Raw genomic sequence first — 71,892 nt, 5'->3', positions numbered from 1 at the left:
CCCACAAAAATAGAACAGAGGAAGGTCCGAGTGAGTGAGAACCTCAGGTGAAGCAAACAGCACTCCTGGCTAGCCTGATTTACATAGGGCAGGCCCGGAAAAGGAGGAAAAAACATATTAAAAGAGGAGCCAAAATTGGGCTGGGGGGCCTCTCTTCTTTTCGCATCTTTTGGGTGGTCATTCCCTTATGCCTCGAGAATGTATTTTCCTTTACTTTCTAAATAAAACTGAGCTGTTGCATGGAGCTGCAACACCAGCCCATCCAAGAGCTGTAACGCTGGTCCACCCATCACTTCAAATTTTTGTTGCAACGAGACAGAACCGAGGAAATTGCACACTCACTTGATAATCTGATTCTCCTCTGGGTCCTAGGGCTCAGCCCAGGGTCTGGTCTGACAAGCCCTGGTGGGGGCAGAGGGAGGCAGTGGGTGCTGGTTCGCCCTCCTTGCGGGTGACCACACAGGGACATCCCTCACTTCTGGTCTCACCATGCCCACCACACTGAATGCCCCAGAGCTGACCCTGCAGGGCTGCGCTAGAGCACAGCACCCAAAATCTTGGCTAAGGTGGCTTCTCATCACTGTGCCAGGAAGGGCTGTGGGAACCTACAGTGTGGTTCCTCCACAGGGGACTCTATGAGGCTCCATCTGCAAGGCCAGCCAATCTCCGAGGACCGGCAGAGTAAGGACACCGATTTCCTCTCAAAATGACCTCCCAGTTCTAAGAACAAGATGTACATTTATTTCCTTCAGATCTGGGGACAGTCCAGGAGACGGGGAGTCTTACAAAATATCACTCACAGAGCTTGAATTTGAGACTCAAATGCTGCTGAAACTTACCCAAGTCACATTGCCAGCAGGTAAGGGTCACAGGTCTGATCCGAGCCCAGCCCAGTCAGTGAGGGGCTTGTTAGCTCAGCCCCTCTCCCTAGTGCCTGAACCAAGTACTTTCCCATCTATCCTCTCCTGGTAGCCTCAGGACAGCCTGGTGGCAGGTGATATTGTTCACAGTCCCATTTTCCAGACGAGGAAACTGAGGCACAGAGAGCTCAAGGGTTTACCTGCACCCAGTAGGCAAGTTGGACTCCAACCAGGTCCATCTTGGCCCTGCTCAGCCTCTAACTTGCAGCCCAGGTGCAGGAGGGTGTGCAAGGGGAGGGCGGGTGTGCATCAGACTCTCAGGCGCCCCTTTTCAGACCACTCATCCCTAAAGTTCCGGGGACTGTAGGTTGTGCCCACCATGGCGGTGTTCCTCAGATGTGCCAGGTGGGACATGCTGGACCAACCCTCCTTGCTCCCAGATCCCTGTCCTCCTTCTCACCTTTGTAGACCCCTGCTGAGAGTCAGGCCCTGGATAGGAAGGAAGAAGCTGGAAGGTCCCTGCGGGCTCAGGACTCAGGTCAAAATGTTTTCCCAGGTAGACCTCAGGATGGATGAGTTCTTACGGGCCAAGCACGTCAAGGCCTCTGACCTGCTGCTGCTGTAGCCGGGCTTCTGAGGCGTCTCGTTAACCAAGACCACTCTGGCTGCCTGCCAGGGAGCTTGCTTTCTCACCTCTCCATCCTCCATGTCCTGCTCTTTGCATCAGGCCAACACCCATCCACCTTAGTAGTAGGCAAGACACTTCTATGGGGGAACATGGTCTTTCTTTTTTGAATTAACTAATTAATTTCTGGCTGTGCTCGGTCTCTGCTGCTACGCTGGCTTTTCTCTAGTTGCGCAAGTGGGGCCTACCCTCTAGTTATGGTGCGAGAGCTTCTCGTTGCTGTGGTCTCTCTTGTGGAGCACGGGCTTCAGCACATGCAAACTTCGGTAGTCACAGGACGTGGTCACAGTAGCTGTGTCTCCTGGACGCTAAAGCACAGGCTCAATTGTTGTGGTGCACAAGCTTAGTAGCTCATTGGCACATGGAATATTCCAGGATTAGGGATCAAACCCACGTCTTCTGCATCGGTAGGCAGATTTGTTACTACTGAGCCACTAGGGAAGCCCTGGAAAGTTTTTTTCCCAGCAACTCAGTGAACAGGAAAAGCTGAGTGTGGACAGCAGCCCCTGGGGATGTGAGCTCGTCTCCTCCTGGAGGTGACAGCTCCCCAGCTGGAATTCTCAGCGGAGGCCTGGGAGAGCGGCGCGGAGAGAGGGCTCTCCACTCACCCCATCGGGCCTCAGAGGTGCCGGGGCTCCTCCAGCTGCAGCAACAGAAGTGAAATGCCCTGGAGAAGGAAAGACACTCTTGGAACAGTCCTGGGACAGTCCTGCGAGGGCCCTGCTGTCCTGGTTCCCCAGCTCCAGCTCTGGGCCTGCCCCCAACCGCCCTCCCAATACTAGTAATCCCCTGTCTCCTGGATTTCCTCCTCTGTTCCACCTCCCTCCTTCTCTCTGACTCCTCCGCAGAGGACTAAAGCATGTTTAACAGTCTCCTGAAAAGGAAGGAAGCAGCTCTCCAGCTGGGGCAACAGTCTCATCCCTATGTCCCCTTGTCCTCTCTGTCACCTTGGTCCCTGCACTCTGGATCTGCCCACTGTGCACTGGTCAGGAAGGTCTTGACCTGATCACTGTGTTCATTAGGACGCATGTGCAGCTGCTTAAACATGACTGAGTGACAGTGGTTCAAGCAAGAGGGAAGGTCACTTCTCTGGTGGGGAGAAGTCTACAATGGCAGGCTGTTCTGGGCTACTGGTGGGGTGCTGTGTCACAGGCTTCCCTGGCGGCTCAGCTGGTAAAGAATTCTCCTGCAAAGCAGGAGACCCTGGTTTGATTCCTGGGTCAGGAAGATACCCTGGCGGAGGGTGTGGCAACCCTCTCCAGTATTCTCGTCTGGAGAATCCCCATGGACAGAGGAGCCTGGTGGGATACAGTCCATGCGGTCACAAAGAGTCAGACACGACTGAGCGGCTAAGCACAGCACGCAGCGCAGCGTCACAGAGTAATCCAGGCATAAACTGCTGTCTCTCTTGCTCTGCATCCCCAGGGTGTCTCTGCCTTCCTTATATGGCTGCAGGTGGCTCACCCCGCTGAAATGCCATCTCAGCAGGGAAGAGGGAAAGAAAATGGTGGGGAGAGGGCAGGTGCATCTTTGTCCAGGTGACCCAGAACTTTCATCATTTCTGCTCATATCCATTGTTCAGAGCCTAGTCACATGGTCTATCTTCCATGGGAGGCTGGGGAATGCGTTATTTATATATATCCATGTCCCATTGGCTATCACTTAGTCACATGGTCTATTTTCTACACGAGGCTTGGAAACACAGTCTCCAGCCAAGTCTATTATCCTGTCCTAAGAGGGACCCTGTGGTTTTGTTACTAAAAGGAAGGGGACTAATGTGTCATGGGGGGCAATTAGCTATTTTATTCGTTAATCACCTGTTCATTTAGGTCTCAGGAATTCTTTCTCCTTGAGTCCAGAGAAACTGAATAACAGTGACTCGAATCGTTAGGATACCTACTATTTACTTACAAAGAAGAGGGATGATTTAGGGTCTGATTCTGCAGCCCATTAAGGTTTCTCATATTCTCACATCCCTCGATCACAGAATGGCTGCTACAGCTCCAGTCATCTTGTCACCATACATCGACATTCAAGGAAGGAAAGATATGCAAGGGGTGTTACCTTCCCAGCTCTCATTTTTAAGAAAAAGTGAGAAACCTTACTCTGAAACCCAAACAGGCTTAACCCACATATCTTTGAAACTATAACCATAGTACAAGCCCAGCTCCAGCTTCTAACAGGCTGGGAAAACAATATCTGGCAGAGCAGAATGATCTTGCCAGGACTGATTAGACCAGTGAAAGGTCACCCCTTGGGACTGAGCTGGTGTCCAGTGAGCAAAGAGAGAATCCTGTGAGTGATGAATTCTGGGCCACGGAGTCAGCAGTCATCAAGCCTGCCTTCCTGAGGCTGCCCCTCTGGGGAGAGGGTGTGCCCTCCACAGTTTACTGCCCCCCAGTGTGGTGATATTGACCTACCCTCCCTCAACCTGGACCCTCCACCCCCGAGCCTTCCCCTTTCTCTCTAGCATCTCCTTGGTCTCCTCTATTTCCTGCTCCCCCTCTGCTGCTCCCAGCGGTCCCTGAGGGCTCAGAGCCCCACCCCAAGTCCAACAGCCTGGCTGACCGTCATCACCTCTTTTGTGTACCAGACCCTGAATCTTCCTCTGGTCCACTCTAGCCTCCCAGCAATCACCTTCCTCCTGGTGACTCCTGGCAACTCATCAATGAAGGGCAGTTTGACTTAACACCAGTGATTGGAGTTCTCTGAGTTAGTTCTCTCATCTTAAAATGCAGACATTAGCCTCCAGCTCTCTTGGTGTTCGGAAGACTATATTTGATGGAGCCCTTAGGGTGTTTAAGTCAATTGTTTATCAAATCTGGAGCTTTCTTCAGTCACCCTGACCTCAGGTCATTGTGGCGGCTTGTAAATTATCACTAAAGACAAGAACATTTAGATGATTCTGGGATGGAACCCTCTGTATTAGTATCTAGAGCAGCAAGACCCAGCTTGGCCTGGTAGATGGCACTCCAGTCACAGAGAAGGGCAGGGGGCCTTGAGGGAGTTAGGGGCTGAGGGGCCACCCTTCAGTCACTGAGGAGGCTGATCATTTTGCAGAAGGATGTGAGTTTCTCTACGAAACGTTTGGGATCCGACCGCAGTTTTCCTGGCAGGTGGACTCACTTGGCGCCTCTGCCACGACCCCCACCCTGTTTGCCCTGGAGGGCTTCAGTGGCCACATCATCTCCCGGATAGACTATGACCTGAAAGAGGCCATGCAGAAGGACCAGGTGAGCATTGAGCTGCATCCAATGCTGCCAACCCACCTCTGCTTCTCCCCCTCTATTCCTTCCTGCATCTCAGAGCCCCTGCTATTCTCCCGAGCATTTGGGATGCTGGCAGCTACACAGGCCATGGGATGTCCCAGCCCCATCTTTGCCCTGCTGTGCCCTCAGGCATGAGTGGTTCTCTCCTCCTGCAGGTCTAGCTCCTGGCTGAGCTGCAGGCCCAGCTCGGATGCCTGTGGCTCTGAGTCCCCTTCCCCCTTCAGCTGGGCTGGCGCTGCCTTCTTATTTGAGTCTCCAAAAGGACTGGCACAGACCTGCACTCAGTAAACCGTGCTAGATGCAGAGAGGAGGTGGTGGGGGGTTCAGGGTACCTGGGACATAATAACTCATCTGATGGGTGGGCAGCAAGCATGAGTGAATGTAACACTCAACAACCACACAGACACTACCTTTGCCATCTACAAAGTGCCAGGCCTGGTGGGAGCCACTGCCCTCTGGGTTTCCTTTAATCCTCACAGCAGCCTATGATGTAGTTTATTTCCTGGGGCTGTCTGAAGAAAGTATCAGAAACTGGGAACTTCCAGCAACAGAAATGTGTTAACAGGCCTGGAGGTCAGAAGTCTGATGTTAACCCTGGACATGGCCATGTACCTTTTGAGAGTGTTCAGGTGGGTCCGTTTCAGGCCTCTCTCTGCTTCTGGTGGCCTCAGGCATCCTTGGCCTGAAGACAGCTGACTTCCCCCTGTGTCTTCATGTCATCTCCCTCTGGGAGTATCTGGATCAAATTGCCCCTTTTTAAGGACCCTAGTCATATTGGGATCAGGACCCACCCTCAAGATCTCCTTTTTCTTCAATCATTTCTGTAAAGGTTTTACTTCCAAATAAGGCCTCATGAGCTAATGATGTTAAGAATTCAGCATGTATTTTCTGGGGGAAGCCGTTCAACCCATAACAGGTAGTACTAAAATTATCCACTTTTACAGATGGGTAAATAAAGCCACCAATGTAAGGATTCTGTGCAGGGTGACTCTGATAACAAAGCCCTGGGATTTCTTTGGAAGGAATGATGCTAAAGCTGAAACTCCAGTACTTTGGCCACCTCATGTGAAGAGTTGACTCATTGGAAAAGACTCTGATGCTGGGAGGGATTGGGGGCAGGCGAAGAAGGGGCCGACAGAGGATGAGATGGCTGGATGGCATCACTGACTTGATGGACGTGAGTCTGAGTGAACTCCGGGAGATGGTGATGGACAGGGAGGCCTGGCGTGCTGCGATTCATGGGGTCTCAAAGAGTCGGACACGACTGAGCGACTGAACTGAACTGAAATAAAGCCACCAATGTAAGGATTCTGTGCAGGATGACTCTGATAATAAAGTTCTGGAGAACAGTGGTAACATGGCTAGCAGGATTTATAAGAAAGATTTGGGGCTCTCCGTGGGCAAGAGAAGTAAGCTTTATAAGCTTACTAAGCACCACACTGAGACCTGCACGCATTTCCTACGGCAGCTCGATTCTCCTGCAGGTAAGTCTATGTGCTGGGTGTGCTTCCCAGATTCACGTGCAGAGACCACATCACAGAGGAGTCAGGAACACTGTCTGTAGCCAGAGCTAGAGCTCCTAGGAGCAGGATGATGTTTTTGCTTTGTAGCCCTGAGCACTTTCTATCAGAACTTCAAAATGGACTGTACCGTTAGTGAGAGGTGATGAGCTCCCCATGTCTGGGGGCATTCAAGTAGAGTTAGAATATGGCTGGAAGGCCCTGGTAGCAGCTCTTGCCCTGAGGAGGGGTGGGATGAACATGCAGGCAGGGGCCTTCTGAAGGGCAAATTCCTCCACCCCCTGCGGGTTTGGGAGGTCAGGAGGAATCTTGAGGAGGATGCAGAGGAGGGAGACGTTGGCCATGAGCCACTGAGAGAGGAGTGGGGTGCAGGCAGCCATGAGACTCAGGCGGGCCCTGGGGAGGGGAGCCTGGCAGCCCTGTTGCCCCTGGGCCCTCACTGTCCCCTCTGGGTTTGCAGGAGATGCAGTTCGTGTGGAGAGGATCCAGGTCCCTGTTGGCGCAGCAGGAAATCTTCACGCACGTCCTGGATGAGAACAGCTACTGCTCGTGAGCTCTTGCCTTGGGCCAGACCCTGTTCCCAGCCCTCTCCCCGAAGCACGTCAGCCCCACCCTCATGGCCAGCCCTGAGGGGACTCACCAAGCTCCCATCTTACAGAAAGAACAACTGAGGTCTAGACACCCAGCCAAGGTCTCGTGGCAGCAGCCGTGGGGCAGCAACACTGGGCTCAGGAGGCTGCTCCAAGACCTCCAAGTCATGGGAACAGCCCTCCTGTGGGCTGTCTGGAAGACCTGGGTTCAGTCCCCTTCTGTCCCTTTATGCCTGTGAGGTCACAGGCAGGGGTGCACCCCTCTTTGAAGAGGGGAGATTGTCAGCAGGATGAAGGGGCAGCTGGGAGAAGAGACCCGGTGGGGACTTACCATCATGCCCTGGGCGCCCTGCAGGGTGACGTACCTGAGATCCCACAGGGCTGAGATACGGCACCTTCTGGCCACAAGGCTCTCACTGCTTGCCACTAGCCTGTCCTTCCAACTGATGGGAGACAGAGGCCCTGAGCAAAGTCTGCAGGCTCAGATGCTCTGTGGCCTCGCTGAGCCCCACTTGCAAGCTCCTGGACCACAGGCTGCCTCCCTTCCCAGATGGGGGCCCCTAGCACTCCTCTCTGTCTCAGCCTCGGGTTTTACTGGGATGGAGAGCACGTCTTCCCAGATCTACCCAGTGATGGCATGTATTCCAACATGGACACACCTGTTACCCAGACAAACATCAAATTCTATGCCAACAGTGCGTTAAAGAATGTGAAAGAGCATGCCACCTGGTTCCAGACACCACACGTCCTCTGGCCCTGAGTAAATCGGGGCCCCAGGCCCTGGTTCCCCAACTCTTCCCAAGGACTGCTGTGACAGGTCCACCCTGGACTCAGGCCCACCTCTCACCAGATCAGTCTCCATCCAGGCAGTGGGCCAGGCAGCTGTTCCGGCCCTGGCTCAGGCCTCCTTCCCTGCAGCCCCTGCCCCTCGAGTCCTCACCCACTCTACCAGCTCTTTCCCCCACCCTGGATCCCCCCGCAGACCCTCCCATCCGAAATGCAGCCCCTCACGCAAGAGGGTCTCCTGCTTCTACCCAGCCGTCTCCTCCTTTTCCCTTTGCAGGGCTGGGGCCTGAATCCTGGCTGCTTCTGGGTCAAGGAATGCCTCAGCACCAACTGAACAGTAATCAGGAGACTCCCTGTTAGATTAGGCTCATCAGTCCTCCCATCTGGAACAGCATGTAGGAAGTCTCCCATTTTCACACTAGGGCACTGTGACCTTGAGAGAGCCCAGTGCACTGACTTGCCTGGTTCTGCCTGTGTGTCTGTTTCAGGTAATACTGGCCACGTGAAAGAGAAACAGTCTCTACCACTATGTCTGATTTTTCCCCCCACGATGTGAATAGCAGGAAGTTGTGTACGTAAGCAAAAAGGAGGCCTAGAACTGAGAGACAAGAAGGACCCAGGGCAGGTGGCAACGACCCAAGCATCGAGGGAGAAATACTCTGATCATCAATACTTTCTCTCAACAGATTTGCAAACAACAGGAGAAAATGATGGAGGAACTGTTCGCATATTGTGGTATGAGGAAGGCATGGTAGTTTATCCATGATTTAACTTCAATTTTAAATGAATCAAAAACATCTATTGAAGGCCTAGTAAACATGCACTGTACATCTGTATTAATCATTAAAGAAAAGAATGTATTTGAAAAATTCAAATTGGAGTAACTGTGGTTTAGTCATCCAAAGGGAGCTCAGTGCCCATTATGCATGTGGATTCAGATATGTTCCTGTATTACTGAGAACCTGAATTTTCTGAACTATATCAGACTCAAGGGCATCACCAGCCACTCTCAAAACATCTTCTCCAAGCTGCCGTCTTTAAACTTATGGCCCCAAGATCTCCTCTTGTAAACTTTCTCTTACTTTAGGAATTGTAGCGACAGATAAGACAACTCAAGTCATAGCCTCCCAGTAAAAGGGACTCTGCTTATTTAACTTATATGCAGAGTACATCAGGAGAAATGCTGGGCTGGATGAAGCACAAGCTGGAATCAAGACTGCCAGGAGAAATATCAATAACCTCAGATATGCAGATAACACCACCCTTATGGCAGAAAGCAAAGAAGAACTAAAGAGCCTTGCGATGAAAGTGAAAAATTGAAAAAAAGGAGAGTGAAAAAGTTGGCTTAAAGCTCAACATTCAGAAAACGAAGATCATGGCATCCGGTCCCATCACTTCATGGCAAATAGATGGGGAAATAGTGGAAACAGTGGTTGACTTTATTTTGGGGGGCTCCAAAACCCTGCAGATGGTGACTGCAGCCATGAAATTAAAAGACGCTTACTCCTTGGAAAAAAAGTTATGACCAACCTAAATAACATATTAAAAAGCAGAGACATTACTTTGCCAACAAAGGTCCATCTAGTCAAGGCTATGGTTTTTCCAGTGGTCATGTATGGATGTGAGAATTGGACTATAAAGAAAGCTGAGCCCCGAAGAATTGATGCTTTTGAACTGTGGTGTTGGAGAAGACTCTTGAGAGTCCCTTGGACTGCAAGGGGATCCAACCAGTCCATCCTAAAGGGGATCAGTCCTGAGTGTTCACTGGAAGGACTGATGTTGAAGCTGAAACTCCAATACTTTGGCCACCTGATGTGGAGAGCTGACTCATTTGAAAAGACCCTGATGCTGGGAAAAATTGAGGGCGGGAGGAGAAGGGGACGACAGACGATAAGATGGTTGGATGGCATCACCAACTCAATGGACATGAGTTTGGGCAAACTCTGGGAGTTGGTGATGGACAGGGAGGCCTGGCATGCTTGCAGTTCATGGGGTCGCAAAGAGTTGGACACGACTGAGCGACTGAGCTGAACAGAACTGAAAAGGCACTAGATTCTTTCAACTGGGAAGCCCATAGCTCCAGTTACATAAACCAGAGCTGATCCTAATGGATCAATACAGAAGTTGAAATTAAGGTAAATAGTGTAATTTAAAAAGGCTGCTTAGTTAAAGAATGTACCTAAAGAGGACCCATTCAAAAACTTACTCTTCAGACTATATCTGGTATAAAAGGACTCTTTTAAGGAGTACTACAAGGGTGCATTTTATCAGTATCCTTATAATATGTCTACTAATTTTTAAATGCTTTTCCAGGCCCCAGGAAAAGCTATCTAAAAGAGAGAAAGTTTTTATAACAGACTATTCACTAAACCTGGGGCTCCAGAATTCTTTAATGTGATAGTCAATGGCTTTCTCACTTTTAATCTTGAACGATTGACTTCACCCACCTTCTGCAGGGCATATTCAGAGGGGCCGTCTTAATTGGCTGGAGTATACATTAGACACAACGGAATCCGAGTTCCTGAAAAGCAACTTGGGCAAGCATCTTACTGTTTAGTCTAAGAAACACTTGGAGGATGTGCAAGTCTTTTCAGGCAACAATTAAAGCAAGTCTGACAATGAGGGTAGGTGACTGGTGTATGCCTCTGACTGATAGTCACCCTCCTTTTGGTAGCAGGAATATCCAGGATGGATCCCTAAATTTGATGTCCCTTCCGTGGAACTCAGGACAACCCGATTCACCTGTGTCTGCTTTAGCATTCTCTGAGTAAAGTGTGGTCATGGCTGCCCACTCCCTGGGCCCCTGGATGTGAAGATGTCCTTTCTTCAACTGGGGTAAAACATATATGACATGAAACATCATTTTAACCTTTTTAAGTGAACAGTTCAGTGGAATTTAGTGCGTTCAAAATGTTGTGTAACCATCCCCTGTACCCAGTTCTGGAAATGTTATCTTCCCGAACAGAAGCTCCCTGGTAGCTCAGATGGTAAAGAATCCACCTGCAATTCAGGAGACCCCAGTTCAATTCCTGGGTTGGGAAGATCCACTGGAGAGATTCTTGGTTTTCCCTGGTGGCTCAGTTGGTAAAGAATCCCCCTGCAATGCAGAAGATCTGGGTTCGATCCCTGGGTTGGGAAGATCCCCTGGAGGAGGGCATGGCAACCCACTCCAGAACTGGCCTGGAGAATTCCATGGACTGTATAGTCCATGGGGTCGCAAAGAGTCAGACACGACTTGAGCAATTTTCACTTTCAAACAGAAGCTCTGTACTCTTTAAACACCCAGCCCCACCATTCTCAGGGATCAGGCTGGTGGTCTCTGTGTCCAGATACAGCAGGCTCACTTCAGTCTGACAGCATCAGTTCCAGAGTAGGTCTCACACTGCTCAACAGCTAGTCCTGGGCCTAAAATTTGGGGTCCTTCCTGCCTGTCTCCCCTCTCCTTGCTATCTCCATCTTCCTTTTACTCCTTCCTCTCCCCTTCTAATATCAACTAAAAAAGTTAATGCAGGTGGTTGCAAATAAGAAAAGCATTTAGTTTTGGTCTTTAGAAAGCAATTCAGGAGATGCAGATACAGGTAACCTCCAAAGAGTGTTCCAGGAAAGAGAGAGTCAGGGGCTTTAAAGACCAGCACCGCAAGACTTTTGAAGTTACCTGGCGAGAACTGTGATTGACTCTGATGCTAGTGAGAAAATATTAGCCATGCATCCTGGCCTGTGCCCCAGCCTGCAGCTCAGACTGTGCAGTTGCATTGCCTCAGCTTCCTGATCTGTGAAATGAAGATAATTCCCGCCTGCCTGCATTGCTGCCTGGATTGCTGCAAGGATTCCATGGAGCCAGGGAATGACCAGCACCATCCAGAGTCAGCAATTGAGAAAGGCCCTTTTGCCTCCCCACCCCAGGGCACTATCTATGCCTCTTTGAGTTGTCTATGCTCCTCTGCCTCCTATAAGTTAACTGTCTTTCTTTGGGAAATGCTCCACCTTATGTAGCCAAGCTCTCTTACTGCCATACTAGTGAAGTAGAAGGGTGCTGGGCATCCTTTCTCCCCGTGCTATGGTGCAGGCACATGACCTGGGCTCTGCCTGCCCATGTACCTGCCTCAGACACTGACTCAGAATCCAGTGAGGTAAGGGACCAGGGATGGCGGGGTGAGAGGTGGGGTCACAGCAGGTGACCGGCTGTGGAGGCAGCCATGGTAATCACTGTGGGTTTACACTGTCCTTCCTCTTCCAGCCTCAAAGATGCAAAGGTCAAAGACGAAAGCATAGGAAGCTAAATTCCTATGTTTAGGGTTTTTTTTTTTAATGTCACTTTGCCACTAAGTCATGTCTGACTCTTTGCAACCCCACCGACTGTAGCCCACCAGGCTCCTCTGTCCATGAGATTTCCCAGGCAAGAATACTGGAGTGGGTTGCCATTTCGTTCTCCCAGGGATCTTCCAGACCCAAGGATTCAACCCACATCTCCTGCGCTGCAGGCATATTCTTAACCGCTGAGCCACCAGGGAAGCCCAAAATGCTATGTTGACTGAACCTAAATACATGTCTTTCAAAGGAACAGCTGACATGGCTTCTGCCCCCAAGACTCATGGACACTTAAGCAGTTCCACCTGCTTGTCATGAATTTCAGGGCCCACTCCAGCAGCTGCCTTATGCCACTGCGCCCTCTGGTGGCCATTATGAAAACCAGCAGGCCATGAGACGGGCTCTCAAGTTGGTCAGCCCCTCCTAGAAAAGAGTGGGTTGGCATAGGAAGGGGGAAACGAAGAGATGGCAGGAGGGAATGACAACAACCACCATCATAGGAAAGCGGTCACTCCAAATGTTCTCCAGGACTCGCTTCATCTGAGAACTTGCATTATGAAAACACTGGCTCATACTCAACCACGGCATCACTCACATTTAAAAATTATCAAGATTTTGCTTCACTGGTTTCATCTCTCCCTTCTTTCCATTGCTCATATTCCTTGCCTGGAAGGTTTTCAGTGGAATCACCTCTTCACTACATCATGTGTGTTTCTTACACACACAATTCCGTTATCACACCTGGCAAAGCAACAATTCCTTGGAATCAGCTGTAGAGTTTGAGGTCTAATTTCCTCTGCTGGGATCCTGTACATTTATATATATCCACCCGTTCCTGGTTGGAGTTTCCGAGGAGATTAGCATCTGAGTCAGAGACATCAGTGCAGATTGCTTCATGCAATCTGTTGAGGGCCTAATAGAACAAGTATGAAATGAAATGAAGTCAAAGTCATTCAGTCGTGTCCGACTCTTTGCGACCCCATGGATTATACAGTCCATGGAATTCTCCAGGCCAGAATACTGGAGTGGGTAGCCTTTCCTTTCTCCAGGGGATCTTCCCAACCCAGAGATCGAACTCAGGTCTCCCGCACTGCCTGGAGATTCTTCACCAGCTGAGCCACAAGGGAAGCCCAAAAATACTGTAGTGGGTAGGCTATCCCTTCTTCAGTAGATCTTCCCGACCCAGGAATCAAACAGGTCTTCTGCACAGCAGGTGGATTCTTTACCAACTGAGCTATCAGGGAAGCTCAGAACAAATGTGGGGGAGGGTGAAGTCTCTGTCCCCTGGAGCTCTCCAAACTCTCCTGCCCTCAGACACCCCTGTTCCTGCTTTTGGGGCTTTTGGACTCAGATAAGAACTTGCACCATCACCCACCAATTCCTAGACCTTTGGTCTTGGACTGAGTTACATCACCAGCTCTCCAACTTCTTCAGATTCCAACCCAGAATTCTGGTGCCAAATCAGGCAGGTGTGCTGTGCTCAGAAGATAGGAAGCAAAAACCTTCTGGGGGTAATTATGAGGTTGAGCATTATGGGTTGAACTATGTTCCCCCAATTCCCTAAGTTGACATCACAACCCCTTATCCTCAGAATGTAACCTTGTTTGGAAAGAGGGTCCTTAGCCAGATGATAAAGTCTGAATGAGATTATTCAGGTGGACCCTGCTCTTATAAGAATTGGGTCCCTGTAAGACAGGTAATTTGGAGAAGGGAATGGCAACCCACTCCTGGAGAATTCCATGAACAGGGGAGCCTGGCGGGCTACTGTCCATAGGGTTGCAAAGAGTCAGACATGACTGAGTGACCAACACTTTTTGGATGCACAGACCTAGGTAGAAAGCTGTGTGAAGATGAAGGGCAAAGCTGGGAAGATGCACCTACCAGCTATAGAAGGAAAAAGTTTGCCAACAACCCCCAGAGGCTGGGGAAGAATCACTAACCCTCACATTCTGGCCCATCAGTGAGTCTGTCCATGGGGACAGAAATGACCACCAATGGGAAGATGGCCCTAGCTCAGCCAAGCAGAGTCCTTTCCCACGATTTGAAAGGAGTCCTTTCCACTCCCGAAGAATTCAAGACCTCTGAGTTCTCACCTGCTGACTTAGACTCCACATGGGAGAACGTCCCTGAAAAGGAGAAAACCCCTGTACTGGGTCACCCCCAAACCAGAGTACCGCCTGCACTTCCACATAGTTGCTGGAGCTGGGCTGGAAGAAATTAGGAGGACACGTCCCTGTCCTAGACTTCTACGTACACTAAAACTGTTGCCTTCCTGGGGTTTAGTGTTTTTCCAATATGTCCGCGTTGGATTCACACTCACACTCACACCCACACTCTGGGGCTCAGATCCCGTGTCCGACTCCCAGGCTGAGGACCTTCCATGACCTCCTGCTGCCCACAGAGGCTCTGCAGGGGCTTCAGAGAGTGATGGGGCAAGTTGGACAACTAGCCTGCCCACCGATTTTATGGAGAGCAGAGAAAGACGACGTGTGGTTCATTGATTCGCTCACTCCGCACCCACTCGTCAATATTCAGCGGCAATTCTGCACTGAGAAGGCACGGTCACTCCTGGAAGCATTGTCCTGGTCCTGCAGACATGACGGGTGCAGTCTTGCCCCTGGAGGGGAGGGTCAGGAGGGTTTCTAGGGGTGAGGGGGATTCCTGGAATGGAGAAGCAGAAGAAGAGATTCGAGGTGGGAGCAAACCCTCAGGCCGGGGCAGGAAGATGAGATGCAGACAGATGTGTCCAGGGACCAGGAGGGAGCTCAGTGTGAGCAGGTGAGAGGTCAGGGCAGGAGCCCGCGGGGGCCGTGAGGCTGGAGGGAGCCACGGGGAGACAGAGGCGGCCGGGCCAATCGGGGCTCTGAGAACCCACCTGAAGCCCCCAGAGAGCCCGTCCCCCGACCACCTCTGCCTCTGCAGAACCGTCTGCCTGGACGGAGCAAACCCAGGGGAACTGGAGGCTGCCTGAGAAGGACACAGACCTCTGGGGCTCTGCCGCTGACAGCTGTGTGGCCTCAGACCGTTACTGAACTTCTCTGAGCCTCAGTTTCCTTCTGTGCACTCAAGGAAGTGCTGGTATTTACTGGCCGACGGTGGTGAAGACTCAAGGAGAAGGAACCCACAGGGCCAGGTGAGTTTGTTACAGTGACAGAGGCCACCCCCCACCCGGCTGGGCTGTGTCCAAGTGGCCCCTGTACTTTGGGTCACTCACCTCACTAGACTGCTGAAAGACAGGAAGGAAAGGGAAGCAGAAACAAAGGCCTGGGTACCTAACATGAGCCTGGCAGGCACCTCCATCCGTCTCTGCCCCACCTGCCAGCCAGGTAACATCACATCATCGTACAGAGGAAACCTGCCAGTGACTTGCCTATGGCCAAGGGGCCAGTCAGAGTGAAGCCAGGACTCCGGGCAGGGGGCAGGTCTGGCCACTTGTTGCTCTTATTCCAGCTGGAAAGACATCCATCAGTGGCTCCAGCCACACAGAGGCCTGTGGCTCTGGGGATCCTGAGTAGGAAGACCAGCATCTATGATTATGGCCCTGTTGGCCTCTGAGGGCACATCCCATGGATACTAACCCAGGCCCTTCTGGCCCTGGCATTGCCATGAGGCTGTCATTGCCAGTGAAAAGTTCCCCCACCAGGATCAGCAGTGGGGTGGACTCTGCCCCTACGGTGCTGGCTTCTGCATGAGCCCTGGAGACAAGCTGGATGGGGAACTCAGCTGTGCTCACTAAGCTCATTAGGCAGCACCTGAGGTCATTCTGAGACCTGGGCTCCCCTGCCTGCTCTCAGGAAGTGACACTGGGGCTCAGAGAGGTGGAGGGTGTGCCCAGGTTCCACAGCTGGCGGGGTCCCGTCCTGATCTGGAGGACAGGGGCTCTTAAGTGGCCTGGAAACATTTCTAAACTGACTTGAGGTTCAGTTCATTTCAGTCGCTCAGTCGTGTCCGACTCTGCGACCCCATGGACTGCAGCACGCCAGGCCTCCCTGTCCATCATCAACTCCCAGAGTCTACCCAAACCCATATCCATTGAGTCAGTGATGCCATCCAACCATCTCATCCTCTGTCATCCCCTTCTCCTCCTGCCCTCAATCTTTCCCAGCATCAGGGTCTTTTCAAATGAGTCAGCTCTCTGCATCAGGTGGCTAAAGTACTGGAGATTCAGCTTCAACATCAGTCCTACCAATGAACACCCAGGACTGATCTCCTTTAGGATGGACTGATTGAATCTCCCTGCAATCCAAGGGATTCTCAAGAGTCTTCTCCAACACCACAGTTCAAAAGCATCAATTCTTCAGGGCTCAGCTTTCTTTATAGTCCAACTCTCACATCCATACATGACCACTGCAAAAACCATAGCCTTGACTAGACAGACCTTTGTTGGCAAAGTAATGTCTCTGCTTTTTAATATGCTCTCTAGGTTGGTCATAACTTTCCTTCCAAGGAATAAGTGTCTTTTAATTTCCTGGTTGCAATCATCATCTGCAGTGATTTTGGAGCCCAGAAAAATAAAGTCAGCCACTGTTTCCACTGTTTCCCCATCTATTTGCCATGAAGTGATGGGACTGGATGCCGTTTATCCTTCATATCAATAACCTCAGATATGCAGATGACACGACCCTTATGGCAGAAAGCGAAGAGGAACTACAGAGCCTCTTGATGAAAGTGAAAGAGGAGAATGAAAGAGTTGGCTTAAAACTTAACATTCAGAAAATGAAGATCATGGCATCTGGTCCCATCATTTCATTGCAAATAGATGGGTAAACAATGGAAGCAGTGAGAGATTTTATTTTCTTGGGCTCCAAAATCCCTGCAGATGGTGACTGTAGCCATGAAACTAAAAGACGCTTGCTCCTTGGAAGAAAAGCTATGACCAACCTAGACAGCATATTAAAAAGCAGAGACATTACTTTGCCACAAAGGTCTGTCTGGTCAAACATGGTTTTTCCAGTAGTCATATATAGATGTGAGAGTTGGACCATAAAGAAAGCTGAGTGCCAAAGAATTGATGCTTTTGAACTGCGGTGGTGAAGAAGACTCTTAAGAGACCCTTAGACTGCAAGGAGATCCAACTAGTCAATCCTAAAGGAAATCAGTCCTGAAAATTCACTGGAAGGACTGATGCTGAAGCTCCAATACTTTGGCTACCTGATACAAAGAACTGATTCATTAGAAAGACCCTGATGCTGGGAAAGTTTGAATGCAGGAGGAGAAGTGGACAACAGAGGATGAGATGGTTGGATGGCAACATCCACTCGCGGGAGATGAGTTTGAGCAAGCTCCGGGAGTTGGTGATGAACAGGGAAGCCTGGCGTGCTATAGTCCATGGGGTTGCAAAGAGTGAAACACGACTGAGCGACTGAACTGAACTCCGTTTTACCCACACCTGGTCCAGTGCTGGGCTCCACACGGCCTCTGATAGGGGAGTGGACCAGACAACCAAGGAGTCTGGATGGGTGCAGGGCCTGGGGACAGAGGGGAGCCACCAGGCTGCTGCCAGGAGCAGCAGACTCTGAGTGCCCTCGAATCAAGATGAATTTGGGAAACTGAGGTCTGAGGTCTTGATGGAATGCACGTAGGTTTCAAGAGGCTTCTTTGCTTCCTGGACAACAGGGGGCAGGCATGGCTGGGAACCAGGAGCCAGGAAAAACTTTAAGAATCCAGGCCTGAAGGTAGGGCCCTTGGCCAGGATGAAGTCTAATTGGGTGCTGGACATGCGGCTCCTGGAGGCTGTGACCCTTTCTGGTGTTCCAGAGGCGAGGAGTCAGGCCTGGCACCAGCTCCTCCCTCCTGCCTCTCCGTCCTCCCCTCTCTCCTCCTCCCCTCTCTCTCCCAGCCTGTGTCTCCCAGGTTTGGGTGAGGCGTGCAGGTTCAGAGTGGGGACTGCGCTCTCAGGATGCAGGGTGCGGACCCTGCACAGCAGTCTCATCTGTTCTGTGAAGCCCATCTTACAGAGGAGAAACTGAGGCTGGGGGCGGGGATCTCAAACTCTGGACTGTTCCACTGTGTCCCGAGACCCTTTTCTGTCTCCCCATTTTCTAACCCCCACTCTGCTGGGAGCGGGGAGGACTGCTGTCTCCTGCTCCCCAAGAATGCCCTATACAGTGGCTGGTGGGGGGTGCTCTGAAGCCAGTTCCAAGGAGGAGAACAGAGGTGCCCCAGACCAGATCCTGAAGGACTGATGGTGATCTGGTCCCAGCTACCTTCCCCAACACAGGCCAAAAAATACCCCTCGGGGTGCTAATGTTCCCAAGGTGCAAGGGTCGATGGACTTGAATACTGTGCCTTCCCTGAACCACCCCCAGCCCCAGCAAAGGAGGGAGGCAAGAGGGCCAGGGAGAGGGGCCAGCTTGAGCTTTGAAAGGCGAAGAAGGAGCACAGAGAGAGAAAGAGCCTGCAGCTCCCACCTCCCCCTGACTCTCCACCCACAACTTGGCCCGGGACTAGTGGCTGACAGCCAACTCCTCAGCATGCTGCCCCCTCTTCCAGGAAGGCTTCCAGGATTTTCCAGGAGCCCCCAGATTATCGGAGCAGCTTCTCTTCTGGGCAGAGTCCATCGGGGCCAAGGCCTCACTCCCTAGCAAGGACATCCTGGAAGCAACACATCTGTTCTCTCACCTCCAGCACAGAGTCAGGGTACAGTGGTTGTTCACTGATGAAAATTTGAGATGACCCAGGGCAGCCTTGCAGCCTAGGGTGCAGGGAGGGCTCTGCGATGTGTGAGTGGAGTGCTCTCTGTGGTCAGGCATTGGGAAGCCTCTTTATAGCCCCAGCAAAACCACCCTACGTATCCCCATTGTACAGATCAGAAGCCCGGGGCTCTGAGTCAGACTGCCAGGAGCTGTGTGTCTCCCTGCTCCAGGGTTCGGTGTCCTGTTCACACAGCAGGGAGAAGTGGAGTTGGGGTGAGCTGCTGAGCTGAGCCGAGCTTTATACGCTGCACCATGAGTATCACACATGTCATCCAGGGGAGAAGGGGACAGCCGTGTCCATGACAGTGACATCCATGCATCCTTTCCACACAAAAGGTAAAGGGCTCCTGCTTTGTCCCAGGGGCTGATACAGAAGAGAGCAAAGTGGAGCCTGTTGGAGCCTGTTGAAGCCTGTAGTCTAGTGGGTGACAAGAGTGTTACCTAAACAAAAAATTAATACACAATTGTGTTCATCAGTAAATGCTATGGAGGAGGTGATGGAAGGTCCAAGGAAGGTGGGGACCTCAGAACAGGGAGAAGAGAAGAATAGCAACCTGCCCAACAGAAAGTGGAGGAAGATGCTTCCCAGTATAGAGAACAGCACATGCAAAGGGCCTGAGGCTGCAAAGGGCTTGACCTTGTAAAGAGGATTTGGCCATGCAACCACACTGTCAGGTAGAAGTCACCTTCCAGGTGAAGATAGAAGTCACCTTCCAGGTATCACCTTCCAGGTGGAGCAGACACAACAGACAGAAAACAGCGGGAAAGGTTCATAATGATGGTGGGCAGTGGGCCTTCCAGCAGCTTCTGGATGAAATGGAGCAGAAGAGGGTGTGGGAAGTGAGACGAAAAAGGCAGTAGGACAAGTCCTGGAGGCTCTGAGATGCACGCTGAGGGCCAGCCACCTGGAGGGCAGACACTGGGAGTGATGGAGGGTTGGAAGCAAGAGGATGCTAGGTCCACCCTGCTGTGGGGACATTCTCGGCACTGGGGGCAGCCAGGGGAAGTCTGCCCATCAAGGGAACTGGGAGTCCCCAGGCTGGTCACTTGCCCTAGAGAACAGAGAACACTGATGTCTCAAGGATGAAATGGAAATGGTGCCTGTGTGTTCATCTCACGAACTCCCATGCAGCACAAAGAAGAGTCGGGCTGTTCTTTCTCTAGATCATCCAGAATAATTCATGCTTCACACGCTCACATGCAGCTACGGCCCAGGGCAAGAATGGGTCACAGGCCAGCACCCACACGTCACACTGGGAACAAGCTGGCCTTGCTGTGGGGAGGATGCTAGTACCCTGTGCTTTTCTCATGGTCCTTGGGTTCAACGTGGATTTTGTGGTGCATTTCATCGGATTCTCCAAAACATGTGACATCAACTCTTCTGCTTGACAACAGTTCGCTACCTGTAAGCGGATGGGAGGGAGGCGAGGGGATATATGTATACCTATGGTTGATTAATGTTGAGATTTGACAGAAAACAATAAAATTTTGTAAAGCAATTATCCTTCAGTTAAAAAATAATTAATTTTGAAAAAACTAAAAAAAAAAAAGCAACCTCAAGTAGTCTCTTCTGGGCTGGGCATGGCAGAGCCTGTTTTAGAAAGAGCTATTCCTGTGCCATAGTCTGTCCCCAAAGGGGACATTTCCCAAAGGGAAATGTCACCCCCTTAGCGAAGTACAGTGAGCCTCTGAGGCCGTTGTAAAAGCTTCCCCTACCCTAACCCTCCCCAAGGATCTTGCAGCCTCCAGAACTGTGAGAAAATACATGTCTGCTGTTTAAGCCCCTCTGTTACCTGTTGTGACAGTCGAAGTAGAATAAATGCCAGCCAGAGAGGACTTAGCAGCAGGAGGCAGGCTGACAGGCTGCAGAGATGCTCTGAAGCTGGTCAGTGTTGGTCCACATGCGTGAAGAAGAGATGCCAGCTCTACATGGCGGACGGAGGGGGAAGGGATTAGAGAGGCAGAGACGTAGGAAGGGGCTGCAGTGAAGGCGGTAGGTGAGCTCAGACAATGTTCCCCAGGAGGCCCCAGGGACCCTCGGTTTACCAGGCACCAACATCATCAACAAGCTCAGAGTTGGGGCTGCCCCTGTAGGCTGGGGCTAATGGCAGACAAGCCTTTGCAGAAAGGTCTTCCTGGTGGCACTCCCAGTAACATGATGGGGAAAGGAGAGGCCAGGTGCCTGCAGGTAGTTGTCAGAAGCAAGGTCAGTGCAATTATTGTGACAAACTTCAAGGTCAAAATGGCAGCAAGACCCGCTTCTGACCATGGGGATGGTTACTAAGAAACGGGATACCTAAGGGCAAAATAGATGGACAGATGACATGGGTGACCGTCAGCATGTCCTCTGAGGAGCAATTGAGGATCAATGGTTTAGAAGGCCAAAGGCAGACTCCTACTGAAAGTCCCAACCGCTTTCTAGGTTCCAGAGCAGATGTATGTGCGTGCTTAGTCATTTAGTCGTGTCCAACTCTGTAACCCCATAGACTATAGTGCACCAGGCTCCTCTGTTCTTGGGATTCTCCAGGCAAGAATACTGGAGTGGGTTGCCATTCCCTTCTCCAGGGGATCTCCCTGACCCAGGGATTGAACCTAGGTCTCCTGAATTGCAGGCGGATTCTTTACCTGTTGGTGGTCTGAGCCACCAGGGAAGCCCACCAGACCAGAGCCAATATTCAAATCCGAAATCCATTGACTGGAGGAGAGACTGTGTGTGTCCCTGGGAGGAAGAACTCTGTAAGACCCTGAGAAGGGCGTATGGTGATGACTTCCCAGCCTTTCCCTAGGTGCTTATTCACACACAGGACTGGACACCTGGGAGAGGGCAATACTGATTTATATTTAGAGGACTGTGGCTTAACTACAGTAAAGTGCTATCATCATGAGAGTCTCTGGGGTGAAAAATTCAGGAGCATCTTAGCTGGGAATTTCTGGCTCCTGGTCTTTCATGTGGTTGAGGTCAAGATGTTGGTTGGGAATCTTGGAGCTGGAGCTGTCCTGGAGGATCGGCAGCTGACCCTCCTGGCTGGGGACACAGTTCTGTGTGTGGGCAGGACGCCTCAGTGGATCCCTACGTGGCCATGCCACAGGCTGCTTGAATGTGCCATGACTTTGCTGCTGGATTTGTCCAGAGTGAGGGCCCTAAGAGAGGACATAGTGACACCAGGCAACATGTGCGTTTTAGTGAGGAGATGTGACGGGGACTCATGACCATGGGGTCTCTGCTCCCTCTGTGAGCCCAGTTTCCAGGAGCTGGAGGCTTGAGGGAGGAATGGAGTGGCCAGGTGAAGGCTCAGGTGAGCTGGAGCCTGGAGACGGCACCTGTGACTCTGGGGCGCCATCCTCTAGGAGGCATGTACACCCCAAATCTGTGGCCAGTGCACGGGGTCCCCAGTGGGCAGAATATGTGAGATGGAAACAGGAGGGGCCTCAGGTATCATCACTCTCAGCGACCTACTTGGGAATTGGAGTCTCACACGCACGACTCTGGACTCTGAAGTTTCAGAGGTTTGGCATCCAAAGGAGGGATGTATCCACCAGGTGACAACCTACTGGTGGCCCTGGTCCTTTTGGACTGCTTGTGCCAAGAGACCAGCAGATGAGGGGAAGGGCCAGCATCTAGCGGGGATCACTGATGGAGAACACAGGAGGTAGGTCAGGCGGGCTGAACACAAGGAGGCAGAGAAGGCTCAGATGGTAACAGATGTGTGTGTCTCTGGGACTTTCCCTGATGGGGAAGGTGAATGGACAGGTGAGTGCTGTGACTCAGGAAGACATGCTGACCAAGGGTCAGGCCCCTCGGGAACGAGGTTCTGGGTATCCCCCACCAGGTTAGCCATCATTTCCAGCCCAGGTGCTCGCTGGAGGTGAGGGGCAGGGATGGGTGGTGGGGGGGGATGAGTATCAGATCCAACCTTGAGTGAGCTGCAGCAAGAACAGCTAATGCACAGGCCTGGAGGAAAGGACAAGAACAGACACGTGTGTGACACGGCGTGAGGTCTCCACGTGGGTGAGGCCACGTGCGGCTGGAGCAGCGGGCCTGGCCTGCCTCTCCCTCTCGAAGGGCTCTCAGGGCTTCACCACGTCTCCTTCCCACATGGCCTGGTTTGGGCTTCCTCACGGCATGGCAGCCCCAGGTCCACACATAACCAACGGACCATGGGGGACCAAGGCAAAGTCCACCTTGCCACTTCTGACAGCCTCCGAGTCACACAGGACATCTTATCCACATTCTGTTGGTTACTAGTGAGTCACATGCTCACCAGCTACAAAGGGAAAAGAAACTAGACCCTGTTCTCAACAGGAGGAAAGTCAAGGTCAAATCATGTCTGATGTGGGCCAAGGAAGGGAGATGGGTCAGAGAGGATGAAGATCTGCTTGGAGACCACGTTCGCCAGTGGTATTTGCTAAATGAGTGGACAAGGTGGCCCGAAGGGAGAATGAGTCTCATCTCTGGCCACAATAGAAAATGTCAGTCGGGCATTTGGATCTCAGGCAGAAGAGCCCACTCCATGGATCCCCGGCCCCCAGGTCAGTGGGTACAGAGACAGTTCTAAGCAACACTCTGGCCCCTCCAGTTTGCACCATTGTGATCAGCCATCCTCCAGGAAGGAGTCCCTGAGGTTGTCGCCTCCTGTGCTTTCTGTCAGTGACTCTGGCTCCTCCATGACCATCCCGTTTTATGGGTGTGATGCTGAGACCCTGAGAGATGAGGCGTCCTGCCAAGGGCACAGCTGGCGATCCAGATCTAATTCTGAAAGTGTTAAGCAGTCTTGTTCCTCCTCTATTTACTATCTTAGGTAAGTCAGATACAGTTTGGGAAACCCAGCTTTCCTCCTTAAAATGGAGGTAACAATCCCTTTTGCAAGACCCCCAGTGGCAACAACTATCAGGGCGGGATTCTGGTGGCGGCCCTTACTGAGTGTTGAGTTTTGCAGGACAGAGTCTGAATTAAGAGGGGTTGGGGTAGAGAGGGGCTGGGATGCCTCGTGGGAAAGGCTGCCAGAGGTCCAAGGCAGAGGCTTACACATTGGAGAGAGGGGAGCTATGGCCAGAAAGAGAGAATCTAAAAGGGAGGTGGCATCTTGAATCTGGCTTAAAGTTGGAAAGGGAGGGACAGGAAATTGGAGGTGGGGTGGAGTGCTGAAAGGCAGTCAGCCAGTGCCAGCCGCATCACCTGGGCCCCTGCCTCCCACTCCCCCGCCCCCTGTCCCTCCCCCAAGAGGCGGAGAGCTGAGGCTGCCCACTGTGCCCCATTGCTAAACCGGAGGTCTTTGAAACAGCCAGACCCAGCTCCAGTCCCCAGGCCTCTAGGATGGGGTCAGTGCTCACACAGCTGCTGTTACTGTGGCTTCTGGGAACCCAGCCTGAGGCCACGATCAGGGTCTTCGTGGTACCCCACAGTCACTTGGATGTGGGCTGGCTGCATACCGCCCAGGTAGGAGCCTGGTGCCGCTCTCCTTGCCACCTCTGAAGCTGTAGCTTCCTTCTCCATTCCGGATCCTGTGCTGGATGTGCAGCCTGGGGTCGACCCAGAGTATCTGGAATCGGCCTGGATTCAAGTCCTTATCTGCTACAGACTGGCTGAGGAGCGGACTTTGCGCTGGTCACTTCCTGTCTCTCAGCCTCACTTTCCCGATGTGTGCTAGGGAGAACCGAAGGTTGCAAAGGTTAGATGGAGTGTGCACGGCCCTGTGTCAGGCCACGGTCACATTCCTCGTCCAGGGGACCCTCTCTGTGCCCTGATGTCCACTTCTGATGGGAGGTAGGGGTCTTCACACCGGCTGTTCCCTCTGCCCCAAAGGCTTTCCTCCCAGAGGCCTGCAAGACCCAGTCTCTCTCTTCCTCCTGGTTGTTCCTTAAAAGCACTTTCTTGGTGAGGTCTTCCTGACATCCCTATCTATTCCCCTATTCCATTTCCCCAGTCCTTCCGTTGAGAACATTGAGAGCATTTTCTAGGCCCAATATATAAGCACTTTCTTGTCTGGGAGGTCACATCAGTAAACCAAATCTTGGGTAACTTTCTTGTCCCTGTAAATGTTCCAGAAATAGTCTGTGGAGCAGCAAAATCCCAGTGGCCAAGGCAGTCTCAAGTGTGAATCTTACTTCCCTGTACGTTTTGCCCAACAAGACGGAGTATGTGGCCCCAGCCAGATTTTTCAACTTTCCTCTTCCTTTTCCTTCCTTCCCCTTAGAGAATATTCTTTATCTTCTAAAACCTTTCTGCCACACACTCCATTCTGAATTCTGCTCAAGGAGACTGCTTAGGGAAGTATTAAATAAAGTAGGTGTGTTTCACCTATATTGTCTCCATTAATCAGTTTTTAAACCCTTCCTTTAGTACCTTTTACTTACTGGCTTGTTGAATGTCTGTTTTCCCCACTAGAGCTTCAGTTCCATGGGGAAGAGGCTTCATCCATTGAATATGTCTATGGACATATCCTCAAGCTGCCTCATGGATGGGATAGACACTCCATGAAAATTTGTTGCAGGAATGAATGAACGAGGGCAGAAAAAAAAGATAAAAAGACTCTTATTTCTTTAGGTTTCTAGGGCAAGTGGTTGGGTATTATTACTTACCTCCTTGGGCTTTCCAGGCGGTGCTAGTGGTAAAGAATCCGCCTGCCAATATGGGAGACATAAGAGACGTAGGTTCCACCCCTGGGTCAGGAAGATCCCCTGGAGGAGGGCCTGGTAACCCACTCCAGTATTCTTGCCTGGAGAACCCCATGCACAGAGGAGCCTGGTGGCCTACAGTCCATGGGGTCGCAGAGTCAGACACAACTGGAGTGACTGCACGCATGCATGCACCAACCTCCTAGAGCTGTTTTTTGGAAGGAGAAAGTAAATACATGAATAAATGAACAAAATCGCTCTGTGATAGTGGATATAAGAGTGTAGCTCATTTTAAAGAAAGAGGGGCAGCAAGAGCCTTGAGGCTGTGTTGAATCTGGTCCTGGGCCCACTGGGCAGCCTCTGTTGGGGGGGCACCCATAGGTGTGTGCAGTGCTGACTTTCTGGGAAGCATGATTGCCACTCCCAGTTTACAGAAGGGGAAACTGAGGCCCAGGGAGGATCAGGGCTGCTCAAGGTCACCAGAAATAGCCTCCAGGCCTGCTGACTCCCTGCCCAGTGCTCTTTGCATTCCTTTACCAGCATCTCCGGGCTCTGTGGTGAGCCAGGATGACCCGGATGTGAAGCAGCTGTGGCTCCATCCTGGGGGCTCCCTGCCTGCAGGGAGGCAGGTAGATCCACAGGGGGTCAGCTCCTCTCAGCTCCATCTCCCAGCACCCACACCCCCACCATTCCAGCCCAAGGAAGCCCTCTGAGTCCCTGGACCTCTGCCCTGGGGCCCCTGGGTTTGACTGGTGTGTCCCCCCATGGCAGCCTCGGGGCCACCCAGCATGTCCCTCTGGGAGGCTGCCCCTGACCCTGGGCCTGGCCTGCGTGTCCCTCTGGGAGGCTGCCCCTGACCCTGGGCCTGGCCGGCGTGTCCCTCTGTCACATACAGTGCCATGATCTGTTCCACAGGCATCTCCCCAGGAGAGCACCTTCCTTCCCATCAAGGAGTGTCTGCCCGTGTCTTCCCCCCCCCGTGCACCATTTATCGTGCATCTGGCACAGAGTGGGTACAGAGTGGGCACAGAGTCTCCCTTGGTGGAACAGCAGTGAGAGCAGAGGGCAGGGTCCGAGGCAGATGGTGTGAGTGCCAGGGGCCCCCCGACACTTTGGGTCCCTGGAGTTTACTCCTTGGCCTCCGGGATTCCCGATGGAGCTGGTGTGATGGTGTCCCCCTTCCCCGCCCCCCGGCCTAGGAGAGCATGCAGGCTTATGTCACCAAAGTCCACACCTCGGTGGTGGAGGAGCTGACCCGTAATAAGCAGCACAGGTTCATCATCGTGGAGCAGGAGTTCTCCCGGCTGTGGTGGGATGGCGTCGCGTCAGCCAAGCAGAAACTCCAGGTAACGCTGCCCTCCAGGGTGGTCCTCGCCAGGGGGCTGAGAGAGGAGTGGCCTGGGGGTCCCAGTGATGACCCTTCAGGAATCTCCAGGGGCAGTGCTGTCTGTGGCCAGGGCTGTGCTGGGTAAACCAGGAGGCCCTAAACTCTCTGGGGCTGCTCTCAGAGTTTAGATGAGAGTTGTGGTCAGCCCCATACCAGGGAGATAGGTTTGTGTTTAATCCCGCCTTTCTGGCTACTCATTGCAGCTGTGGCAACCCCGCTGGCATTCAGCTAGTGTGAATGGGGTCACCTCTGACACTGGGCACTCCAGGGGGGCCCTGTGTCCACACTCTCTTCCTTCATTTACACATCCGTGTGGCCCCCGTGGGTACGGGAGCTGGTGACCCAGCCAGGGGTGCCCTAGTCCCTGTGGTTTCAGGGCTGGCTGCGGATTGTCTTCACTCATCATGGGGAGTGAGAGGCCCCGCTCCACGGAGGGCAGCCTGGGACCAGGGCCTGCTCCCCCACCTCCCTGGGTGATCACAGGTGGCCAGTGGCCTCTGTCAGCCGCATCTACAGTGGGAGTGACCTCCCTCCTCAGAGAGGCTGTACTTGGAGTAACCACATGATGGAAGCGCCTGGGATGCCTCTTTGGTGCTTGCTTGGTCCCTCCAGGCTTCACCTTTTTCCACAACAGTCACTGATGGTGAGACCCAGAGGCCCAGGGTCTTGCTCAAGGTAGCAAAGCTCAGATGGTGAAACAGGGTGTCCACCAGTTTGGCCCCCTACCTTCAGAGGGGATGGGAACCTGCAGCTTGTGGAGATGAGAGCCCATTACACGGGCTCTCCCATGTGCCAGGTGCTTGCCAGATTTTGTACACATTATTGAAATGACTCCTTCCAACAGTCAGTATAGTTGGAATACTAACCATGCTGTACAGAGAGGGCAGGCAACGGGCTCATGGTCACACAGCTTATACCAGCCAGGTGGGATTCTGGGTCAGGTATCCTGACTCGAAGCATAATTCTTTAGGGTCTCCAGGGGGCAGTCCTCACTCCTTTTCATGGATACCCCCAAATCAGTTGTCTGTCTCTTACCCCCAGTTAAACACGTGGTCTGGCTATGACCTGGGCAGGCAACTCCATGGTGTAGCCCTGGAAGGCAATGTTTTTCCCTGCTTTGTTTTGGCTGAATCCTCACTGAGTGGGCAGTGACTGATGGGCAATAGATGCTGTCGACCAAAAAAGACAGTCACGACCTGAAAGTAGAGTTACTTTATTTAGCGGGAATGTTTAGGGCTCTGAGCCCAGGAGCCAGCATCTCAGTAGCTCTGAGAAAACTGCTCCAAGGAGGCAGGGGAGAAGTCAGGTTATATACAACTTTGCAACAAAGAAAGCAGGCAGTCTGAACATCAAAGGTCAGGTATCAAGTTAAGGAATTTAGCATTCTTTGTATGGGAAGATGCAAGCCTCTGGGCTCACTGAATTCATTTCTTTCATATGCACCTTAGCTATCTGGGGCCAATCCAGTTTCCCTGTTCACCTGGTTTCTTGCGTTCCCCCAGCTCCTCAGCAGTCACCGTGGAGGGAGGACAGGGTCACTGGATCGCAGTTTTGGGAGCTCTCATTCACATTTCAAGGCCAGAAATCGCTGATGGCTGTGGCATTTCTTATTGATTAATATGGAAGGAGACATTTGCATTTCACAGTGCTCATTTAAAACAGTGCACAGCAGGTGTTATTCAAAATTTCTCAAATGAGTGAACTGCTAATACTGCACCTTCAGCAATCCAAGTGCAGTCTATAAACAGTGCGGTGGCCTCACTGCCATAGTCTTTGGCCTTATTTATATTTCCGTTCCTCCCTTAATTTATGTATTTTAAAACATTTGTCCTCCAATCGTGACAAATGCAATTTGAAGGACGTTATACAAAATATCCCAGGTGGTACAGTGGTAAAGAATCCACCAGCCAATGCAGGAGATGCAAGATCCATGGGTTCGATCCTTGGGTCAGGAAGATCCCCTGGATTGGAAATGGCAACACACTCCAATCTTCTTGCCTGGAAAATTCCATGGAAAGAGGAGCCTGGCCGGCTACAGACCTTGGGATCACAAGGAGCAGGATATGACTGAGCAGACACACACACACATACAAAATAGCAGCTGATAAGCTTCAAAACCATTAATCCCATGAAAGAAAAAGCAAGGCTCAGGAAGTGTTGTGAGTTAAAGGATAATAAAGAGAAATGGCATTAAAAGCAATTCATGACCCTAGATCGACTCTTACACCAAAGAAAGGACATCAATGGAACAAATGGCAAAATTTGAGTCAAGTCTATGAATTCGATAGCAGCATTATTCATGTTAAATTTCCTGATATGGATAATCATATGAAAAGGGAAAGTGTTAGTCACTCAGTCGAGTCCAACTCTTCGCAACCCTATGGACTGTAGCCCGCCAGGTTCCTCTCTCCATGGAATTCTCCAGGCAAGAATACTGGAGTGGGTTGCCATTCCCTTCTCCAGAGGGTCTTCCCGAGCCAGGAATCACATCTGCATCTCTTGAATCTCTTGCATTGGCAGGGGATTCTTTTACCACTGCACCACCTGGGAAGCCCGTTTCCAGAAGGCTGACATGATTTCAAAAGCAAAATATTAAACACATGTGCTTATATATGTATATTTGATGAAGCAGCAGCCATGGGCCAGGTGCTGGTCTAAGTACTGGACACAGGGTCCTGCTTTTGCAGAATAAATGAAGGTGAGGAGTTTGAAGGAAGGACCATGAGATGCTATACACATGTCCCCTACAAACACAACCAGGCGCAGCTCAGGGGTTGTAACCTGGCTTTTTCTCTCTGCCCACAATGCCAAGGTCCGTGAGCTTGTGGGCCAAGGATGCCTGGCGTTTGTCCTTGGAGGCCAGGTCATGCACGATGAGGCCGTGACCCACGTCGATGACCAGATCCTCCAGCTCACAGGTTTGATTACCCCTCCTCAGACCTGGGGTCCCTTGGGTCTCCTGTTAGTCTGGGACTGGGTGTGTGGGCCCTGGTCTTGGGCTTCACCTTTCCCTCTAAACAGGAGACTGTGATTAGTAAACATTGGCTGGTGCCATGTCCGTGCTTGGGCCCTTGAGTGCAGGTGGTAAGAGTGTGATTTTAGACCAGACGGGCTGACTGGCTGTATCCCAACTCTGTGAATTACCACCTGTGATCCAGAGCAAGCAATGTAACCTCTTGAAGCCTCAGTTTCCTCCTCCATGAATGAGTCTGATAAGGAAGTAAAACCTCCCTTGAAGGGTTGGTATCAGAATTAAACTGGGATAATTCAAATAGAGCACATTGAGTACAATGTGTGGGTCCCTAGTAAATGCTGAGTAAAGATTAGATCCCTTCTCTGTCATCACTCCACCCACACCTGCTCCACCAATACCACCTCCAAAATCAATGCCTCTACCTCCAACAGCAGCACCATTACCACCACCATCAGCATCACCTCCAACACTACCGCCTCCAACACCACCACTTCAGCCATCACCAGCACAACTCTAAATACCATGACCTCCTCCATCCCACACCTCTAACACCACCTCCTCAGCCATCACCTCCACCACCATCACTAAAAATAACACCACCTCCTCCATAATCTCAACCATTATATCCTCACCATCACACCACCACCACCTTTACTACAGCCGAAACAATATCAACCACACCACTATCACCATCAGCACCACCAACACCATTTCACCACCCCTTCCACCCTCATCGTCATCACCACCTTCAACACCACAACCACCATCTCCACAACCACCGCGGTCACAACCCCCACCATGAACACCAAGACCTCCGCACCACCACCAGCATCACCGCTATCAACACCCCCACTGCCACGAATAACACCAACACCACCTCCACTGACACTGTCCACCATGCACAGTTGCACTGGGACACAGTCCTCTGCCACTGCCCAATGCCTCTCACAAGCAACACTTCACCCAGCCCTTCGGGCAGGCATCATGATTTTCAGTCTCGTTTTGCAAAAGAGACGACAAAAAAGGGCAAAATTCAGTGGACCAGCTAAGGTTTTCTCTAGGGCATGGCCGAAGCTCTAACTCCACCATCACTCCACAAAAGAGGAACCCCAGTTACCCCCTGTGACAAACATCGAAATAGCATTGGATATTGCCTAAAGATCCGCTTAGCATTATCTTCCCTCTTCCCTCTAATCTGGGGTCCCTCCCTCTTCTGAGCTTCTACTCTCCTGCTTCTAGACCTCATTCAACCTCAAGATTTGCCACTTGCGTCCCAAAGGTGGTCCTGCCGACAGAACCCTTTCTTCTCAGACCCTCAGATCCCTTTCTTTTTTTTAATTTATTTATTTTTAATTGAAGGATAATCGCTTTACCGTATTGTGTTGGTTTCTGCCGCACATCAGCATGAATCAGCCGCAGCCATATACATACGTCCCCTCCCTCTCGAACCTCCCTCTCATCCAGCAAATTCCCAGCGCTGTCTATTTTGCATATGGCAGCGTATGCTTGCATGCTACTGCCTTTACGTTTGATCATGATGCCTGCCACCGAGTCCTCCTGCGTGCCAGGAGCTGCCTCTGTGCCCCCGTGCATGCTCACACCCTAGGAGGAGGGCTGTCACCCCCCGTGCCTGTGAAGGTGCTGAAGCTGAGAGACTGAGCCTCCCCACCAGGCAGGTCTGCAGGACGAGCACTGAACCTGGTTCTCTGACTCCAGAGTCCATGACTTTCTCATTTCTCCTGTTAAAGGTCTTTGGGTTTGAAGCCGTAGCAAGGTAAGTGGGAACGGGGTGGCGACCCTTTAGCCGTGCTCATACAGACTCGCCATTCTCCTTGGTGCAGCCTCGGTCTCATCCCCCCGCCTCCTTCCCATCCATCTTCTCCTTTCAGTCCCAAGCTTTCCTATTCTTCCCACTTGAACAGCTCACCCTGGACTCAGCTGAGCGCTCTCATGGTCCAGGTGCCTCCACTGGGCCCCAGTACCTTATCACCTCCCCTTCTTGCTCCTGGAACTATAGATGGTCTCTGGCAGTGCCCGTCGTCTGATTCTCCTCTGGGTCCCCAGGACTCAGCACAGGGTCTGGTCTGACAGTGGTGGGAGCGCAGAGGGAGGGGGTGGGTGCTGACCCACCCTCCTTGGGGATGACCCCACCGGGAAAGCCCTCACCTGTGGTCTCAGCCCACCATGCCCACCACGCTGATCTCCCCAGAGCTGGCTCTGCAGGCCTGCCCTCCAGCACGGCATCCAGAATCTTAGCAAACGCAGGCTGTCATCACTGGTGCGGGAAGGAACGTGGAACCCTGTGTGGCTCCTCCCCAGGGGACTCTGTGAGGCCCTATAATGTTCTGAAGACCAGCCAAGCTCCTAGGACTCCTAGAGGATAGACACTGATTTCCTCCCACAATAACCTCCTGGGTCTAAGAACAAGATGTACACCCACTGACTTCAGTCTTCAGGGCAGTTCAGGAGATGGGGAGTCTTTTTTTTAAATTATTTATTTATTTTAATTGGAGGCTAATTACAATATTGTAGTGGGTTTTGCCATACATTCACATGAATCAGCCATGGGTGTACATGTGTTCCCCATCTGAATCCCCCTCCCACCTCCCTCCCCATCCCATCCCTCAGGGTCATCCCAGTGCACCAGCCCTGAGCACCCTGTGTCATACACCAAACCTGGACTGGCAATCTATTTCACACATGATAATACGCATGTTTCAATGCTATTCTCTCAAATCATCCCACCCTCGCTGTCTCCCACAGAGTCCAAAAATCTGTTCTTTACATCTGTGTCTCTTTTGCTGTCTCGTATATAGAGTCATTGTTACCATCTTTCTAAATTCTATATATATGCGTTAATATACTGTACTGGTATTTTTCTTTCTGGCTTACTTCAGTCTGTGTAACAGGCTCCAGTTTCATCCACCTCATTAGAACTGATTCAAATGTATTCTTTTTAATGGCTGAGTAATACTCCATTGTGTATATGTACCACAGCTTTCTTATCCATTCGTCTGCTGATGGACATCTAGGTTGCTTCCATGTCCTGGCTATTGTAAACAGCACTGTGATGAGCATTGGGGTACACGTGTCTCTTTCAATTCTGGTTTCCTCAGTGTGTTTGCCCAGCAGTGGGATTTCTGGGTCATAAGCCAGTTCTATTTCCAGTTTTTTAAGGAATCTCCACACTGTTCTCCATAGTGGCTGTACTAGTTTGCATTCCCACCAACAGTGTAGGAGGTTTCCCTTTTCTCCGCACCCTCTCCAGCATTTATTGTTTGTAGACTTTTTGATAGCAACCAGTCTGACCGGTGTGAGATGGCACCTCATTGTGGTTTTGAGGGGGTCTTAACCTAATGTGCTTAGCACTCCCCTGAGAAGGAGGGAAGCAGGTTTCTCCAGCTGAGGTGGCGGCCACCTTTCCTATGTCCCCTTGTCCTCTCTGTCACCTCAGTCCCTGAACTCTGTCTCTGCCCACCACATACTGGCCAGGTAGGTCTTGACCTGGTCATTGTGCTGATTAGGACGCATGTTCAGCTGCGTGAAGGTGACTGATTGGCTGTGGCTCAAGCAAGATGGAAGGTTACTTCTCTGGGAGGGGTCGGGGGCAGTTTATGACTGCAGGTTCTTTTGGGCCACTAGGGGGCGCTGCGTCACAGAGAAATCCAGGCGTCCAAGTTGTTTGTGTCTTTTGCTCTGAATCCCCTAGGGTGTCTCTGCCCTCCTTGCCTAGCTGCAGGTGGCTCACCTCACTGAAATGCCATCCTCTCAGGGAAGGGGCAAAGGGGATGGCGGCGGGCTGCAACCTTGTGAAGGTGACCCAGAATTTACCCTCATCACTTCTGCTCACATCCATTGTTCAGAACCTAGTCACATGGTCTATCTTCCATGGGAAGCTGAGAAATGCAGTCTCCAGCTAGAATTCTATTGTCCTTCCCTAAGCAGGATTATGTGGTTCTGTTACTAAACGGCAGAGAGAAAAATAAATCTTGGGTGATTATTAGCTGTTTCGTTCAATATTCACTTGTTCATCGGAATCTCAGGAATGTTTTTTTCTTGGAGTCTAGGGCTGTTGTCTATGGTGTCCCACAGAGTCAGACATGACTGAAGCAACTTACCATGCATGCATGCATTGGAGAAGGAAATGGCAACCCACTCCAGTGTTCTTGCCTGGAAAATCCCAGGGACGGAGGAGCCTGGTGGGCTGCCATCTATGGGGTCGCACAGAGTTGGACACGACTGAAGCGACTTAGCAGCAGCAGCAGCAGCAGAAAACCTGTATAACAGTGGCTTGAGTGTTTAAGATATTTACTATTTACTTTCAAAGAAGGTGGGGGGAGGTTTAGGACTGATTCTGCAGCCCATTGATGTTTCTTGTATTTTCACATCCTCTCCCACATAATCTGGAGAAGGAAACGGCAACCCACTCCAGTGTTCTGGCCTGGAGAATTCCATGGACTGTCCATGGGGTCGCAATGAGTCGGACACGACTGAGCACCTCTCACTCCACTTCCCACACAATCGTAGAGTGTCTGCCGCTTCTCTAGTCATCATAAAGCCGTATTTGCACATTCGAGGAATAGAAGGGGTACAAGGGAGGCTTATCTCCTCTTCTTTTTTATTAAAAGGTGGACATTCTTGCCCTGAATCCCAAGCAGGTGAAACCCATACATCTTTTTTGATATGACCGTAGTCTGTGTCCACTTCTCCATTCCACAGTCTGCGAAAACATATATCTGACACAACAAAATGATCTTGCCATGACTGATCAGACCAGTGAAACGCCATCCCTTGGCTTTGGGTTGGTGCCCAGTGAGCAAAGAGAGAATTCTGTGAGTGATGAATTCTGGGCCACGGAGTCTGCAGCCGTCAGGCCTGCCCTCCGCAGGCTGCCCCTCTGGGGAGAGGGTGTGCCCTCCACAGCTCACTGCCCCCCAGTGTGGTGATATTGACCCACTCTCCCTCAACCTGCACCCTCCGCCCCCAGTCTCCCCTCCCCTCCAGCAGCTCCTTCTTGGTCTCCTCTGTTTCCTGTTCCCCTCGTGCTGCTCCCAGAGGTCTGTGAGGGCTCAGAGCCCCACCCCAAGTCCAACAGCCTGGCTGACCCTCATCACCTCCCCTATACACTAGACCCTGAATCTTCCTCTGGTCCTCCCTAGCCTCCCAGCAATCACCCTCCTCCTGGACGGACCTTGTACAGGGATCTGATCACAGCTCTGTCCCATGACCCTGGAATCGTCTTCAGGGCCACAGCCAGTGTCCCAGCCTGGGCAACTCATCAGTGAAGGGCAGTTTGACGTAACACCAGTGACTTGAGGGCTTCCCTGGTGGCTCAGATGGAATGCAGGAAGACCTGGATTCAATCCAGGATTCAATTCCTGAGTTGGGAAGATCCCTGGAGAAGGGAATGGTTCCCCACTCCGGTACTTGTCTGTAATATGCCATGGACAGAGGAGCCTGGAGGGCTACAGTCCATGGGGTCGCAAAGAGTTGGACACAACTGAGCGACTAACACACACACACACAGAGATTCAAGCTCTTTGAGTCTTCCTTTTCTCACCATAAAATGCAGGCTGTAACTCCCAGGTGATAAATAATGTTTGGGGGAATCCTTGGTGAATGTTAATTAACGGTTTATCAAGTCTGGGAGACTTTCTGCAGTCATCCTCATCATTGGGTCATTTGTGGTGGCTCATAAATCATGAATAAAGAGAATGTTTAGATGATTCTGGGATCGGACCTCTGTGTTAGTATCTATAGCAGCAAGACCCTCCTTGCCAAATGGAAGGGACTCTAGCCCTGAGAAGTCAAGGGGATCTGAGTTAGGGGGTGAGGGGCCACCACACTTTTATCAGCAAGGCTGATCTCTTTGCAGAAGGACACGGGTTTCTCTATGAAACGTTTGGGATCCGGCCACAGTTCTCCTGGCAGGTGGACTCATTTGGCGCATCTGCCACGACCCCCACCCTATTTGCCCTGGCGGGCTTCAATGCCCACCTCATCTCCCGGATAGACTATGACTTGAAAGAGGCCATGCAGAAGGACCAGGTGAGCAGTGAGCTGCATCCACTGCTGCTGACTCACCTCTGCTTTTCCCCTCTTTTTCTCACTGCATCTCAGAACCCCTGCTATTCTCCTGAGCATTTGGGATGCTGGCAGCTACACAGGGCATAGGATGTCCCAGGCCCATCTTTGCCTTGCTGTGCCCTCCAGCATGAATGGTTCTCTCCTCCCGCAGGTCTAGCTCCTGACTGAGCTGCAGGCCCAGCTCAGATGCCTGTCAGCTCGGATGCCTGTGGCTCTGAGTCCCCTTCCCCCTTCAGCTGGGCTGGCGCTGCCTTCTTCTTTGAGTCTCCAAAGGGACTGGCACAGACCTGCACTCAGTAAACCATGCTCGATGCAGAGAGGAGGCGGTGGGGGGTTCAGGGTACCCGGGACATAATAACTCTTCTGATGGGTGGGCAGCGAGCATGAGTGAATGTAACACTCAACAACCACACAGACACTGCCTTTGCCATCTACAAAGTGCCAGGCCTGGTGGGAGCCACTGCCCTCTGGGTTTCCTTTAATCCTCACAGCAGCCCATGATGTAGTTTTTCATTTACTGAGGCTGAATTAAGAAGGTACTAGAAACTGAGAGCTCCCAACAACAGAAAATGTTCACAGGTCTGGAGGCCAAAACTTCAAGATCAACCCTGGACAGGGCCGTGTGTCTTCTGATGACGCAGGGTCTGGGAAGGGTCAGCTCCAGGCTTCTCTCTGCTTCAGGGAGCCTCAGGAGTCCTTGGCCTGGAGCCAGCCTGTGTCGTCACATCATCTTCCTCAGGGTCTGTCTGGGTCCAATTTCTCCTTTTATCCCTACTCGTAGTAGACAAATGTCCGTCCTCATGATAATTTATTCTCAATAACTTCCCTAAAGGCCTTATTTCCAATTAGGTCACATGAGCTAAAGGGGTTAGGAATTCAGCATATGTTTTTTGGGGGGACACTATTCAACCCAAAACAGGTAGTGCTAAAATTGTCCTAGATGGAGAAATTAAGGCCAAAAATGTAAGGACTCCATGCAGGATCACTCCGATAATAAAGTTTTGGAGAGCAGTGGTAGCATGGAGTTATCAAAGAGGATCTGGGCTCCCAGCAGGCAAGAGAAGTAAGCTTTTTAATGACCCCACTGAGCGCCACACCTTGCGCTGCACACACTTCCCATAGCAGCTCGATTCTCCTGCAGGTAAGTGTGTGAGTACCAGAGATTCATGTGCAGAAACCAAATCACAGAGGCGTCAGGAACTGTGTATGGATCAGAGGCAGTTCTCCTGGATGCAAGATTTTATCCCTGCTTCATGCTGAGCACTTTCTAAGCATCAGAACTTGAAAATGGACCATGCCCTTAATGAGAGGTGATGAGATCCCTGTGTGGGAGGGATTCAAGCAGATTTAGAAAGAGTATGGCTGGCAGGTTCTGACAGCATGTCCTGCCCTGAGGAGGGGTGGGATGAGCATGCAGGCAGGCACCTTCTGAAGGGCAAATTCCTCCACCCCCCATGGCTTTGGGAGGTCAGGAGGAATCTTGAGGAGGAGGCAGTGGAGGGAGACGTTGGCCATGAGCCATTGAGAGAGGAGTGGGGTGCAGGCAGCCATGAGACTCAGGCGGGCTCTGGGGAGGGGAGCCCGGCAGCCCTGTTGCTCCTGAGCCCTCACTGTTCCCTCTGGATTTGCAGGAGATGCAGTTCATGTGGAGAGGATCCAGGTCCCTGTTGGCGCAGCAGGAAATCTTCACGCACGTCCTGGATGAGAACGGCTACTGCTCGTGAGCTCTTGCCTTGGGCCAGACCCTGTTCCCAGCCCTCTCCCTGAAGCACGTCAGCCCCGACCCTCACGGCCACCCCTGAGGGGACTCACCAAGAACCCATCTTACAGAAAGAACAACTGAGGTCTAGACACCCAGCCAAGGTCCCGCAGTAACAGCCGGGAGGGCAGCAACATTGGGCTCAGGAGGTGGCTCCAAGGATCCAAGTCATGGGAACAGCCCTCCTGTGGGCTGTCTGGTTGGAAGACCTGGGTTCAGTCCCTTTCTGTCCCTTTGAGCCTGTGAGGCTGCAGGCAGGGGGTGAGCCCCTCTTTGAAGAGGGGAGATTGTCTGCAGGATGAAGGGGCAGCTGGGAGAAGAGGCCTGGTGGGAGGAGGGGGACTCACTACCATGCTCTGGGCGCCCTGCTGGGTGACATGCCCGAGACCCCACAGGGCTGAAATGTGGCGACTCTTGTCCACAAGGCTCTCATCTGCCCACCACTTGCCTGTCTGTCCAGCTGATGGGAGACAGAGGCCCCGAGCAGGCCTGCCCCCCCCCCAGCAGGGTGTCTCCTCTAACATTCCTGTTTCTCAGGAAAGGGTTTTACTGGAATGAAACAGCTGTCTTCCCAGATCCACCCTGGGATGGAATGGACCCCAACAAGACTGTACCTGTCACCCTGAGCAATGTCCAACACTATGCTGACACCCTGTCCTACAATGTGAGGAGGCGAGCCCCCTGGTTTTTGACACGATACATGCTCTGGCCCTGGGTAAGTCAGGGCCCCAGGCCCTGGTTCCCCAGCTCTTCCCAAGGACTGCTGTGATAGGTCCACCCTGGACTCTGGTCCACCTCTCACCAGATCAGTCTCCATCCAGGCAGTGGGCTAGCAGCCGTCCCAGCCCTGGCTCAGGCCTCCTTCCCTGCAGCCCCCGCCCCTCGAGTCCTCACCCACTCTACCAGCTCTTTCCCCTACACTGGATCACCACAGACTCTCCCATCTGAAATGTAGCCCCTCACCCAGGTGGGCCTCCTACTTCTACCCAACCGTCTCCTCCTTTTCCTTTTGCAGGGCTGGGGGCCTAAATCCTGGCTGCTTACTCAGCTGCTGTGAGACTTAAGACCCTCTAAGCCTCAGTTTTCTCATCTGTAAAATGGGGGTGATGACAAGACCTGCTTTATAGGTTCAATTTGAGGTCAAGTGCCAAAAGTATGCCCAAGAGACAGTGCCCAACCCTGCATCCTCATTGTTATCACAGCTAAACTTTATGGAGCACCTAAGAGGTGCTCGGTTGGTAAAGAATCCTCCTGCAATGCAGGAGACCCTGGTTCAATTCTTGGGTTGGGAAGATCCCCTGGAGAAGGGATAGGCTACCCTACTCCAGTATTCTTGGGCTTCCCTTGTGACTCAGCTGGTAAAGAATCCACCTGCAATGTGGGAGACCTGGGTTCAATCCCTGGCTAGGAAGATCCCCTGGAGAAGGGAAAGGCTACCCACTCCAGTATTCTGGCCTGGAGAATTCCATGGACAGTATAGTCCATGGGGTCACAAAGAGTTGGACACAACTGAGTGAATTTCAGTTTCACTTTCACTTACTGTGCCCCAAGCACTATTCTATGGGATACACTTGTCTTATACATTTAATCTGCCCCATTGGGCCTAGGGGGCAGGCAGCATGGTATCCCATTTGCCAGTGAGGGAACTGAGAGTCAAAGAGGTTAAGAAATTTTCTCTAAGGCCACACAGCTACTTAGCAGGGCAGTTGGGAAAGTGAAATTTGTGTTCAGACTCAATCAGGTAAGTCCCACAGCCTGCTTTTTAGCACTTGACTACCATTTTAAATGCTATTTACTTTCTTTGCTATTTTTATTTACTACATTTTTATATAGGTGTATGTATTAGTAAAAATTTTTAACAAACAAAACTCTATACATTAGGTCTATAGGCCAATTGGTATGACAAAGTCAAAATATATAAATACATATTACTTTCGCTGCAGCTTGAAGCATAACTGAAAATATCTGTAGGAAGTAAAGAAACAGAATAATGAAATATCCAGGCAGAGATATCAGAGTGGGTTGCCATTCCCTTCTCCAGGGGATCTTCCTGACCCAGGGATCGAACCCAGGTCTGCATTGCAGGCAGATTGTTTGAGCACCAGGGTAGCCATCCTGAGAACTGATAAACTCTGATGGTCTCATCACACTGGCCATTTCTAGGACTAATTTTGCCTGGGCTCGCCTGTCAAAGCTTAAAGAGAACTTTCTTTGCCCCTATTTCCTTGTGCCCATTAGAGTTGGACAGAGGTCTCCTCTGCAAAACGTCTGTGAGCCAGGAGCTGCAAACTTTAATGTATAGAATCAGAGATGATAGATATTAGATTGAGTCTAAGATTTGAGATACACAGGCAATGCATTTGAACAACTGTATGCATTGCATAATTTCATCTCAAAGTAAGACTTTGCCTCCTGTGGGCCCTGCCTCTTACATATAGTCTCACTATAATCATACTTTATGTCAAACTTCAACAATGATAATTTAGAATACTGTGACTCTTAGGGGGAACTTTTTTATACTGCTGCTTTCTCTTAAGCATCTGCCTATGATGTGGGAGACCCAGGTTCGATCCCTGGGTCTGGGAGATCCCCTGGAGAAGGAAATGGCAACCCACTCCAGTACTCTTGCCTGGAAAATCCCATGGATGGAGGAGCCTGGTAAGCTACAGTCCCGGGGTCGCAAAGAGTCAGACACGACTGAGCCACTTCACTTTCTTTCTCTCCTTTTTTCTTTTTTTACTGATATAATTAACATATAACATAATTTTGGTTCCAAATGTACGTCCTAATGATTCCACACATGTAAATATTGAAAAATGACTGCGATAGATCTAGTTAACATCTGTCACCACACATAAATATAAAATATTTCCTTGTAATGAAAAGGTTAATATCTACTCTTTTAGCAACTGTCAAAAATAGAACACAGCATTATTAGCGACAGTCACCATTCTATACACTTATCCCCATGACTCATTTATTTTGCTTCTGGAAGTTTGTACCTTTTGACCCCCATCATGTATTTCCCTCACCCTCCAGCCCTTACTCCTGGCATTCACCAGTTTATCGCTATACATGAGCTTATTTTTCATGTTACTTTTTTAAAATTCACACATAAATGACATCATGCGGCATTCATCTTCCTCTATTTGAGTTCTTTCACTTAGCATAATGCCCTCAAGTTCCAATCCATGTTGTTGCAAATGGCAGGATTTCCTTGTGTGTGTGTGTGTGTGTGTGTTTAATGGCTGAATAACAATTCATTCTGCATATATATCACATTTTCTTATCTGTTCCTCTTTATGGACACTTAGAAGTAAAGTGAGGTGAAGTGTAAGTGACTCAGTCATGTCCAACTCTTTGCAACCCCAAGGATTATTCAGTCTTTGGAATTCTCCAGGCCAGAATACTAGAGTAGGTAGCCTTTCCCTTCTCCAGGGGATCTTCCCAACCAGGATCGAACCCAGGTCTCCCGCACTGCAGGTGGATTCTTTACCAGCTGAGACGGAAGCCCAAGAACACTGGAGTGGGTAGCCTATCCCTTCTCCAGTGGATCTTCCCAACCCAGGAATCGAACCGGGGTCTCCTGCACTGCAGGGGATTCTTTACCAACGGAGCTATCAGGGAAGCCCTGATGGTCACTTAGGTGGCTTCATATCTTGGCTATTTTAAATAATGTTGCAATGAACATGGCGGTGCAGACATCTTTAGTAATTTTGCTTTCTTCGGATAAGTATCCAGATGCTCTCATATGTAGCTCTCCTTTTAATTTTTTGAGGAACTGCCAGTCTGTTTTCCGCAGTAGCTTCACCCCACCAGTTGCACCAACAGTGCAAGAGGGTTCCCCTTTCTCCTCATCCTCACCGATACTTGTTGTTTCTTCTATGTGACAGGAAACCCATTCTGACAGGTGTGAGGTGTATCCCCTTATGCTTTTGATCTGCATGTCCCTGACGATCAGTGATGTTGAGCATTTTTCCATGTGTCTTTTGGCCATCTGTATGTCTTTTTTGGGAAAATGTCTATTCAGGTCTTTGGTTCAATTTTTAACCAGTTATTTGTTACTGAGTTGTATGAGTTCCTTATATGATTGGGGTATTAATCCTTTATCTGATACATAATTTGCAAATATTTCCCCCTGTTTGGTAGGTTGTCCTTTCATTTTCTTGAAGTTTCCTATCCTGCACAAAAACTCTTTAGTTTGATGTCATTCCACTTATTTATTATTTCTTCCGTTGCCCTTGCTTTTGGTGTCAAACACAAAAGAAAAGTATCATCAAAATGAAAACCCAGCAGGATCCTTCTCAGGGACAAACTGCCACACCCTTCCTGTCCCTCACCTCTTGTTTGTAGAAAAGCTTTCGCTTCCTAGATCTTCCCTGAGTTCCCAAGAGCAAATTCAGTCAAAGAAAAGAGAAAATGAAGAGACAAAGGAATGCAGTAACAAAAGGAAATAAGACTAGCTTAGGACCTGCAGATCCCTGTACCTGAGTTGTTTTGCAGGAACAAAAACCCACACTAGGTGAAGGAAGTTGACTGTATGCCGACCACCAGTGTGTAGACCTCAGGTTAACGGGAGCCAGAAATACCCTAACACCACCAGCCAAGGAAAAGAAATTCCATGAGCGAATAACACATGCTGCAACTCTCACATCGAATGTTGCCTTTGAAAACTCTCCTTTGAAAGCCATTTGGGAGTTCGGATTGTTTGAGCGTGAGCTGCCCATTCTCCTTGCTTGGTGCACTGAAAATAAACTCTCTATCCATAGAAACATAGACAGATAGATATAGATATGTGTGTATACATATATGTATACACACACACACATGTTTGGCTTTGCTTAGCATGGCATGAGTGACGCGGAGTTTGGTCCAGCAACTAAGACCTCAGCAAGGAGATTACCACCTATGTTTTCTTCTAGGAGTTTCGTAGTTTCACGTTTTATGTTCAATTCTTTAATCCATTTTGAGTTAGTTCTTGTGCATGGTGTTAGACAGTGGTCCAGTTTCATTCTTTCACATGGCATCCAGTTTTCCCAACACCGTTTATTGAAGAAACTCTCCCTTCCTCATTTTATATTCTTGGCTCTTTTGCCATAAAGTAGTTGATCATATATGCCTGGGCTTATTTCTGAGCGCTCTGTTCTCTTCCATTGATCTACATGTCTCTTTTCATTCCAGTGCCAGACTATTTTGATTACTGTAGCTTTGGAGTCCAGTTTGAAAATAGGGCAGGTGATTTCTCCAGTTTCATCCTTCTTCCTCAAAATTCCTTTTGCTGTTCAGGGTCTTATGTGGTTCCACACAAATATTAGGATAGTTTGTTCTGTGTCTGTGATGAACATCATTGGGATTTTCATAGGGAGTGCATTGAAACTGTGGATTACTTTGTGTAATATAGATATTTTAACAATATAAATTCTTTCAATTGTGAACAGAAAATATCATTCCATTTATTTGTGTTTTCTTAAATTTCAATCATCAATGTCTTATAGTTTTCAATGTGCAGATACTTCACCTACTTGGTCAAATTTATTCCTAGGTATTTTAATCAGTTTGATGCAAAGTGGAATTGTTTTGTTTCTTTCTGAGAGTCTGTTATTAGTGCATAGAAACACTAATAGGCAAGTGATTTTTGTATATTGATTTTGTATCTTGCATCTTTACTGGATTCAGTACTTGTAACAGATTTTGTCTTTAGGGTTTTTGTACATATAATATCATTACATCTGCCAAAAGTTTTACTTCCTCTGTTCCAGTTTGGATGCTTTTTATCCCTTGCCTAATTGCCATGGCAAAGATTCCCAATAATATGTTAGATAAAAGTGATGAGTGAACATCTGTGACTTTTTCCTGATCTTAGAAGAAAGGCTTTAAAAAATATTTATATTAAGTGGAGGATAATTACTTTACAATATTGTGATGGTATCTGCCGTATACCAACATGAATCTGCCATAGGCATACATGTGTCCTCTCCCTCCTGAACCCCCCTCCCTCTGCCCTCCCACCCCATCCCTCAGGTTGTCACAGAGCACCGGCTTTGAGTTCCCTGTGTCAGGCATCAAACTCCCACCGGCTATCACAGAAGAAAAGCTTTTAGCTTTTCATCAATGCATGATGTTAGCTGTGAGCTTGTCACATATGGCCTTTTTTAAGTTGAGGCATGTTCCTTCCCTATGCACTTTGTTGAGTTTTATCATAATAGGATGCTGAATTTCATCAAATGCTTTTTATGCATCTTTTGAGTTGAATGTGTGATTTTTATCTTTCATTTTCTCAGTGTGGTGTACCACATTGATTTGTGAATGTTGAACTGTACTTGGATCCCTGGAATAAACCCCATGGTGTAGTATTTTTTGCATGTATTGCTGACTTTGGTTTGCTAACGCTTTTTTTTTTTTTTTTTTGAGGATATTTTCACCTATGTTCATCGAGAATATCAACACGTACACTTCTTTTCTGCAGGATTCTTTTTTTGTTTGTTTGTTTGTTTTTTCCCGTCAGGGTAATGTTGGCCTCACAGAATTAGGTTGGAAACAATTCCTCCTCTTTCATTTTTTGGAAGAGGTTGAGCAGCACTGGTGTTATTTTCTCTTAAATTTTTGGTAGAAATCACCAATGAAACTGTCTCTGAACTTGTTTGTTGGGATGTTTTTAGACTTTGACTCAGTTTTGTAACTGGTGATCAGTCTGTTCAGATTTCCTACTTATTCATGAGTCAGTCTTGGCAGATATATAGGAATTTACCAACTTTATTAAATTTTGACAACCTTTTTGAAGATGAAATTAATGGCAATAAACATGAGCAACCTATTACCATTGTTATTTATACTTAGTATGTTGTTACTATTAATGACATTAATAAGTAGTAATACTGATGGAGTCTAACAAATGTTCAGGGAGTGAAATCAATTAGAAAGAGGAAGACTGCATGATCTCACTTATATGTGAATTCTTGAAAAAAAAGAAAACTTATAGAAAAAAGAGGTGATTTGTGATTTCCAGAGGTGAGGTTAAGGTGAAGAAGAGTTAGGGAAAGGTGCTGCAAAAGTACAAATATCCAATTATATGATAAACCAGTACTAGGGGTGTAAGTTATAATGTGATAAACAGAGTGGGAGAGAGAAGGAAACACTCAGGGCATTGAGCTTGCCAGCTGACTTGGAAGTTTATTGGCCACCATGGGGAGTAGGAGGGTGGTTTGGGGGAGTTGAAGGGGAATTCACCCTGTTTAGTTTGGGCTCTGCTCCCAGAAATGCAAGGCACTGCTTCTGTTCTCTGGCCTGCAGGGATGCGACAGGCAGTTCTTCAGTGCCTCGGTGCAATTTGCCAACATGGACCATCTAATGGGCTACATCAACAAGCACATATCCCAGTTTGGGGTCCTGATGGTGTACGCCACGCTGGGCGAATACTTCCAAACTCTGTACCCTGAACATGAGCCAGTGCAGGTCCGAGACCACCATGACTTCCTGCCATATTCTTCAGGTATGAGCCTCTGGGGGTTGAGGTGGCGATTTGGTGCCAGGGATTTAAAATGCCTCCAAACGCAGTGTCTGCTCAGCCCTGAGCTTGGAGCCTACTAGGGGGACTGGGGGAGATATGGGCGCTGCTTGCATCTACCTGACCCATCAAGGTACACAGCCTGGTCCCAGCACGTTGAACCTCTCACCAGGGTCCACACTCGGCAGGTTCCTGTCTCTATGCCCTTCACTACAGTGCTCCCTGTGGGAGTGCTCTCCTCCCACCCTCTCTTCCTGGAAAGTCCTCATTGCCTTGTAGAGTCACCTCCTCCAGGAAGCGTTTCTTGACTTTAAGGCTAGATCCTTTGGCCCCTCCTTGCCTCCAGGGTCCCAGTTTTCACTGATCACCACATAGTCCTTATTGGGGAACCTTGTCTTCCTCAAGCCTGTGTCCTGGAGTCTGGGATGGTTTTGGTCTAAGGGGTGAAAAGTCCTGGAGTGAGCCTTCTGCCTGGATACATGCATACCCTGCAATCTGTCCTCTGTCGGGAAGATAACGATGTTAGTGGTGCTTAGTGCATCAAAGGCAAAAATGAGGCGAGAAGGAGGAAAGCCCTTAGCCTAGTGCCTGACCCAGAGAGAGGGCACAGCAGATGCCCTTAATAGTTTATGATGGCATTTCAGCCACGTGGGGTCAGGTCCCACTTGGGACATGATCTGGGCAGTCCCTCCTAAGGAATCTTAGTTCAGGGCCTGCAGTGACCTAAAGGCAGCCCAGAATCAGCACCACTCTCAGGCCCAACCCCACTGTCCCCTATGCTGAGCTCCTTGCAGGCTCGGCTCCCCTGTCTGCCAGCCAGGAAGGACTTCTCCACACACAGCATCCCACTGACAGCTGGGGAGACAGAACCACCCCCACACCCCGGCCCAGGGCCTGATCAGGACATCAGTAGGGAATGCTTTTGGCCAAATGGTCGAATCCTCTGCAACCTTGATTGCATAAAACCCCGGAGTCCTTAAAGGAGCCTTGTCCTCCTGCTCCGTCTTTGCACAGAACGAGAAACCAAGAGGCTAAAGAAGGTAGGATCAAGGTTGGAAAAGGCCCAGGTGTCCATGAGCCAGGACATCCCAGGGACACGAAATCAGGCCCTGCCTCCAGCCAGCTTTGCCAAGCCCCAGGTCCATGCTGGGTCACTCAGCTGGAGAGGCCCTTGCGGAAGGGAGAGAGGAGATGTGAGGCTACCCACACGGGACAGGTTAGGTAAGCTCACAGGGGCATCCTCTAGCTGAACATTCACCATGGGGCCAGGGTCCCTGGAGCTAGGTCTGTCCCGGGCCTGTCCCCTGCCCGCCCTCGCCATTCGGCAGGCGCAGAGCCTCAGGAGGGCTGGCCCCACATGGTGACTCGGACGCTCACCTGGGTTTAGATCACAGCTCCTCGCCTCGCGGGCTGAGTTGCTTCCGGTAAGTGACATCACCTCTCTAAGCCCCCACTTCGTTATCAGTGAAGTGGATTCCAGGAGGACTGGAGGGACACCTACATGGCAGTTCAACCATAAATACTTCTTTTCTCATTTCCTTCCCTTGCAAAGGAACACCAGGATGGGTCCCCACCAAGAGGGGTTGGTTCCAGTCTGGGCACTGCTCTGATTCCCCCAGACCTGGGTTGGTCGTGCCTCTTGGGCTTTGGCCTCTCATCTGAGTGGTGAGAAGGGGAAGCTGTTTAACTCTCAGGACACCTCCTGGGAACCTATGATTAGGGGAGGACTGGCTTCTCCTCCCCTAATGGGAAGTGAGAGGGACTACATGGGTGTGGGCGGGGCTCCAGCCCAGGTGGAAATGGATACCTCTATGTAGGCCTGGTTACACCTGAGGTGGGAAAGGGTACAAGGATGTATGTGGGGTTATGTTGAGGCCGGGGTTAGGGGGAGGGGGGTTAGAGAGGGGGGCGAGAGAGGAGCATGTCTATACGGAAGTGGCTACATCCAGATGGAAAGGACACAGATAAGTCCTGTGGGTGTGTGGAGTGGGTGTGGCTACATTGCTGATTCCTGGAGGAGGCACCATTTAATCAGAGACTGGACATCAGAGAGGAGGCTTGGGTCCTGACTGGAGGACAGTGGGATCTTGACAGCCTTGGTGGGTAGGTGCTGAGCTTAGAGCTGAGGCTGTGGAGGGGCTGTGCCTGACCTGTCCACACTCAGCTTGGGGGAGGTGCTGTGTGGAGGACCCTTGTATCTGGCCCCACAGCTGTGATCTTTCCCCCGGCCATGTGGCTACCCCTCCTGGTCTGAGGCAAGTCCTCTGAGGGAAGAACAGGGAGCATAGCCCAGCCTGGGGAGGAGGCAGGAAGCAGAAATAGTAGGGAACAGTGAGCCACCTGCTGAGACACAGCCTGTCCCCAAGGCGCTCAGCCTCCGGCCTCCCACACCCACCCCCCGACACTTGTCCTCTCAGTCCAGGATCAGGACAGTGGTTTCTGGGCTCTCTCATCCCTCCCACCCCTCTCTGCAAACAGCCAGAGGGACCCCACTGAAATGCAGGCCTCCCCAGGATCCTGTTCACACTAAAAGTGACACACAGGGGCTGCCAGCACTCCAGGCCCCTCCCCTCTGGGTCCTGTCCTCCTGGCCCTCATCCCACTCCCTACTCCCCTGAAGTCCTCCAGGACCTTTGCTCACAGGCTTTCCCAGGGTCCCATGCTCACTGGGCTGCCTTGTCCCCATCACAGTCCTTCAGTACCCAGGCCTCTCCAGGCCTGGCCGAGCCCAGCCTGACCTTGCCACCTGCTTAGTTCCTCAAGGGCTCCTGGGCATTTGCTTGCCTGGTTGGGGCAGGAGCCCTGATATCACCCCCAGCCAGGTTGCCTCCCCGGGTAATCTGGTAGGAGTCTACCCTTCACTAACACCATCTTCCTCTGTCCTCCAGGATTGAGGCTTAGGGGGCTCCAGGACATCCTAGCCACTTACTGGCCTTTTTCTCCTAGATACGTTTCATTCCTGGACCGGGTTCTACACCTCCCGCAGCGGGCTCAAGGGGCTGGCGTGGTGAGCCAGCTCTCTGCTCTACGCCAGGGAGTCCATGTTCACACGCTTCATGTTGGCTCCACACCGGTTCCTGGACCGGGCCTGGGCCCTGCAGCAGCTCCAGAAGCTCCGCTGGACGGTCTCCGAGGTAACACCACACCTCTCAGTGGCAGGAGCAGGATCGGACCCTCCTAGGTGTGTGCTTCCCCCTCCCTAGGCCGCCAGATCCTCCTGGTCCCCGGTCACTACAGGTCTACTTGACAGATGAGAACACTGAGGTCACCTTGGGTCCCAGGACCTGAGCATAATGAAGCTGCATCAAGGCTAGGTCCCCAGACTTCCACCTGTGGCTTCACTGAGCTTTAGAACCAGATTCACCCAGAGGGTAAAGGGCAAAGTAGAGCAGTATTGGTGCCCCAAATGTCCTGTGCAGGTTCAAATCTCAGTTGAGCTGTGTGGCCTCAGGCAAGTGACTTTCCCTCTCTGAGCCTGATTCTCTCCCTGGATAATCAGAAGCCCCTGTCCACCTAGACAGGTGGCAGGCAGTAGAATACGATGATACATATAAACTGCTGATCTCGGTGGCTGCCACAAAAGATGTCCCCAAATTTCCATCTCCACTTGTCCCCCACTATACTGATGAGAACCAAGAAGTGCTAAAACTTGTCTCCAGTCAGAAATGTGCCACACTGGCCATGACATCTCATATTCTGTCGTCCCCTTCTCCTCCTCCTTCAATCTTTCCCAGCATCACGGTCTCATCTAATGAATCAGTTCTTCACATCAGGTGGCCAAAGTATTGGAGTTTCAGCTTTAACATCAGTCCTTCCAATGAATATTCAGGACTGATTTCTTTTAGAATGGACTGGTTGGAACTCCTTGCCATCCAAGGGACTCTCAAGAGTCTTCTCCAACACCACAGTTCAAAAGCATCAATTCTTCAGTGCTCAGCTTTCTTTATAGTCCAACTCTCACATCCATACATGACCACTAGAAAAACCATAGCTTTGACTAGACAGACCTTTGTTGGCAAAGTAATGTCTCCGCTTTTTAATATGCTGTCAAGGTTGGTCATAGCTTTTCTTCCAAGGAGCAAGTGTCTTTTAATTTCATGGCTGCAGTCACCATCTGCAGTGATTTTGGAGTCCCCCCAAAATAAAGTCTTTCACTGTTTCCACTGTTTCCCCATCTATTTGCCATGAAGTGATGGGACCAAATGCCATGTTCTTAGTTCTCTAAATGTTGAGTTTTAAGCCAACTTTTTCACTCTCATCTTTCACTTTCATCAAGAGGCTTTTTAGTTCCTCTTCACTTTCTGCCATAAAGGTGGTGTCATCTGCATATCTGAGGTTATTGATATTTCTCCCAGCAATCTTGATTCCAGCTTGTGTTTCTTTCAGTCCAGCATTTCTCATGATGTACTCTGCATATAAGTTAAATAAGCACGGTGACTAAATACAGCTTTGACATACTCCTTTCCCAATTTGAAACCAGTCTGTTGTTTCATGTCCAGTTCTAACTGTTGCTTCTTGACCTGCATACAGATGTCTCGGGAGGCAGGTAAGGTGGTCTGGTATACCCATCTCTTTAAAAATTTTGCACAGTTTGCTGTGATCCACAAAATCAAAGGCTTTGGCATAGTCAATAAACAAGAAATAGATGCTTTTCTGAAACTCTCTCACTTTTTTCTATGATCCAACAGATCTTGGCAATTTGATCTCTGGTTCCTGTTCCTTTTCTAAATCCAGCTTGAATATCTGGAAGTTCATGGTTCACATACTGTTGAAGCCTGTTTTGGAAAATTTTGAGCATTACTTTACTAGCATGTGAGATGAGTGTAATTGTGCAGTAGTTTGAGCATTCTTTGGCATTGCCTTTCTTTGGGAGTGGAAAGAAAATTGACCTTTTCCCATCCTGTGGCCTCTACTGAGTTTTCCAAATTTGCTGGCATATTGAGGGCAGCACGTTCACAACATCATCTTCTAGTTTTTGAATGAGCTCAACTGGAAGGAATTCCCTCACCTCCACTAGCTTTGTTCATAGTGATGCTTCCTAAGGCCCACTTAACTTCACATTCCAGGACGTTTGGCTCTAGGTGAGTGATCACACCATCGTGATTATCTGGGTTGTGAAGATCTTTTTTGTACAGTTCTTCCGTGTATTCTTGCCACCTCTTCTTAATATCTTCTGCTTCTGTCAGGTCCATACCATTTCTGTCCTTTGTTGTGCCCAAATTTGCATGAAATGCTCCCTTGATATCTCCAATTTTCTTGAGAACCCCATGAACAGTATGAAAAGACAAAAAGATAGGACACTGAAAGATGAGTTCCCCAGGTCAGTAGGTGCCCAATATGCCACTGAAGATCAGTGGAGAAATAACCCAGAAAGAATGAAGAGATGGAGCCAAAGCAAAAACAACACCCAGCTGTGGATGTGACTGGTGATGGAAGTAAAGTCCAATGCTGTAGAGAGCAATATTGCATAAGAACCTAGAATATTAGGTCCATAAATCAAGGCAAATTCTCCTGTTTGACAAGAGATGGCAAGAGTGAACGTCGACATTTTAGGAATCAGTGAACTAAGATGGACTGGAATGGGTGAATTTAACTCAGATGACCATTATATCTACTACTGTGGGCAAGAATCCTTTAGAAGGAATGGAGTAGCCATCATAGTCAACAAAAGAGTCTGAAATGCAGTATTTGGATGCAGTCTCAAAAATGACAGAATGATCTGTTCGTTTTCAAGGCAAACCATTCAATATCACAGTAATCCAAGTCTATGCCCTGACCAGTAATGCTGAAGAAGCTGAAGTTGAACAGTTCTATGAAGATCTACAAGACCTTCTAGAACTAATACCCCCAAAAGATGTCCTTTTCATTATAGGGGACTGGAATGCAAAAGTAGGAAGTCAAGAAACACCTGGAATAACAGGTAAATTTGGCCTTGGAGTACAGAATGAAACAGGGCAAAGGCTACCAGAGTTTTACCAAGAGAATGCACTGGTCATAGCAACCACACTCTTCCAACAACACAAGAGAAGACTCTACACATGGACATCACCAGACGGTCAACACCGAAATCAGATTGATTATATTCTTTGCAGCCAAAGATGGAGAAGCTCTATACAGTCAGCAAAAACAAGACCGGGAGCTGACTGTGGCTCAGATCATGAACTCCTTATTGCCAAATTGAGACTTAAATTGAAGAAAGTAGGGAAAACCACAAGACCATTCAGGTATGACCTAAATCAAATCCCTTACCATTATACAGTGGAAGTGAGAAATGGATTCAAGGGATTAGATCTGATAGAGCGCTTGAAGAACTGTGGACAGAGGTTCGTGACACTGTACAGGAGGCAGTGGTCACGACCATCCTAGAGAAGAAGAAATGCAAAAAGGCAAAATGGTTGTCTGAGGAGGCCTTACAAATACGTATGAAAAGAAGAGAAGCGAAAGGCAAAGGAGAAAAGAAAAGATATACCCATTTGAATGCAGAGTTCCAAAGAATAGCAGGGAGAGATAAGAAAGCCTTCCTTGGGGATCAAGCTGGGGAGGGTCCCTCTGAAAGTCTGTTTTCTGCCTCAGGTCAGGGAGTCAGGTATAGGTTTTCACAAGGTCTTCAAAGATGGGCAAGTCCATCAGCCTCTCTGACCTCAGCTTCCTCTTCTGTAAAGTGGGGGGCACCCCCACCTTCTCCACTAGCACCTGCTAAGAGGGAAAGAGAGCCCATGCCCAGTGGGTCCCAGGAGAGCAGGTGCTGAGCAGGAGCAGGTCCTGACCCTATTCTTGTCCTGCTCAGGGCGGGGACACAGGTCCAGCACCACGAAGCCATCACCGGGACTCACACCCCCAGGGTGAGTGACATGTTTGTGGGACGCCTGAACAACGGGATGCATGGGGTGCAGAAGCTGATGTCTGCCATCATCCAGGACAAGTTCCCAGCCCACACAGGTAAGCAAGGCTCTTGCTGGGAGCCCCTGCAGTCTGGCAGAGTCTAGGCCCCTTTCTGAGAAGAGAGCTTCTGGGACCAGGGAGGGGGCCCGACCACCTGAGCTTCAGACTCTGAGTCCCCATCCAGGTGAGTTGCCAGGCCTTGTGCAGGTGATTCTACCTCTCTGGACCTCAGTGTACTCACCAGGAAATTGGGCTGACAGGGAGAGATGGGTGAGGAGTACATGGACCCTCAGCTTCTGGAGGGACACCCCCACCCCACATTTGGGAACTGGGACAGCGCCATGAACAGAGTGTGGAGAGGGCTGCATGTCTGAGGCCCCATGTCTGTCTGTCCCTCTTCCTGGAGTCTGCAGGGTTTGTCTCACCTGCCTCAGTTTCCCTTGTTCCAAGGAGCACCCAGGTATGTTGAGTGTGTCACATGGCAGCAAGTAAACCTCTTGTGTGTGTGCAGGCCTTGAGCCTGGGGGATACTTTGCTGTGATCTACAACCCCCCGGCCTGGACAGTCACCACCATCATCACCCTGACTGTGGACTTCCCCGAGGTCAGTGTCACAGATGAGTCAGGCCACCCCGTGCCTGCACAGGTATGGGCAGGAATCCTGCCTCGGTTGCACTTGTGATTGCTGCCTCTGTTCTAGGCAGGGACCCCCGAGAAGTGAGGGCCATTTCAGTGAGCAATGACAACCCCGCTGTCACTATGAGGACATTGTCCTCAGGGTCAGCGAGATCCACCCAAGGCACTGATCCTAGGCTTTGGGCATCTGATTTGGCCTGAAATCCCTTCTACCATCCCCAACCTGGGAGGTCTCCTGGTGGTCTGGGCTGCATGGGAGGCAGCCCCCCACAAAGGACTGTATACAATATAAGGGCTTCCCTCGGGGCTCATGTGGTAAAGAATGTGCTTTCTGTGCTGGAGACCCGGGTTCGATCCCTGGGTCAGGAAGATCCCCTGGAGAAGGAAATGGCAACCCACTCCAGCATTCTTGCCTGGAGAATCCCACGGACAGAGGAAACTGGTGGGCCACAGTCGGACACAGCTGAGCAGCTAATGCTTTCACTTTCATAGTATTATCAAAATTCCCACTTTGTGTAGGAAAATCCATGCAGAGTCTTACAAGTGGGTCTTTATGGAAGTGCTTTGTTAGGGGCTGGGGCAAATTCCTGTCTTGGCAACAACCTCATCCAGGATGAGTGGGTGGTCCCGCCCCATCTCCTCCCAAGACCTGGAACTGGATGTGGTCCCAGACAGCACCCTACTTGTCACCCAGCCGACTCTTCCTTGGGGAGGTGGAGGAGGTTCTGCCGTCAGCAACCTTTCTGCAAACACTCCTAAACACCCACTCTAGGCCCCTGGACACTGGAAACCCCATGGATTCAGGAAACAGACACAGAGGACAGTTAAGGCAAGGAGTGAGGACCTAGCTGTCCAGGCAGTAGTCCTTAGCTGAGACCGAGAGGAAGGGTTCCTCTGACATTGATGGGTGTTGGCTTGAGCAGACTGAACACATAACATCCTCCTCCCCAAGCAAAAGCGATACCCACCAAGAGTAAACGCTCTTAAAGATGATTGAACACCTACTATGTGTCAGGCCTTAATCTAGGTGCTGGAGAAATTTTAATTACCAAGCCAACAAAAGTCCATGCCCCCAGGGGGCTCATATTCTAGCAGGGGGATCCAGACAGGAACAAAATAAGAAGGTAAAGAATGTGGCCTGTGATATCTGTAGCAGAGGAAAAGCTTCGGACAGGTTTGGGGGGTATGGGTGGGGCAAGATGCCTGCTTTTATTCACAGAAACGCTGAGTTGGAGGGTCTGTTACTGACCAGCATGAATGTGTTAGTGGCTCAGTTGTGTCTGACTCTTTGCGAGTCCGTGGACTTTAGCCTGCCAGGATCCTCTAGCCATGGGGTTCTCCAGGCAAGAATACTGGAGTGGGTTGTCATTTCCTTCTCCAGGGGAATCTTCCTGACCCAGGGACTGAACCCGGGTCTCCAACATTGCAGGCAGATTCTTTACCATCTGAGCCACCAGGGAAGCCCCACTGACCAGGGTACTTGACATTTTTAATTAATAGAAGTTGATCAAAGGCCAGACCAAGAAATTCAGGCAAGGCTTTATTGGGGCCCCTGTGGCAGCATGGGGGTGAAAACAAACAACAGCTTCCCTTGCTTGCTTGTTCTCCAGGAGGGGAGCTGGCTCTTTATATGGCACGAGGGTGGGGATGTGCCCAGCAGTTGGGTCAGAGGGGTGGCTGAGGTGTTTGTCCACCCCTCAGGTGGTGGTGTGTGCAGGGCCCATGCTTTTGCTCTGACCCCTGCTTTCCCTCCAGACTCTTAAAAAAAAAAGTGACAGTTTTTTTGTCTTTTTGTATCTTTTGTCCAGATTTTGCCCCCAACTGGACATGCACGTGGTTATTTTTGGTCCCATACAATTTGTATTTTGTTGCTGGAGGAGAAGTGTGTCCAAGCATTGCAATACTGCAGCAAGGGGGCCCAGGTCCCAGTCCATCTTATAAGGAGCCACATAAATTTGCTAATAGCCCCCCTACCCTACCACAAAACCCCCATCAGAAGCCCAGAGATGGCACCTGTTCCCTAAAGAGTCAGGGGTCTCCCTGCATAGAGTCAGGGGGCTCCCTGCATGGACCCAGAGTCCTCATCCCATCCCTAAATCAGATAAATTGGAGATAGGGAAAATCCTAGGGAGATGACCTGAAAACCTCCTTCTTCTGGGAAATTGGAGGATGAAGAGACAAGAGAGCTCCCTCCAAAGAGGAGGCCCTCCGGGTCGAGGGAAAAGCGTGAGCAAAGGCTCAGAGGCAGGAAACAGAAGGGAGAGTTGGGAAGGAGGGACGTTGATTTTTCAGCCCCAAAGGAGAAGGGAAGAAGGAAGGAGAAGGGGCTGGGCTAGGACCTGTTGAGCAGAGAGGATGCAGGAGGGGAGCCCAGCTCAGCCCAATGATGGATGACCCTGCTGCCCCTGTGGGGAGCGAGCACTCCATCCAGGAGGTGTGTAAGCCCAGGGTTGCTAAGGAGACTGAGATGTCTTTCCCCCATGACATCCGTCATGTGATCTTGTCCCTCTGGCCTTGCAGGTTCAGAACTCAAAGGAGATGCCATCTGTCTATGACCTGCTTGTGCTGACCATGATCCCAGGACTCAGTTACCGGTATTATGTCATCAAGCCCAGCAGGAGGGCCAAGGGGGACACTCAGGAGACTGAGGCCATGATGGCCAACACCAAGCAGTTTGGCCGCAGACCCAGGAGACATGACTCAAGCGTGGGCAGGCGCCTGGCGCACGTGGAGAATGATGGCTACACTGCGTACCTGGACAAGGACACCAACCTGACGCACAGCATCTGGGAAAGGTGAGGTGCAGCCATTGCTGCCTCTGAGGCCAGGAGGGTCCTGGGACCTGGGCAGGAAATGCCCCACCTGCCTTTTCACTTCCTCACTGGCATGGCAAGGACGTGATGGTCGTGAAGACCCTTGCTATGTAGCCAGCTTCATTTCTAGGTTGTGTGAGTCTAGGCTGTGCCACAAAAGCAACCAGGACCCACAGGACCCAGCATGAGAGGTCAGCAGCGGGTGTGGGGGAGCCAGAGAAGTGGGGTACAACCCCAGCACATGTGAGCCTCCCTGGTCCGGCAGGGAAAGGTGAAGCCTGCAGGCCAGCGTTGGGCTCCGTCATCACTCAGGCCCCACGCCCCTTCTGGGACGCCCCTGAAGGGCCGGCTCCAGCTCCCATCCCTTTCTGCCCACCCACAGGTGCCCCACACCCAAGCCACCTCCCCGCCCAGCCCTTCCCAGGAGTGTCCTGCCGTCCATCTGCCTGGCCCCTGGGTGTCTTCAGGTGCTTTGGGCTCAGGTGAGGGAAGGTGTGCTTCTTACCGGGCTCCCTCACCTCCCAGTAGGGGTACAACCAGCACCTGCCACACAGAGAGGGAAGCCTGTTGGAACAGAGAGAGGGCGGCTCAGAGGAGGCTTGGCAGGGACGAGACACCCAGAGCCAGGCCTGAGGCCTTGCATTCTGGAGGGAGTCCGTGGGTCAGACAAGCAGACAGTGGTTCCTTAGAAGGACCTGCCTGTGCAGAGGCCTGAGGCGGGCAGCCACCATGTGTGCAGACCACCCCAGGGCGTTTGCTGGAGGAGGGCCTTTGTTCCTTCATATATGACAAGCGTGTTGATATAGTTCACATACCATACAAGTCACCACGTTACACCGTACACATCTGTGCTGTTTCCTGTATTCACAGAGGTATGCAGGAAACTCCACAGCTTTCAGATATTTCCATCACCTCCAAAAAGAATCCTCATATTCCCCATTTTCACCTCCCCCATGGCCCTGGCTACTGGAATCTCCTTTCTGTCTCTCTGGATTTGCTTCTGTGGGCATTTCCTGTAATGGAATCACACCACCTGGGATCCTTGGGAGACTGGTTTCTTTCACATAGGATCACATTTCCAAGATTCGTCCACATGGCAGCATGGATGAGACCCTCATTCCTCTTGAGGGCTCAGTAATATTCCATTGACAGATATGCCCCCCAGGTTCTACAGAGGTCACTTCTGTTCACTCCTGGTTCCAGGCTGGTGTCTGTATAGCGGCTTGTGAGCCTGGTTCCCATCAGAGGGATGGGACATCAGCAAGAGGATAACGCTCTTTTCTCTTTCCCGCCACTGCAGGCAGAATAACCAAACCATACAAGTGACCCTCGTGGAGGACGAGGTGAACGGTGATGAAGATCAGGGACCCATTTCCGATAACTATGTGTTTACGTCCAGTGAAACCTCGAAGTCAGCGTGGGAGACTGTGGGAATGGAGATCGTCGATGGGGGAGCTCGTGACCGAGATCCAGCAATACTTCTACAGGTGAGGTCGGCCCCTCTGGTTGTGCCCAGCACAGGTGGGTGCTCGTGGGCAGCTGAATGGGGAAATGCGTCTGCTCTAGACACCCAGCTCCTGCGCCTGTGCTCACACACGGTCCTATCTCAAAGAAAGTTCGGTGCAGACATGAGTTGGTCCAGCCTCTGCAGTCCCGGCTGTGCTTGCCTGCGCTGTGTCACCTTGGTGGCATCTAAGTTCAGAGGTGGGACAGTGGCCCGTGGTGGCAATGACATTACACACCAAAGCAGTTCTTGTGTTTTCATTAACAGAAGAGAAATAAGCCACCCAGGCCTGGCCAGATGCTCTGGGCCTTCAGGGAAGGGAGGCTCTTCCTGTTTTATTGCCCAAGAAGCCCCTCTGCCCACATCGCCCTGCAGGAAGGAGGGAGGGAGGAAACAGCAGGAGATGAAGGTAGGAAAGGAGGAGAGACTGGCGTCCGGAAGTCTCCCCCAACTTGACATGTCTCTTCTGCTCCTCCTCCAGGACGGTGAATGACAGTGACCCCGCGTACACCATCTACTCCCGGCTGGCCCGCGGGCCCCTGGGCGCTGACGGGGAGCTGCTGGGTCACCGCATAGAGCAGGAGTACAGGGTGGGCCCCTTGGAGCTGAACCGCGAGGCCATCTTGAGGACCAGCACCAATCTCATCACCGGGCAGGTCCTCTACTCCGACAACAACGGGTACCAGACGCAGCGCAGAGCCTACAAGCACCATGAAAACAACATCGCCCGGGTACGCTCTGTGGTGCTCCGTGGTCAGAGGGTCCACAGAGACAGACAGTCCTGATGGCACTTTTCCAGAAGACTGGAGGAACCCCCTTTAGCTCCAGCGGCAGAGGCCTCCAGAGCATCTCCCAGAACTTCTATCGCCCATGTGTGCCGTTAGGGGCTGAGACCTAGGCTTGTTCAGCCCTGGGGTCGGAGCTCTGGTGCCCCCACATATGAGGAAAGTCCCTGAGGTCCACTGTGGGCACCGCGTGTCCTCCTCTGTCAGATGACTGGCCCGCTGGGACTGCTCTGAGGATGAAGCAGATGGTGCCTGTCCAGGCCTGAGCGGGTGTGACCCTCCTTTGCTGCTCTTAGTTGAGCCACTGCCTGGTTGCCTGGGAAACAGCACAGGCTGATTTCTGAAATCAGTTCAGCTCTGAGATGCTTTGCCCCCAACAGTGTGACCTGGGGCAAGTCCCTTGGCTTCCCTGGGCCTCAGTGCTCTCCTGGGAAAGGGGGTAACCTCCCCCTAGCTCTGTGTGATCAGCTGGGATGATCCAGGAGCAGTGCCAGGCTGGGCACCTCCTGAGCCTCAATCCATGCTAGTTCTTTCTCCTTCCAGTGGGGAATGTGGCCCCTCCCTGCTGTCTTCCTTGAGTTTCTGGTCCCTCTCATCCCTGTTGGCTGGTTCTCACCCCCTGTGGCCTGGGCTCCAGAGAGTCCAAGGCCCTCAGCCCAGGACATCTTGCTCCAACAGAGCAAAGGGTGTGGACTGTGTGACCGCTTTCCAGCCCAGACTTGAGCCCTTTACTATCGGGCAAACATTAGCCTATCTCAGACTGGACTGACACACATGTCTTCATTGAGTCTCTGCCACAGTTTTTCAGAGATGGTTTGGGAGCCCCTTTTACAGGTGGGTAAACTGAGGTGATAGACAGGGAGGCCTGGCGTGCTGTGGTTCATAGTGTCGCAAAGAGTCGGACACGACTGAGCAACTGAACTGAACTGAACTGAAACAGGCTTGGGCAGCCTGAGTCCCCCAGCTTGTAAGGTCAGGAAGCAGTGGAGCTGGATTTGAATCCCAGGGCGTCCATCTCACAAGTGAGAGCGCCTCCCTGCTGCTACCAGTGCCGCCCTGAGCTGCTGCTGTGCCTGTGGGGGCCCGAGGGAGATGCCTGATCAGGTGGCCCACTTGGCCCATAACCATGACCACCAGCCTGGCAATATTTCTGCCCACAGAATTACTACCCCATGACTCAGTCGGCCTTCATCCAGGACAGACAGAGCAGGCTGGTGCTGCTGTCGGAGCAGGCGCATGGCGTCTCCAGACAAGGGAGCGGGCAGATGGAGGTAGGAGGAGGCCCCTCTGGTCACCACGGGCCAGCCAGGGGCCAGGCGGAGCCTGTCAGATGACCCTTCCCTGCAGGTCATGCTCCATCAGCGGCTGTTGGTCAAACAGCAGTGGGCCCTGTCTGTCAACGTCACGCTGAATGACACCTCGGTTGTCCACTCGGTGCTCTGGCTCCTGCTGGGACCCTCGACCCTTACCAGGGACCTCGGCCAGAGGAGCGGGGTGGCGCTGCAGCACAGACCCGTAGTGCTGCTTCGAGAGCTGAGCGGTAAGAGGGCCTCCTCTCAGAGCATCTGTCATCCCTGCCCTGGGGTGAGTGATGGAAACGAGCTGGTGCCCCCAGGAGTTCGAGCTCCTTTGGGGCAGGAAGGGATCTCAGGGATCTCAGATTCAAGTCTTTCATTTTAAATATGGACAAACTGAGGTTTAAAGAGGTTCATTGATTTAAGATCATACAGCTAGTAAGTAAGTGTAGATTTGGGACTCACCCATATCCCCCTGTACATCTTTTCCCTGATTCTCCTGGTAGGCTGCAGTCCATGGGATTGTGAAGAGTCAGGCGTGACTGAGCGACGTCACTTTCACTTTTCACTTTCCTACATTGGAGAAGGAAATGGCAACCCACTCCAGTGTTCTTACCTGGAGAATCCCAGGGATGGGGGAGCCTGGAGGGCTTTCGTCTATGGGGTCGCACAGAGTCGGACGCGACTGAAGCGACTTAGCAGCAGCAGCAGCAGCAGCGCGTGGAGCAAGCCTATCTGCACTCTTTTTCCAACAGTATTTGCTCAGCTCACATCCATGTGTCACATTTTTCTGATTCTTACAATATTTCAAACTTTTTCATCATTATTATATTTATTATGGGACCTGGAATTAATAACCTTTGATACTGTTATTGTGAAAAGATTACAACCCAAAGAAGATTCAAAGGAGATATTATCTTTTTCAGTCAGATCAGTTCAGTCACTCTGTGTGTCTGACTCCTTGCAACCCCATGGACTGCAGCACGCCAGGCCTCTCTGTCCATCACCAACTCCTGAAGCTTACTCAGACTCATGTCCATACGTCAGTGATGCCATCCAACCATCTCATCCTCTGTTGTCCCCTTCTCCTCCTGGCTTCAATCTTTCCCAGCATCAGGGTCTTTTCCAATGAGTTGATTCTTCGAATCAGGTGGCCACAATATTGGAGCTTCAGCTTTAGCATCATTCCATCCAATGAATATTCAGGACTGATCTCCTTCAGAATGGACTGGTTGGCTCTCCTTGCAGTCCAAGGGACCATCAAGAGTCTTCTCCAACACCACAGTTCAAAAGCATCAATTCTTCGGTGCTCAGCTGTCTTTGTAGTCCAGCTCTCACATCCATACATGACCACAGGAAAAACCATAGCCTTGACTAGACGGACCTTTGTGGACAAAGTAACGTCTCTGTTTTTCAATATGCTGTCTAGATTGGTCATAACTTTCCTTCCAAGGAGTAAGCATCTTTTACTTTCATGGTGGCAGTCACCACCTGCAGTGATTTTGGAGCCCAGAAAAATAAAGTCAGCCACTGTTTCCACTGTTTCCCCATCTATTTGCCATGAAGTGATGGGACTGGATGCCATGATATTAGTTTTCTGAATGTTGAGCTTTAAGCGAACATTTTCAGTCTCCTCTTTCACTTTCATCAAGAGGCTCTTTAGTTCCTCTTCACTTTCTGCCACAAGGGTGGTGTCGTCTGCATATCTGAGGTTATTGATATTTCTTCTGGCAGTCTTGATTCCAGCTTGTGCTTCTTTCAGCCCAGTGTTTCCCATGATGTACTCTGCCTATAAGTTAAATAAGCAGGGTGACAATATAAAGCCTTGAAGTACTCCTTTTCCTATTTGGAACCAGTCTGTTGTTCCATGTCCACTTCTAACTGTTGCTTCTTGACCTGCAACAGGTTTCTCAAGAGGCAGGTCAGGTGGTCTGGTATTCCCATCTCTTTCAGAATTTTCCAGTTTACTGTGATCCACACAGTCAAAGGCTTTGGCATAGTCAATAAAGCAAAATTAGATGTTTTCCTAGAACTCTCTTGCTTTTTTGATGATCCAGCAGATGCTGGCAACTTGATCTCTGGTTCTCCTGCCTTTTCTAAAACCAACTAGAACATCTGGAATCTGATTGGTCCTGACCAAATCACATGATCCAAGCCTGACCAATCACTGTGGCCTGAGGTGTTCTAAGGCACCAGCAACTCCAGCCTGAGCCCAGAGTTGAACAGAACATTTCCTAGAAGGAGGAGAGCTGAGGTCCCTCTAAGTGGAGATAGCAATAGATGACAAACAAGGGGAGCTGACATCTCAGACCTTGAACAGCAAAGAGAGATCTAAGCTAACTTCCTGTGTGATCTGGAAGAAATGAAGTTCCCTCTCTGGGCCTTGTCTCTTCATTTGTATTTTTAAATGGCTGCACTAGAGATTCAAGGTGGTTTGAGGCATTTTCAACAATAGATGCTTCAGGCTGCCTGTGGTGTGGGCCACAGGTGGGAGGGGTGTGAGACTGAATGGAATGGGTGACTTGGTGGGAGAACTCTGAATGCCCAGAGGAAACGTTTGGCCCTCTCCTTGCATCCATCTGCCTTGCAGAGACTGCCAGGATTCACCCACGCCCCCAGCATCAAGAGGCTGTGACACTGCCCCCAAGCGTCCACCTGCAGATCCTCAGCATCCCAGGCTGGACGTACAATTCGAACCACACGAAGCTCATGCAGAATCTTTGGAAAGGTGAGGCAGGTGTTCAGACATCCAGACTCACTCCTGTCTTCACAGGTCAACCAGGTCCCTGAGCCCGTCACCAGACAAAGGTGCTCTCCCCAGAATCATCCAGGCTCTGTGAGGTCACCCGGTTTCCTTATCTGCCAAATGAGACAGAGGCCCACTGAGAGGCAAGTCACTCAGCAAGCCAGGTGGGCCTGGATGCCATCTAGAGCACAATGACCATGTATAGAGGGGAGCCCCCAGCAGGGCATCTGGGAGGACATCCTGGTGGAGGAAACAACTGCCAGGAAGCAACGCATCATATTGCCAAAGCCCCTGGTGCACCTTATCTGCCCCTTTACACTCTTGCCAACAAAGATCCGTCTAGTCGAAGCTATGGTTTTTCCAGCAGTCGTGTATGGATGTGAGAGTTGGACTATAAAGAAAGCTGAGCGCCAAAGAATTGATGCTTTTGAACTGTGGTGTTGGAGAAGACTCTTGAGAGTCCCTTGGACTGCAAGGAGATCCAATCAGTCCATCCTAAAGGAAACCAGTCCTGAATATTCATTGGAAGGACATGCTGAAGCTGAAACTCCAATACTTTGGCCACCTGATCTTTTCCACTCATTGGAAAAGATCCTGATGCTGGGAAGGATTGAAGGTGGGAGGAGAAGGGGATGACAGAGGATGAGATAGTTGGATGGCATCACTGACTCAAAGAGTATGAGTAAACTCTGGGAGCTGGTGATGGACAGGGAGGCCTGGCATGCTGCAGTCCATGGAGTCGCAAACAGCTGGACACAACTGAGCAACTGAACTACTATTTACACTCTGAGCATCTCAAACTTGGGGCTGACTGTGCCTCAGCCACCCCCCTATTTCCAGAGACTCTCCAAGGGCTGGCACACTCCAGTGTAAGGTCTGCAGGATGAGAAGCAGGAGGGAAAGGAAGAAGCAGAGGCCAAATACCACCTTTGTGGCTAATAAAGTGGGCGTTGGAGGCTGTGGCTCGATCCTGCAGACAAGTGACTTCCTAACACTGACCTCTAGGGCATTGCTTCGTGTGTCACAGAAGAGAAAGGGGGAACCCCCTGGCATGGTAGAGCCTTCCCTATAGACCTGTGTGTGTTGCCAAGCCCACTGAGAGCATGCCTCATGGAGGCAGCTTGTACCTAAGAGGAGGAAAAGGGGCTGGACCAAGCAAATCCTTTCTCCTAAAGAGAAGTGAGTTGGGGCCAACTCTGGGGAGCATCAGTGGATGGTGTGAGCCCCCCCTGCCTCCCTAGACCATTAGAATCCCAAATCTCAATCACCATCTTCATCACAACCATGTCTTCAGCATCATCACCATCAACACCATAATCACCACCACCACCACCGTCATCACATCATCCTTTTCAGGAGCCAGAAGACCTTGTCTGTTTCTAGAGCTGCAATCCGTAAGCACCTCAACTAGGAAGGCAGAGAAGAGATTTTGCAAGCCTCCTATGCTGCAGTAACAAAGAACCCAAATTCTCACGGTCCAAACACAACACAGGGTTATTTTGCCCTTACCCCACATATCCGGGGGGTGGGGGGAGGCTGTCAGCAGGGATGTCCTTCTCGTGTGGTCACCAGGGACCCAGCAGATGATTGCAGTATTACAACACATGCTTCCTCATCTCAGAGGCAGGAAAAAACCTTGCTCATGGTTGGGTCAGCCTTGGGGTTAGGAGACCCTTCGCAGGGGCCAAGGCAGAGAGTATGTTCCAGAGAACTGGAAGATTTCAGGACAGGGCCAATGATGACCATAAAGTGAGTGAGGATGAAGACTTTCCAGACATTGGCATCTGTCCCTGTGTGGGTGATGGGAAGCCTCAACATTGCCTGAATCTGGGTTGGAATTCTCCCTTCTCCTTCTTCCTTCCATGCCAGCTGTGTGGCCTTGGGCAAGTGCCCACCCCTTTCTGAGCTCTGGTTTCTTTGGTGTCGAGTGGGCACCATGTTTGCTGCTTCTTAGGGAGGTTGAAGATGTGAAGAGGAGGTGAGTGTGTCAAGTACCAGGCATGGTCAGGGGTCCTCACTGCCACCTTCCTTCTGCCCCCAAGACAATCGAGCAGAGGCCAAGGCAGAGTCCCGCCGAGTCCTGCTGCGGCTCCGCCATCTGTATGAGGTGGACGAGGACCCTGTCCGGTCTCAGCCTGTGACGGTGAATCTGCAGGTAACCTGCCCCGCCCCACATCCCACTCCTGGATCACCGAGTCAGGACCCATGAGCAGATGAGCACAAGGCAGGCAAAGCCCAAGTGTGATGATCCTGACCCAGATGCCACCTTGGCAAAGACATACATCAAGACCATCGTGAAAGGGAGTGAGGGTCGGTGTCGGGGGCATCAGGGCACCCCTCCCCCGCTTCCTCTCTCTTCCTGGTCTTGATTTTTCAGTGATTCCAACATCCATGTGTTCTGTTTGTTTTCTCCTTTATTCTCGTAGTGAATCTTTATGAGAAGTGAAAGTGTTCATCGCTCAGTCGTGTCTGACTCTGCGACCCCACAGACTATAGCCTGCCAGGCTCCTCTGTCCATGGGATTCTCTAGGCAAGAATACAGGAGTGGGTTGCCATGCCCTCCTCCAGGGGATCTTCCCAACCCAGGGATTGAACCTGGGACTCCTGAATTACAGGCAGATTCCTTACCATCTGAGCCACCAGGGGAAACGAAATCTTTTTATACAACAGAAATAGCATTTGAGTGATCCAAAAAAAAACAGAAGGAAATTTTGAACAGACTTCCTGGTAAGTGATCAGAGTCACACAGTCCAAGGTGAACGTCCAGGCATCTCTGCTGGGTGTCTAGGCCTCTGGGCTCTGAGCCTCAGTCTCCTCATCTGTAAATGGGGAGGTCAGAGTCCTTATCCACAGGGATGCTGAGAGGTTTTGGGTGATGGTGTACACACAGGTGCCTGGCACCCTGGGGGCTGATGGATATCTCTGTGCCCAGACTCCAACCTCTGTCCTCCTTCCCCTCCCGACCCCAACGTTACTCTCTGACCCCAATATCACCCTCTGACCCCCACCACCAGGTAAGGCTGTTACTGCACAGCCCAGCCACATCCTTTCCCCAGAAGATACGTGAAGACACCTCATTTCTTTCCAGTCTGCACTCTTCATGGAGCTCTGAGCTCTTTACTCATCTCCTGGTCACAGGGAATTTCTGTAAATTTCTCTGTTGTTGCCTTGGTTTCTCTGATACCTGTGGTCTCAACGCAATCTGGGAGAATCCCAACAACCCCACCCGGAGCCAACGTCCCCCTTTCACAGTTCTTACCATGGAGACGGGGTGGGGGGATGATCTCTTTCCTCGCCCCACTTTCATCAGAGACAAGGCCAACTTCGTCTTCCCACCTGACCTTATCAGCGTGCTGGCTTTGTTTCTTCCTACTTGTCACCTCTTGCTCACAAGTTGGTACCAGCCTCAGAAGCAGATGTAGAGATGGGCGGGGGGTGGGGGGGGCAGGGGGGGATGGAGGGGGGATGGTAGCAACAGCGGAGCCTCACCCTCCACCCTTTCTTCTGCCATCAGCACAGGGAAGCTCCTGCAGAACAACCCGCAGCCGTCTGGTCACCAGACTGTCCTCTCCAGGGCAGGGCCAGAATGACTGCCCTGCCTTCCCTCTTTGCACAGTCAGTACATTTTGGGGAAAATGGGATGGATACCCAAGACTGACTGCATCCCAGGGGCATACAGGGCACCATCTGAGCATCTCTGGGAGGAGGGACTCAGTGATGAGAGCAGTTCTAAGTGCCTGCCACCTCCTGGGCGTGCCCATCCAGCTCAGACCCCCTAGGGAAAATGTGCCTCCCCGGCCTCAGTTTCTTCATCTATATAATGGGACTGCTATTCTTTACATGGAGATTTACTCTGAGAATGACATACAGGAAGATGTTATGCCCTGGGCCTGGGTGTTTCCATGCCTGCCACTGTTTTGTCCTCTGCTCTGGGGCTGGGTGCTCACCCCTCCCTGTGCTCCTGTCCTGCAGTCCATGCTGCGGGGTCTGGGCTCTGTGGTGTCCGTGGAGGAGCGCTCACTCACAGGGACCTGGGACATAAGCACACTGCACCGCTGGCGCTGGCCAGCTCAGGAACCTAGCCACCTCAGCGGTTTGTGCACCCCTGGTTCAAGCTGCCCCCCCACCCCTGGATTCCCTGCCTGTCCCTCATCTGGGCTCGGGAGCTGGACAGACCTGGCTCAGATCCCAACTCTGCCCCCTAAGACCTGTGTGACCCTGAATAAGCCACTCTCCTTCTCAGAGTCTAAGCCTTCTTGAATCTACCACAGTAGGTTAAGGAAGGGTTCAATTCAGTCTCCACTTGCCAGGACTCCATTCAGCATGTGTGTGTGTACGTGTGTGTACATGCATGCACACACACGCATGTACACACACCTATAGATATGTCCAAGATTATAATCCCGCCCAGAATGCAAGTGTACCCTCAGCTCTGATGTCTCCCGTGCAGTGCGTTACATTGCCCACCCCACAGTTAGCTCTTGGAAACCGCTTCAGCCTGATTCATGCCTCTCAGTCTTTACTTGTGCTGTTTCTTCTTGGAATGCCCTTGGACATCTGGACAACTCCTAATCACGCTCCCCCAGGTTCAGGTTTGGGGCAGCTGCCTCCTTTGCGCTGTCTTTCCCCTCATTTTGATCTGACTCTTTATATCTTCTTTGTCTACCGCATATAACATAGTCTGGGTACATAGGTAGATACATAGTCACTATTTGGTAAATGGATGAATGGAAGAATGGTTGATAGGAAAAAGGGTTGTGAGAAAGGAAGGTAGGTGGATGGATGCTGGATGGGTGGATTATTGGGTGATGGATGGATTGACAGATGACAGGAAGTAAGGAAGATGGATGAGCAATTTATGGATTATGATTTATGGATTTATGATTTTATGGATTTATAAATTTATGATTCATAAATTTATGGATTTATGAGAAAATTAAGGAAGTGGAAGGAAGGAAAAAGGATGAAAGATGGATTGTTGAGTGGGTAGAAATTGGATGGATGGATAGAAGTAAGGAAGATGGAGAGAAGCATGGAGGTATGAATGGATATGTGATGGATGAATGGATGGACGTAAGGAGGACAGATGGATGGGTGGGTGGATGGACGATGGATGAATGGACGGAGGTTGGAGAGGTGAATGAGAATGAATGTATGTATGATTAGACAAAGAGATGGATGAATGGTTGGATCGAAGGATGGTTGGATGAATGGATAAATAGATTTCAGCCCAAGGACGAAGCATGAAAGCCAGGGTGTGATAGGGAGCAGTGTTGCAGGCAGATGCTGGAAAGAGGCGACCTGGGAGAGCTGGTGACTCCAAGGGGCAACACTAGACAGATCATCTCTGTCCTCTCAGGCAGCTCCAGCCATCCTTCACTGCACCCAGGGGGTTTCCCCATCACCATCCATCCAAAGGAAATCCGGACGTTCTTCATTTACTTTGAAGAGAGATGAGTCCTTGGCAGATTCTGTGGCCTCAGGAAGAATAGCCAAGTGGATTGCTGAGCAGGAACAGCTGCCGACCTGGTGGGCGAAGGCAGGAAATGGATGGACGCGGGATATTTTTGTTTCTTAAATAAAAAACTGCATTAAGGATCTGTTTCTTCCCCTGCACACTAGAGCCAACCTTTTCTCTCCCCTCCTCTCATGAATGATTACATACACGCTCACACTTCCTCCTCCATTCCAAGAAGCAAGACAGGAAGTTCCTCTCAACACAGCAGGAATGCCCACAGTGGTGCCAAAATCCATCTGCCTGCAGGTCTTGGCGGTTCCCGTCAGGACCAATGTTAAACACGGCCCTACTATGTGCAGCTGCCCTCCCAGGGTGGGCCCAGGCTGGTGACACACCGGCGCCGTGTCTCTACCCATGGTCCACGTGCAGGAGCTTCAGCACCAAGCTCTGTGCGTGAGGCCAAGCTGGGCATCCAACCCCAAGCTCCTCACCTGTACCAGGGACGCACCAGCCGAGTAAGAAGGCCTCCCGGCTCAGGCCACCAAGAGAGGAAAGAAAACCACACGCCACATGAAACAGGGGACATTCAACATAAAAAGTATTAATGACAAGAAATCTATAACATCCACTCTTGTCTGTGGCCAAAGGATTAAAAACACATGCTCACCAGAAACCATCCCATGCAAATTAAAGGAAGCATTGTTCATAGTTGCCAAAAGCTGGACACAGCTCGTGTCCATCCGTAATACTTGGATTCACCAAACCTGCCACATGTACACAGTAGAGTACTCCTCAATTATAAATAGGAGCAAAGAATCTTGCAGTCATCATATGTAGTGAAGAACGCAGATACAGAAGAACACATACTGTCCAATTATGTTTATATGAGTGTCCAGAATTGGTAAATAGTCTAGTATGTTAGAAGCTCCTGGGACCCCACGTCAGATTTCTTCAGGATCTCATTCATCCCACAGTGAAAGGTTACCACTTACTGAGTTTCGTATCAATAGCCCCCTGCTTTTTTTTATTTCCAGGGTTCCTACACACTATGAGATTAATGATGATTAAACATCTCAATAACCTGAATGGTCTGGAGGTTATACTTGGCCTGGAAAGATATCAGCCAACCAACAAATAGTTCATGTAGAAGTCTCCTGTGGATACTGTAATAGATTGCCACAATCTGAGTGGCTTAAGCCATAGAAAAATCCAAAATGAAACAGCAAGGCTGCTTCCTTCTGAGTTTGTGGAGGAGAATCTCCGAGCTTCTGGAGGCGGGTTACCAACCTTTGCTGCTCTTTGGGTTATAGACACATTGCTTGGTCCGTACCTTCATCCTCACATGGCCTTCTCCCACTGTCTGCCTGTCTGTGTCTAGATTTTCACTCTTCATTAAGACACCAATCATACTGAATTAGGGGCTCACTCTCATGCCATCAATCAGGCAATGACACCTGCAAAGACTCTATTTCCAAATAAGATCACATTCTGAGGCACTGGGGGTTGGAGCTTCAACATACTAATAGGGGACAGGACACCATTTAACCCATCACAGTACAGAAAGTCAGGGACATATTTTAGATTTATAGTAACTAACGGTGCAATGTGTTCAATGTTTATTTAGCAGCTACTTGTTCCAGAACTCGGAAATAGCAGGGATACACCCACAAATCCTTGCCTTGGTGGAGCTCAAACAGCAAGGACAAGAAGGAAAGCTCATGACACGTGTCACAGGAAGGGAAGCCCCTTGCACCTGCGGCTTTTACACCCAGAAGACTCAAAAAGAGTCGACTGCATGTGAGACCAGCTCCTCTATGAAATAAAGCAATGATGTGGTTTGTGCAACATTAAAGCCTGAACTCAGAAAGCATTTGGCCAGAGACAGCTGTTTCCACAGACATAACTTAATCTCACTTTTCAATTTTATAGTGAAAAGAGCATGGACGTTCCTCTTGTCCACTGTTGGGTGTGTCCAGTCCCATCAGAACACGAACTTGTCAAGTGGTCATTGCATCTGTTTTTATTTTGCTCTAAAAAGCTCAAGTCAGAGTGGTTATAGGGATGCTTAGGTTGGTTAAGATGCTATGTCACTTGAACATAGCAGACTGACTGTTCCAGCACTGATACTAAGCAAGAACCTGCCAAGGCTTCCCAGAGACAAATCCCCATTTCCCCATGCCTCTGACATCTTGTTTATCAAAAACTTTTTCCTTCTGGGACTTCCCCAAGTTGCAAAAGCAGATTTAATCAGAGAAGTGGGAAAATGCAGAAATAAAGTCGGGCAAGGAAAGATAATAATAGTTTAGCCATAAAGCAAAGTCAAGGACATTTAGTTCCTTCTCAGTGGCTGTAGATGATATCCTAGCCATATCCTTGCGTTGTTTTTACATAAGCCAGACTCCCACCAATTGAAAATTTCTGACTACCAGGTTGTGCATCATAGTCCGGTCAAAAGCAGATTGTTGGTATTTAAGATTCATGAAAAAAATCACTGTTACTGAAGGTCAGTTCCCAAACAATTTTGGCAGTCTCAATGGGACTCCCATCCCAAGTGGCATCTTGCCCATGATACATCGGCTCCAGGCATCTCCGACCTGTCCAGCAGCTGCCTGCTCACCTTTGTCTTAGGGAAAAGCCCAGGTGCTTGCCTCTGAGAGGCATGGCTAGCCACAGAGTTCATTCTATTCTGTGGTGAGGGAAACAAGGTTCTGGTGCTCATCTCTGAGACAAATCTGGTAAGTGGTGTAAACTCACAGTTGATGAGCTTTTCTTTTTGGATAACTTTGATGAGTTATCCAAAGATGCTTATTCTTTCCTGTTGGGTTTTCTTAAGTGGCACTTTACTTTCGGGGATTTGGGAAAGCATAGGGCTTGTTGTGCTTCTGTGGGAAGCACATTTTCAACCATATATTCCCTTCTGAGTCAAGGGATCCCTCGGTCAACTTAATAGTAATTGGGAGACTCCCTGATAGACCAAGGCCCATCATTACACCCATCTGGAACAGCATGTAGGCAATCTTCTGGTCTCATGCAGGGAACTCCAGCACTGACAGATTACTGAGCTCTGGGTTGCCTGTTTCTGCCTGTGTATCTGTTTCTGGTAATACAAGCCATGTGAAAAGGAAATGGACTTTTTCACTACGTCTGAATAGTTTTTCCCTAATGTGGATAACTAGGATGTCCTAAGTCACTTCAGTCGTGTCCGACTCTGTGTGACCCCACAGACAGCCCACCAGGCTCCCCTGTCCCTGGGACTCTCCAGGCAAGAACACGGAGTGGGTTGCCATTTCCTTCTCCAGTGCATGAAAGTGAAAAGTGAAAGTGAAGTCTCTCAGTTGTGTCCAACTCTGTGCAAACCCGTGGACTGCAGCCTACCAGGCTCCTCCATCCATGGGATTTTCCAGGCAAGAGTACTGGAGTGGGGTGCCATTGCCTTCTTCGAATCTTAAGGGAAATCAACCCTGAATAGTCAAAGGACTGATGCTAAAACTCCAGTATTTTGGTCATTTGATACAAATAGGCTGCTACTGCTAAGTCACTTTAATCATGTCTGACTCTGTGCGACCCCATAGACGGCAGCCCACCAGCCTCCCCCGACCCTGGGATTCTCCGGTGTATATAAACTGAGGAGGCCTACACCAAGTGATACAAAGAGCCACCAAGGGAGAGATAGTTGGGTCATCAGTATTACTCTAAAAGATTTGCAAAGAAAAGGGGGAAATGATGGAGGAAATTTTCACATATGGAGAAGTCATTCGTACTTATCTAGGATTTAACTTAAATTTTTTGTTATCCAAAACAGTGTATTTAAGTCCTATTAAACAAGTTTTGTACATCTGCTTTAACCGTCAAAGAGAAGGATCAGTTCAGTTCAGTTCAGTTCAGTCGCTCAGTCGTGTCCGACTCTTTGCAACCCCATGAATCGCAGCACGCCAGCCCTCCCTGTCCATCACCATCCCCCGGAGTTCACTCAGACTCAGGTCCATTGAGTCCGTGATACCATCCAGCCATCTCATCCTCTGTCGTCCCCTTCTCCTCCTGCCCCCAATCCCTCCCAGCATCACAGACTTTTCCAATGAGTCAACTCTTCGCATGAGGTGGCCAAAGTACTGGAGTTTCAGCTTTAGCATCATTCCTTCCAAAGAAATCCCAGGGCTGATCTTCAGAATGGACTGGCTGGATCTCCTTGCAGTCCAAGGGACCCTCAAGAGTCTTCTCCAACACCACAGTTCAAAAGCATCAATTCTTCAGCACTCAGCCTTCTTCACAGTCCAACTCTCACATCCATACATGACCACAGGAAAAACCATAGCCTTAACTAGACGGACCTTTGTTGGCAAAGTAATGTCTCTGCTTTTGAATATAGCTATCTAGGTTGGTCATAACTTTTCTTCCAAGGAGTAAGTGTCTTTTAATTTCATGGCTGCAGTCACCATCTGCAGTGATTTTGGAGCCCCCAAAAATAAAGTCTGACACAGTTTCCACTGTTTCCCCATCTATTTCCCATGAAGTGATGGGACCGGATGCCATGATCTTCGTTTTCTGAATGTTGACTTTTAAGCCGACTTTTTCCCTCTCCTCTTTCACTTTCATCAAGAGGCTTTTTAGCTCCTCTTCACTTTCTGCCATAAGGGTGGTGTCATCTGCATATCTGAGGTTATTGATATTTCTCCCGGCAATCTTGATTCCAGCTTGTGCTTCTTCCAGTCCAGCGTTTCTCATGATGTACTCTGCA

At 50.5% G+C, this 71,892-nt stretch overlaps 1 pseudogene; it reads left to right on the top strand.

Annotated features, from left to right (window-relative positions):
• Positions 1 to 24,027: 24,027 nt before the first annotated feature.
• Positions 24,028 to 67,156, top strand: LOC102190116 (annotated as a pseudogene).
• The last annotated feature ends 4,736 nt before the right edge of the window (positions 67,157 to 71,892 follow it).

The sequence above is a fragment of the Capra hircus genome, unplaced genomic scaffold, assembly GCF_001704415.2.
Source record: "Capra hircus breed San Clemente unplaced genomic scaffold, ASM170441v1, whole genome shotgun sequence".
In the NCBI taxonomy this organism is placed as follows: domain Eukaryota; kingdom Metazoa; phylum Chordata; class Mammalia; order Artiodactyla; family Bovidae; genus Capra; species Capra hircus.
Note: the sequence above shows the minus strand (reverse complement) of the source record. Positions and strands in the feature narration are given on the sequence as shown.